The sequence below is a fragment of the Mus musculus genome, chromosome 17, assembly GCF_000001635.26.
Source record: "Mus musculus strain C57BL/6J chromosome 17, GRCm38.p6 C57BL/6J".
Classification (NCBI taxonomy): domain Eukaryota; kingdom Metazoa; phylum Chordata; class Mammalia; order Rodentia; family Muridae; genus Mus; species Mus musculus.
This window is the reverse complement of record NC_000083.6, coordinates 93,360,168-93,432,256: the sequence shown is the minus strand read 5'-3', so window position 1 is coordinate 93,432,256 and position 72,089 is coordinate 93,360,168.

Genomic DNA, 72,089 nt, shown 5'->3' with positions numbered 1-72,089 from the left:
CAAGTAGAGAAGAGACACCAGACACTATAGTTGTTGATACTTCCAGAGTGAATGATAGAGGTGTGCAGCTGAATATGTATATAGAATAATGTATAATTATCTGAAACATAACAAAGTGACTATGACATCAAATAAATAAATATTTCAAAACAGGTAGCAGAGGCTATATACAGATTCCAGACTCAAGAAGTAATGTAAATCTGAAATGACAGATCTGCCAATTACTCTGATGCCATCATTACACATTGCATACCTATACTAAAATGGCACATATCTCATAAATTTGTACAACTACTGTCTCAATTAATTTTAATATATTTTAAAAGACTTCCAAAGGAAGGTTTTAGTAACTAAGAACTGAAGAAGCCATTTGCTGAGACAGAACACAGAGGAAAAGGATCAGGTTAGAGGATACAACATGCTGATGCAAATGTCAAAGACATAGCTGTCTGTATGTGGGTAGTACTTTCATTCTGTATAAAATATTATCGGTTACCTCAGACTTCCTCTCCATGTATTTCTGGGTTAGAACTGGCCACATCAAACAGCTGAATGAAGGATATACAATTAGAGCCAGTGGAGAGCAGACAGAGGTGCCATTGAGTTCTAGTTAGTTCTTGCTTCTCCCTACATCATTTTCTGTTATTCCTTGCTGCTTGCCAAGCTTACCAACAGCAAACCCAAATTCAACACACAGAAAGGAAGCCCTGAGAAGCCAACATTCTTCCAATGACATCTTTGCTGATCCATCTCTGCCATACTTCAGGAGTTACATGGGCATTTGCTTTGCATCTCTCCCTTATAGCCAGTGTCAGAGTACATAGATTTTCATCATTAAATCTGTTCAATTTTTAGTGATTCCTATGACTTGTACTGTAGCCTCAGGCTTTTTCATCTGACCTCTTTGTTCCCAGAAATAACAACTCTGAAACCTAATTATATTTGAATAAATGTTTAGGCCATAAGTTTTGGCTATTTCTCCAACTTGCTATAAGTTATCTAACTCATTTACTGTTTTAGGTCTTTCGCATGTGGTCGACTCCTCCATTCCTAAGGCTTATTAGACCATCTCCTCCAGAGTTCCAAGTCAATCTCCTATACTTATTTCCTACAATAGCACTTCCACCCACCTCCCCCCCTCTGCCAGAACCTCTACCTCCTGTTTCCTGCCTCAGTTTATTGGCCATAGGTCTTTTCATTGACAGATGATGCTTCTGTACAGCTGACAAGAGATTCTCTCATCAAGAACATTTTAATAGTGCTGGAGAGATGGCACAACCATTAAAGGCTAGACTCACAACCAAAATTATAAAAGTTCCCAAAATTATATTAGGTTCCCAGAACTTATGGCTCTCTCCAGCCACCCCCCAAAAATAAAGCAAAACAAAAATAAAAACAAAAAACAAAACAAAACAAAAACTTCCCTACTTCTTGTTTAAGTAAGTACCCTGCTTGACATATACTTCACCCAATTATTCTAAAAAGAATGTTCTTCCTAAAATATAAATCAGGTAACCTCTATTATCTTTGGAATCTTTCATTGTATTCCAATGCCTCTGGGGAAATAAAAGTATTTCATAAAATCTCCCCAGACATCCAGTTATAAAATCTCTTCATGATTTGCCTCCAACAATAAGAAGCTTGTTGTTCGCTTCACCACACCTCAATATCTATGCCTAGGTACCCTTCTATTCTCTTCCATCCACCTTATAAAAACCCCTTTTCCTCCAAGACTTTTGTGCAAGGTGTTTTACTCTCTTAATACCAAATCAGATGTATGGGTAGCCTTTATCAATTCTCATGATCCTTTGCTATAAATAAAATAATATGCTTATTATTTTTCCATTAAAACTGAATGTCTGCTTCTGTATGGTACTAGTAGCCTACTTCAGTATATCAGGTAGCCCAGGCCTACCATAATCTTGCTATGTAACCTAAGATCTCCTATTTACTCCTCCAAAATGCTGGGGTTGCAGGCATGCTCTACAATATATGGCCTAAATATTGGAACCATGAGTTTCACTTTATTACTCCCAAAATTTAGCATGGTCCCAAGGCACAGTATCTCTCAAACATATTCCTGACTAAAACTATAATAAACAAGAAATCATGCAAAATCATACCCACTTTACTAAGGAAATAATAATATGGTTGAGGAATGCTACATGTCATGTTCTATTAATCACAATATGTGGTTGGATTAGTAAGAATGGCCTCTGTAAGTTCATATATTTTCAATGTGTTCCCCAGCTGGTGGAACTGTTTTGGAAGGATTTAGGAGGGATGGAGTTGTTGGAGGAGGTATGTCATAGAGGTGGACTTTGTAGTTTCAAAGGCCCATACCATTTCCAGTTAGTTCTCTCTGCCTTGTGCTTGTAAAGTCTTCAATATTATGCCTGTCTGATTGATTGCAGGTGTGCTCCCAGACATGATGGTGAACTCTAATTTTCTGCAAGCATAAGCCTCAAATTTAATATTTTCTATGTTATCTTGGTAATGACAATAGAAAAGTAATTAAGACACAAAGTATAAAAGTTACACAATACAAAAGGGTCTCAATTAGGTGATAAAGAATTCACATTAGGAAAAGGCAATTTCCAAATGCTATCCATTCCAAAAATAAAGGAGTCACAGTAGGTTTTGTGGCTAAAGGTAATAAAACTTTAACTTGACCTTGAAGATTAGGTAGAGTTCAGACGAGGAGCAAGCTGGATTAATACAGCTGCAGTAATGCTTTCTGTGGTTGAACAAAGTCTTCTAGATTTAAAAGCTTCATGAGGGGTTCCTTCCAGTTGCATCCAGCACCGGGCCACCGTGGTTCAAACTCAGTGGACAGTCCCACAGTCTCCGGAGGACTTTCCACTCCTGAGGTGCCCTAGCCCACCCAGGATCTTAGGATCACTGGTGAGTGGAATACAACATCTGTTCCAACACAACCAGGAGTGCCTGGGGCCAGCAGGAGCAGGGGCACAGGAAGCCCAACCGACTATTAGCTCAGGTTCCTTCCAGTCAGCACTGGTCTACCTTGGTTTCAAACACAGTGGACAACCTCCATGGTACCCAGAGGAGATACCACTTCCAGGCACTCTAACAAGCCCAGGATAAGATCTTGGGATCCCAGGCTTACAGGATACAAGGAGCTTGGTCACACCAGGATCTCAGAGTCTCAGAGGAAGCTTGACTGGAAGAACTCTGAAACATGCAGAATCTCACGATCACAAGAACACGGAATCACAGGCTCAGAGAGAGAGCTGGACTCTGAGGAGTTCTGACTCAACCAGATTACAGGAAGGACAGGCTCCAATCAGAAATTTTGAGGACAGGGAGCACTTGAGAAAATCAGATGGCAGGAGGCAAGCTTAAGAACAGAAGCAACAGAAACCAAGGTTACTTAGCATCATCAGAACTCAACACTCCCACCATATCAAGTGTAGGATTCACCATCACATCAGAAGAGCAGGATATGGAGCTAAAGTCACTTCTCATGATGATAATGGAGTACTATAAGAAAGATATAAATAACTCCCTTTAAAAAATTCAGGAGAATATAGGTAAACAGGTAGAAGCCCTTAAAGAAGAAACACAAAAATCCCTTAAAGAATTACAAGAAAATACATCCATACAGGTGAAGGAGTTGAGCAAAACCATCTAGGATCTAAAAATGGAAGTAGAAACATTAAAGAAATCACAAAGGAAGACAACTCTCTAGATAGAAAACCCAGGAAAGAAGTCAGGAACCATAGATGCAAGCATCACCAACAGAATAAAAGAAAGAGAAGAGAGAAGGTACAGAAGATACCATAGAAAACATTGACACAACAACCAAAGAAAGCTCAAAAAGCAAAAAGATCCTAGCCCAAAACATCTAGGAAATCCAGAACACATTGAGAAGACCAAACCTAATGATAGTAGGTATAGAAAAGAAAGAAGATGCTCAATTTAAAGGGCCAGAAAATATCTTCAACAAAATTATAGAAGAAAACTTCCCTAACCTAAAGAAAGAGATGCCTGTGAACATACAAGAAACCTACAGAACTCCAAATAGTTTAGACCAGAAAAGAATTTCCACCTATCACATAACAATCAAAACACCAAATGCACAAAAAAAGAAAGAATATTAAAAGCAGTAAGGGAAAAATCTCAAGTGACACATAAAGGCAAAACATTCAGAATTAAACCAGACTTTGAACCAGAGACTATGAGAGATAGAAGATCCTGCGTAGATGTCATACAGACCCTAAGAGAACACAAATTCCAGCCCAGGGTAATATATGGAGCAAAACTCTCGAATACCATAGATGGAAAAACCAAGGTATTCCATAACAAAAACAAATGTACACAATATATTTCCACAAATCCAGCTCTTCAAAGAATAATAAAGGAAAACTCAAACACAATGAGGAAAATTACACTCTAAAAAAAGCAAGAAAGTCATCTTTCAACAAACCTGAAGGAAGATAGCCACATGACAAGAAATCCAATTCTAACAACAAAAAAGACAGGAAACAACAATAACTTTTCCTTAATATCTCTTAATATCAATGGATTCAATACCCCAATAAAAAGACATAGACTAACAGACTGGTTACTTAAACAGGACCCAACGCTTCTGTAAGGCAAAGGACCCTGTTAAAGGACAAAGTGGCAACCAACAGATTGGGCAAAGATCTTTACAAATTCCAAAATCTGATAGAGAGCTACTATCCAATATATACAAAGAACTCAAGAAGTTCGACTTCAGAGAACCAAATAATCCTATTAAAAATGGGGTACAGAGCTCAACAAAGAATTCTCAACTGAGGAATACCAAACGCCTGAGAAGCACCTAAAGAAAAGTTAAAAATCATAGCCATCAGGAAAATGCAAATCAAACAACCCTGAGATACTACCTCTCACCACTCAGAATGGCAAAGATTAAAAACTAAGGTGACAGCAGATGCTGGCGAGGATGTGGAGAAAGAAGAACACTCCTCCATTGCTAGTGGGATTGAAAGCTGGTACAACTACTCTGGAATCAATTTGGTGTTTCCTCAGAGAGTTGGACATAGTACTACCTAAGGACCCAGCAATACCACTCCTGGGCATATACCCAGAAGATGCTCTAACATGTAATAAGGACACATGCTCCACTATTTTCATAGCAGCCTTATATATAACAGCCAGAAGCTGGAAAGAATGCAGATGTCCCTCAACAGAGGAATGGATACAGAAAGTGTGGTACATTTATGCAATGGAGTTCTACTCAGCTATTAAAAACAACAAATTTATGAAATTCTTAGGCAAATGGATGGATCTGTAGGATATCATCCTGAGTGAGGTAACCCAATCACAAAAGAACACACATGATATATACTCATTGATAAGTGGATATTAGCCCAGATACTCAGAGTACCCATGATACTATTTGCAAAACACATGAAACTTGAGAAGAAGGAAGATCAAAGTGTGGACACTTCGATCTTTCTTAAAAGGGGGAACAAAATACCCCTGGAAGGTGTTATAGAGACAAAGTTTGTAGGAGAGCCTGAAGGAATGACCATCCAGAGACTGGCCCACTTGGGGATCCAACCCATAAACAACCACCAAACCCAGACACTATTGCAGATGCCAACAAGAGCTTGCTGACAGGAGCCTGATGTAGCTGTTTTCTGAGAGGCTCTGCCATTGCCTGACAAATACAGAACTGGATGCTGCAGCCATCCATTGGACCAAGCACAGGGTCCCCAAGGAAGGAGCTCGAGGAAGCATCCAAGGAGCTGAATAGGAGGAACAACAATATGAACTAACCACTACCCCCAGACCTCCCTGGGACTAAACCACAAATCAAACAAAACACATGGTGTGACTCGTGGTTCTAGCTGCATATGTAGTTGAGAATGGCCTAGTCAGTCATCAGTGGGAGAAGAGGCCCTTGGTCCTGTGAAGGTTCTATGTCCCAGTATAGGGGAATGCTAGGGCTAGTAAGTAGGAGTTGGTGGGTTGGTGGGCAGGGCGAGAGTGGAAGAGATAGGGAGTTTTCAGTAGGGAATCCAGAAAAGGCAATAACATTTGAAATGAAAATAAAGAAAATATCTAATAAAATCATTTTAAAAATACATTTTATATGAGAGAGAGAGAGAGAGAGAGAGAGAGACTGAGAGAGAATGAAAGTGTTGCATTTCCCTCTCCCTAATTTCTCTCCCCAAGACAGATATAAATACTAAATCCTATAAATATTTCTAAAGAAATTCTGGTATAACATGGGCACACATATACACAGATTATGAATATAATCTCATCCTTTGGGAGTACATACACGATTGTTTAGTTACCAATGAAAATATTGAAAAGTTTCTCATTTTTTTCTTTCAGCTACTGAAGAGCCCATAGTAGGCTGCCCCAGTATGCATAACAGCCCTACTAATCAACATGTCTTCCCAATATATTGGTATCATAGACAAGTTTGTAATAAGTATATGAACATTCTCTGTTTGTATGCATGCAAGTAATTCTTTAAAATACAATCCCCAGGGTGCAATTTTTGTATTCAAGAAAATTTACCCTTGTGTCTTTATTGCCTTCCATTTTGGAGAACAATAGTTAAATATAACAATCACATTTCTTTTCTGGACAAACCTCCCAAGATTAATTCTCCTGTCACCTACTTTCTTTGTGATAGGTAAAGCTGCTTATCTTCAAGTTTGCCATGCAAAAATACAAGTAAGCATTTTCCTTATAGAGATGTTGTAAGGAATTAGTCAATAAATGAATGGAGAATTCTTATAACAAACCTGACATAACAAATGCATTCAGGGTTCATTAGTCACCCTGAATAATTATCAATCCATCTAGCACATAAATACAAATTACCTAATTTTTAATGTGTGGTAACCTAATTCACTGTTTTTTTTTTTTATACTTAGGCTTTGACTGTACCAATGTACATGCACATAAGTTGCAGTAATTTTACCATGTGGCAGTTGTATGTAGCTTTTGCTCTTGATTTTCCTGCATTTTTGATATTTTCTTTTGGTAAATAGAAAATTTTACCAGATTAATAAATGCGCTTCTGTCTATAAGTTACAAATATTTCTTTAAACTTCTTTTATTTTATTTTTTAGTTACTGCCACACAAATATTTTGTTTAGACAAATTTGTGAATAATGTCTCACTGCTCCTAATTTTATGTGACACTTAGAAGTACTTTCTTATTTCAGAAGTATTTTTCTTTTCTTCTAATTAATTTTAGCACTTTACAGACTGATTTTTACACTAAGACTGATTTTTCCTCTCTATGACATTACATCCCATTTCATTGTTTCCATGGTTGTGTAGTTGTTTTAGCATCCCTTACTGAATAAGTCAATTTGAATAAGTCAACTTTCCCAGTGTTTCTCTGATGCTTCCTTAACATATACCACATTTAAATATGCATTGAGTCAGTTTCTGCACTCTTTACTACTTCTTTTTAACTTTATAGCTCATGTAAATGTCCATCCATACAAGACCCTACAATCATATTTTATTATATGCTTAATATTCCATAAAATTACTCACCAATCCACTTGGTGAAGACATTTAAAAAGCAATAACTTTTTTTTAGATTTTTTTCCAAGAATCAAGGTATGTTTATTTTATCAGTGATGCCTACGAAGAGGGAAAGTCTTAATACTTCTTGAGTATTTCAATGACGTTCTTAATTTTGTTGCATTAATTTTCTATTTCTAATTAGATTCCTGTTCATTCTTTTTAAGACTTAATAAGTGCTTTCCCTCGATTGTATTTTTCATTATATCTTGTATATTGGAAGACTACTTTTTCTTAATAATATATCAATTTCATTATTCTATTAAATTTTTAGATAACCACTTGGATTTTTAATATATCACCCTCAATGAAAATCTTTGCTTTTTCTCTTCTTCTTCCTCCCTTCACTTCCTCCTTCTTCCTCTTATCTCTCTACCGTGCTCTGTAGATGGTGTATATATATCCCCATGCAGAGATTCACATGTGTGTACAGGAGCACCTACACATGTGTGTGGTGGCTGAAGGCTGGCATCTTCCTCCGTCACTTTCCATCTTATATGTTGATTTATGGTCTTTCACTTGAACCCAATCTTGCCAATTCAACCATTCTAGCTAGCAAGCTTGCTCTAGGGATTCACTGTTTCCACATTCTGAGTACTGGGGTTACATGTGGGCCACATGCTCTGCTCAGCATTTATACATGGCTACTATAGATATAAATTCAGGTTCTTATATATCCACAGAGCTGTCTCCCCAGCACTTGGCTTTTTTACATGTTATATTTTTTACCTCCCTATGGAACAAGCAGATTTTTTTTTATTATACTAAGAAACAATACTATGCAAATGTACTAACATAAAATAGCCTTATCAGAAAGGGACAGTAATTTTCATCAGAAGCTATTTCAATCAGAAAAAAAAGTAACGTGCAATTCCATTTATTTTAATCATTTATTTGGTGAATTATATTACATATTTATTAAATTTTCAGCAATTCTAGATTCTATGCACACATATGTATAAATAGAACACACAGACTTATATGTATTGTAGGTATTTTAGGTAGATAGTTAATAGTATGATTCCTTACCATCGTCTCTCCTCTCCTTCCCTAATTAGGGTTCCCCGTTTCTCACATTTCTCTCATTTGGTCACAAGTATCTCCAATTCCTTTCTCTATTGCTCTCCCAACCCCATTGTCCAACATGGCTCCATCTGGGTAGACAATGCTCCCTCTAAGATCCAAAGCTACAAGTCCCAGGCTAGCCTAGACTTGACATGAAGACCATGTGTCAAATAAATAAATAAATAAATAAATAAATAAATAAATAAATAATCAAGTAACTGTGGATGTAGCTCAGTGATAGAGTGTACAAGTCCTGTATTTAATTTTATGCCCAGCTGCAAAGACACTTGTTTACCCATATATGTAACTACTTCATTCATAGTAGCCAATGTAAAGAATAAATGTAGGCAATATAAGACAAATGACACATATAACCCAGCCAACAGTGTGTGTATATGTGAAATGTGATAAGGTAAATGCCCTAAGTGAACACCTCACATATTTTCTCTCATGTGTGAATATTAACTTTGAAATTTTAGGTATGTGTATTCTGTTTGGAGTACCCATAGAGGTCTGGAAAATTTTAAAAGATCTATTGGGAGGGAATTTCAAGTGCTGAGAGTTAGAATATACTTACTATATAAAGGGTTTAAAGGGAATTGTGAAAGATTGTAAAGCAACAAGAAGCAAAGAACACAAATAGAAGGTAAAACAAAAATACATCACCAAAATATGTCTACGAGATGGATAAAACTGCAACTGCCTACCTGAAAACAAACAAACAGCCACTATGTATTAAATAAATGATTCAGAAAATGAAAAATGACATTAAAACTAGACAGTGCCAGAAACAGATTGACATGTTGAAGACAGAAACTTAAAATGTCATTTAATTTTTAAAAAGGGCCTAGACCAGAAGCAAAACCAGAAAACTAACTAAGGACAGATACAAGATATAAAATTTTTAATTGAGACACAAACATATTAGTTTCCTCTCAGGGCTTTTGTGTTACCTGTGGATAAGCTGCTAGGGCTGGGCTTCCAAATCTCTAAATCAGACAGGTTACCTTTCCACCTGACCTCTACTTCCAAGTGTGTGAATTAGAAGCTCTTCATCAGTGTAAACACCCACCAGCAAAATGTTTATACAAAGTTGTAACATGAATTATAAATTCTTGCTAGCCTGTGTAAAAGACACACAATGCAGGTACTTTATTTACATTTTGTAAGCCTAGTTTGGGCAAGTTTTTGAACTATTCTAACTCAGATCCCAGAAATCTGTCCCTTGTTACCCACCTACCTTTATCGACTGCCCAGTCACAAGTTTTAGCCTTTATTTACCAACTAGCTTGGAGAACAAGTTTACATAGCATCATTTGGTATAGTGTGGATTTCCTAGTCTCTGAGGATCTCCTCCTCATCAGGGGCAACAAGATCTTAGGGGCCAGTGTTTAGCATTTGAATACAAACAGCATCAAACCAATCTCTTACACAAAATTATGTGCCACCTAGGCACATAGGTGATGATAGTCCATAAGATTATAATACCTAGGAATATCATAACCATCTTTGAATAGATGGACTCTGATCATAATGCTTTTCTGTTAGCTAATAACAATTTCTTAGAAGTCTATCGTTACATAACAACTGATAGAGAAAGAAATAGATTTATTTTTTATTAGATTTTATGATTATAGAAGCTGGCAAGTCCAAAGTATGTGGATAGAGCAGAAGAATGGAGCCCCAAGTAGAGTTGATGCTGTTAGTCAAGCCCTAAGGCAATCTGGATACAGAATTCCATCTTTTTGAGAGGGGATCTGCTTTTTCTAGATACTGATTTAAACTAATATAAACTAGAAACCTTCAAAGCAGCATCTAGATGTGTCTGAACATATATTTGAGTCTCATGACCTAGCCAAGTGGAAATATAAAACTCATGAGTTTATACAGATACCTAGGCAGAAAAAGAAAGGGAGAGAGAGAGAGAGAGAGAGAGAGAGAGAGAGAGAGAGAGAGAGAGAGAGAGAGAGAGAGAGAGAGAGAGAAGAAAAGAAAAGAAAAGAAAAGAAAGGAAAAGAAAAGAAAAGAAAAAAAAAGAAAAGAAGAGAAAGGTGTTTCTAAGAGCCCAGAATGAAAAGATCTTTTTAAGAGCAGAATTAAGAAAAAAGTTAAATGGTATCTTTTAAAAGGTCTGATATGTAGGAAGAAATGAAAATTACTCAGTCAATCATTTGCTCCTTTGGGGGAGTTATGTATTGTAGACTTTACCAAACCCTGAAAAGATACTAAGGCCAAAAAATACAATGATGACATGTCTCATTTTTACTTTTCTCTACATTGATATTTATTTATTCATATTGCAAATTAAAATCCTCTAATTTGAATACTTTTGTTTTTAGCTTATTATTCTTCATTATCCCAAATCCAAGTAAATATTTTTCTAACAATTGTTTATAAATATGGTAATTTCCACCTGCTCTCTTAATTTTTTGCTAAAAGGGGGAGAATAGCTGGCTTTACTCCTGGGAAATTAACAAGAAATATTCATGGATCAAATTCCTGAAGCAATTATTATGGGCTTGCCTGGCAGTCCAATGGTTGTATTCAATTGCTGGCATTGTGAACTGCATCTCCACAGCCCAAGAAGTGACTAGAGGCCTGGCTTGTTTAGTGTATTGATGATCTCTGTCTTTCACTGCTACAGTACTGGTCTGCAGGTGTTTCAAATAGTTGCTTCTGATAATTGGGATAAACAAGAGGTACTAGACTAGAAATCCCTTCACTTGCTTATTAGAATTGTGTTTGTAGAGCATCTTACCACTAGCAGGCCCTGTTGTGGGTTAAAAGACATCATACGGCAAGACATAGTTCCTAATTCCCATGTTGGTAGACATAAGTCAGATAGCTAAAAGTGAACATTAATATGAGTATAATTGATACCTTTGAACTGGAAAATATGCAGTAGAATAGAAGCTTGTCACAGGGGGTTAAATCACCAATTGCAACCTAGGGTAGTCAGAAAGACTCCAGGAAATTGGGAGTATTTAAGAGGAAAGTAAAATTCAAGTTAATGAATGACAAGCAGGGAAGCAAAGTTCCTCAAAGGAGAGCTAAGGTCTCTGCAAAAGGCTCTAACATAAGAGAAAAAAAAATGTGTGATTTAAAGTATAATAAGTATTCCATACAATGTTTCAAAAAAAATACACAATTACTAAACTTTATGTTGGTGAAATCTCTCAAGAAAAAGAATATATTGATATTTTCTATGCAATTTAACAAAGTAAAGTGCTCATCAAAATATTGATATTGTTACATTAAAAATTATATTAGAATTTTTTAATGGTATAAAATAGAAATATAACAAATGGTACTTACTAAGGGAAAATGAATAATATTGCACCTATTAATACAATAATATAAAATTATAAATTAGAGCTACTTTTAACAATATGGGTATATATGAAAAGAATAATAGTCAAAGATAAAATAAATGTCCTAGTAAACTATATACCATGTGATGTGTTATCTCAGTTGTCAACCTGATAGAATATAGAATCATCATGAAAACAAGTCTCTGGGAATGTCTATGAAAGTATATCCAGAAAGGATTAACAGTGAAGAAAAGACCCACTCCACCTGTGGGTGGCACACTCCTTGGGATGTGTAAAAATAGAAATCAAGTGAAAGTTTAGCATTCATCTCTCTGTGCATCCTGATGGAGAATGCCATGCAACCAGTCTCCTTATAATCTTTGCCCTTCCTTCAAGTTGGTTTGTCAGACATTTAGTTATAGAAAAATAGAAAAGCAGTGGGTATACAAGTTATGGTGGCTTACACCTGTAATAGTAGCGCTTGGGAAGCAGAATTAGGACCATAACTACATGCCAGCATAGGCTACCTAATAAGATACTATGGAAGAAAGAAAAAAGAAGGAAGGAAGAAAAGAAAGGAGGGAAGGAGGGAGGGAGGGAAAGAAGAACAGTGGAAAAGGAAGGAAGGAATACTTTTATTTTAATAATTTATTTATTTTATTCACTTTGCATCTCTATCAAAGCTCCCTCCCTCCTCTCCTCTCAGTCCCATCCTTACAAACCCCTCACTCTCATTGTCCATTCCCCCTTTCCTCAGAGAAGGGGGAGCCCACTTTGAGTAATACTCTACCGAGACATGGTCCCAGCAGGATGAGCTGGGCAAATCCTCTCCCACTAAAGCTCAAGTAGGCAGTCCAGGTGGAGGAAGGGGACCTAATACCAGGGAACAGAGACAGAGACAGCCCCACTCCACTTGTTAGAGTACCCACATGAAGACCAACCCTCACATTTGCTAAAAATATGTAGGCTAGTTCCAGCCCATGCACACTCCCTGGTTGATAGCCAAATCTGTGAGCCCCTATGGCCCAGGTTAGTGGACTCAGTAGGTCTTTTTTTTTTTTTTTTTTTTTTTTTTTACTTAGGTATTTTCTTCATTTACATTTCCAATGCTATCCCAAAAGTCCCCCATATCCTCCCCTCACCACTCCCCTACCCACCCACTCCCACTTCTTGGCCCTAGTGTTCCCCTGTACTGAGGCATATAAAGTTTGCAAGACCAATGGGCCTCTCTTTCCAATGATGGCTGACTAGGTCATCTTCTGATACATATGCAGCTAGAGACACGAGCTCTGGGGGTACTGGTTAATTTATATTATTGTTTCACCTATAGGGTTGCAGACCCCTTTAGCTCCTTGGGTACTTTCTCTAGCTCCTCCATTGGGGGCCCTGTGTACCATCCAATAGCTGACTGTGAGCATCCACTTCTGTGTTTGCTAGGCCCCTGCATGGTGTCACAAGAGACAGCTATATCTGGGTCCTTTCAGCAAAATCTTGCTAGTGTATGCAATCTGATTATGGGATGGATCCCTGGGTATGGCAGTCTCTAGATGGTCCATCCTTTCATCTCAGCTCCAAACTTTGTCTCTATAACTCCTTCCATGGGTGTTTTGTTCCCAATTCTAAGAAGGGGCAAAGTGTCCACACTTTGGTCTTCATTCTTCTTGGGTTTCATGAGTTTTGCAAATTGTATCTTGGGTATTCTAAGTTTCTAGGCTAATATCCACTTATCAGTGAGTACATATCATGTAAGTTCTTTTGTTATTGGGTGACCTCACTCAGGATGATGTCCTCCAGGTCCATCCATTTGACTAGGAATTTCATAAATTCATTCTTTTTAATAGCTGAGTAGTACTCCATTGTGTAAATGTACCACATTTTCTGTATCCATTCCTCTGTTGAGGGGCACCTGGGTTCTTTCCAGCTTCTGGCTATTATAAATAAGACTGCTATGAACATCGTGGAACATGTGTCCTTCTTGCCAGTTGGAAAATCTTCTGGATATATGCCCAAGAGAGGTATTGCAGGATCCTCTGGTAGTACTATGTCCAGTTTTCTGAGGTCCCCTTTTCCGGTTTCCCTTCCAGAACCCTCCTTTGAATCCTCCTTCCCCCTGATTCTGGTAGAATTTTGGGGGTTGCTTATATACACATCTGCAAATAGGAATACATTGATTTCTTCTTTTCCAATTTGTATCCCCTTGATCTCCTTTGGTTCTCTTAATACTCTAGCTAGACCTTCAAGTTCTGTATCAAAAAGGTATGGAGAGAGTGAGCAGCCTGGCCTTGTCCCTGATTTTAGGAGGATTGCTCAATGTTTCTCTCCATTTAATTTGATGTTGGTTATTGGGTTGCTTTATATTTACTTTATTATGTTTAGGTATCTGCATTGTATCCCTGATCTCTCCAAGATTTTTAACATGAAGGGGTGCTGGATTTTGTTAAGACTTTTTCAGAATCTATTAAGATGATCATGTGATTTTTTTCTTTCAATTTGTTTATATGGCAAGTTATATTGATCAATTTTCATATACTGAACAATCTCTGCATTGCTGGGATGAAGCCTACTTGATCATGGTAAATGATGTTTTTGAAGTGTTCTTGGATTTTGTTTGCAAGTATTTTATTGAGTATTTTTGCATCAATGTTCATAAGAGAATATGGTCTGAAATGATCTTTCTTTGTTGAGTCTTTGTCTGGCTTATGTATCAGAGTGGCTGGTGCCTCATTGGCAATGTTCCTTTTGTTTAAGGAGAATTGGTATTAGCTCTTCTTTGAAAGTTTAGTAGAATTTTGCCTAGAATCCTAGGATCTTTTTTGGTTGGGAGACTTCTAATGCCTGCATCTATTATAGACCATTTAAAGAGTTTACCTGATCTTTGATTTATCTTTGAAAAGTGTTATCTGTCTAGAAAAGCAGGTATTTTATTTAGATTTTCCAATTTTGTGGAATACAGGCTTTTGAAATAAGACCTAAAATTTTTTTTAAAGTTTTTCTTTTGTTGTCTTTCTTTTTATTTCTTATTTTCCTTAATTTAAATACTGTCTCTGCCTTTTTGTTAGTTTGACTAAGAGTTTACCTATCTTATTAATTTTCTCAAAGAGCCAGCTCTTGATTCCACCGATTCTTTGTGTTGTTCTCTTTATTTCTAATTTATTGATTTCAGCCCTGAGTTTAATTATTTCCTGCCTTCTACTTCTCTTGGGTACATGTGCTTCTTTTTGTTCTAAAATGTTCAGGTGTGCTGGGAAGTTGTTAGTATAAGATCTGTCCAATTTCTTTTTTTCTTTTCTTTTCTTTTCTTTTTTGACACATTTAAAAAATTTTTACTGGTTATTTTACTTATTTACATTTCAAATATTATCCAGTTTCTTTATGAAGGCACACAATGCTATTAACACTGCTTTCATTGTGTCCCATATGATTGGGTATGTTGTACCTTTATTTTGATTGAGTTGTAGAAAGTCTGTAATTTCATCCCAGGCCCTGAGAGCACTGAGTAGAGAGTTATTTACTTCCCATGCGTGTATAGGCTTAATGTTGTTTCTGCAATTGTTGAAGTCCAGTTTTAATTCATTTTCATCTGATAGTATGCAAGGAGTTATTTAATCTTCTTATATCTGTTGAGGCTTGCTTTGGGCTGAGTATAAGGTCAATTTTGGAGAGGGTTCTTGTGAGGTGCTGAGAAGAAAGTATACACTTTTATGTTTGGGTGAAATGTTCTGTAGATACATGTTAGATCCATTTGATTCATAACAACTGTTAGTTTCATTATTTGTCTACTTAGTTACTTCCTCAATGACCTGTCTGTTGGTGAGAGTTGGGTATTGAAGTCTCCCACTATTATTATGTGATTTAAGCTCTCGAAACGTTTCTTTCAATAATGTGGGCACCCTTGCATTTGGGGCATAAATGTTCAGAATTGTGATGTCTTCTTATGAATTTTTCCTTTGATGAGTATAAAGTGTCTTTCCCCAACTCTTCTTATGACTTTTGGTTGAAAGTCTATTTTATTAGATATTAGAATGGCTACACAGATTTGTTTATTGGTTCCATTTGCTTGGAACTCCTTTTTCCAGGCCTTTATTCTAATATAGAGTCTATCATTGTTACTGAAGTGTATATTTTGTATACAGAAGAATAACGGATTCTGTTTATGCATCTGCTGTTTTAATCTGTCTTTTTATTGGCGAATTGAGCCCATAGATGTTGAGAGATATTAATGACCAATGATTGTTAGTGTGTGTATGTTAGTGTATGTGTGTGTTAGTGTGTGTGTGTGTGTGTGTGTGTGTGTGTGTGTGTGTGTGTGTGAGAGAGAGAGAGAGAGAGAGAGAGAGAGAGAGAGAGAGATTTCCTTTGGCTTTGTTCATGTGAAATTATTAGTTTCTTGTGTTTTTAGGGTGTAGTTATCCTTCTTGTTTTGAAGTTTTCCTTCTGGTATCAGCTCTAAGGATGGATTAGTGGAAAGATATTCTATAAATTTGGTTTTGCCATGGAATATCTTGGTTTCTGTATCTATTGTAATTGAATGTTTTGCTGGGTGTAGTAGTCTGGGCTGACATTTGTGGTCTCTTCAGGTTTACAAGACCAGGATCTTCTGGCTTTTGGAGTCTCTAATGAGAAGTTGGGTGTAATTCTGATAGGTCTGCCTTGGCCTTTTTCCCTTGTAGCTTTTAATATTCTTTCTTTGTTCTGTACATTTAATTTCTTTTATTATTATGCAGTGGGAGGATTTTCTTTTCTGGTCCAATTATTTGATGTCCTGTAAGCTTCTTATATGTTTTTAGGCATCTCTTTCTTTAGATCAGGAAAATTTTCTTCTATTACTTTGTTGAAGATATTTATTTCCTCTTTGAGCTGTGAATAGTCTCCTTCCTATTATTCTTAGGTTTGATCTTTTCATAGTTTCCAAGATTTCCCGGATGTTTTGTATCAGGAGGTTTTTAGATTTAAAATTTTTGTTAACTGATACATCATTTTCTTCTATTGTATCTTCTATGCCTGATATTCTTTCTTCCATCTCTTGTATTTTGTTAGAGATACTTTTGTCTATAGTTCCTGTTTTCTATGTTTTCCTATCACTAGGGTTGCCTCAGCTTGTAATTTCTTTAGTGTTTCCATTTTAGGTCTTGAAAAGTTTTATTCATTTCCTTCACCTGTTTGATTATATTCTCCTATATTTGTTTATATTTATTTGTTTCCTTATTAAGGGCCTCCAATTGTTTGATTGTGTTCTCCTATATTTCTTTAAAGTATTTATTTATTTCCTTTTTAAAGGCCTTTATCATCTTCATAAGACTAGATTTACAGACATTTTCTTGCTCTTCAGGTGTGTTAAAATGCCAGGGCTTGCTGTAGTAGGATAGCTAGGTTCTGAAGGTGCCACATTACCCTGGCTTTTGTTTTGTGTTTTTGTGCTGGCCTTTAGCATATAGTTGTCCCTGGTATTCGTCTGCCTGGTAGTCTCTGGTGACAGCAGACCCCTGTAACTACAGGTAGAGCAGCAGGCTTCTAGGGATGCAGAGAGCCGTGGCCCAGGGTTAAAGTACAGATTGTGATTACAGGTAGAGGTAGAAGATGAAATGCCTAGGGGTGAGCAGACTTCACAGCCGCTAGGTTTTCCTGGGGACACTGAAAGGGATTGTGGCATGGATATCTCGCCTAGTTGTCCCTGATCGTTGTTGTGCTCTAGGGATGCAGGCAGAATGAAATGAAGATCAAGGACTGCAGGTAGAGGTTTGAACCTAATCCAAATACTATCTATCCTCCTGTGCCTTAGAGCTAGCTGGAAATGTCTGCAAAATTTGATTTTTCAGTGTATTTGTGTAGTGCCCTTGTGTCTTTTTCTGTAGGGCTGTTGGACTTGTCTGATCCTGCAGAGCTCAAGTCCTGATCCCAGGAGCAGCAGGAGGGCAAAAAACAATGAAGACTGGGAACCCATCAGAGATGTACAGTGCCCAATTGCTCACTTGGACACTCTGGAAAAACTTTTTTTAAGTTGAAATACTTTATACTTCAAAGAAATCATCCAAAGATGAAAAGACAACACAAATTATATTTAAAATCTAAAAATAATATAAATAATCTAGAATTATTAATAGTTATACATCAATAGTTTTAAACAATGCACATAAAAATAAGCAGTATCTATGATGGTTGGTATTGTTAACTTGATAGAATCTAGAAGATGAGAGAGATAGATTTCTAGGCATACTTGTTAGGGATTAGCTTAAGTACACTCATTGAAGTGAGAAAACCTACCCACTGTTGATGACATGATTCCTGAACTGAGATCCTTGAATATATAAACAAATTATTCAACCAATAAATGGCTTAACTGGTATACAATTCTCAAAAGAAAAAAATACATATGGACAATAAATACTTGGAAACGTGTTCAACATCTTTAGCCTTTAGGGAAATATAAAGCAAAACTTCTTCCAGAAGTAATTATGGCTATCAAGAAAACAAATGCTGAATGTAAGGAAAAAGGAATTCTCACACACTACTTGTGCAAATGAGAGTTTGTACACCCACCCACTATGAAGATCAGAGTGGAAAACTGAACTAGCTTATAACGTGTCTATATCACTACAGAATTGTACACTTGAAGGGCCTCTTGTCAAAGCATGAGAGATACTTGTATATTTTGTTTACTGCTACACTATTGGCAATGGTCAAGAAGTGTAACCATCAGAAGTGGACAGATAAAGAAACTATGGCATATGTACACAAGGGAAATTCAGTCATCCCTAAAGGGAAATGAAATAATTTCATTTGTGGGAAATGTATGGAACTGGAAATCATTATGTTAAGCAAAAGAAATCAGACTAAGAAAGACAAATGTTATGTGTTTTCTCTTATATTCAGAACCTTACATTTAAAAGTGTGTTTATGTATGTGTCTGTGTATGTATGCATGATGTATGCATGTATATGTGTGTGTGTGTGTGTGTGTGTGTGTGTGTGTGTAACCACAAAGGACATCATGCTGGGGGAGGAAGATATCTTAATTGAGAGAAGAAGATAATAATATATGTGTGACATAAGAGCAGAAAGGGGGACTGAAGTTAGAAGGGAGCCAGCCAGAGAGTCCTGGAGACTTCACGCTATTAAGCTATGTATGTATTGAAATAAATATGTATGAAACTGTCATAATGAAATCCAGTATTTTTATATTGATTTAAAATTAATTTTAAGATTATATTAGAAAAGTACATAGATAAGAATCAGCAACAACTCTATGAAAAGATATTCAAAATCCATCAATTCCTGGGTAGTGCAAAGCAAAACCTCTATGTAGTTAACACAGTAGATATAACAAGGATTGTCAGTGAAGAGAAACAGGCATTCTTGAGAAGGATCTGGAACAGAAAGTGTGGGAGTCCTCTTCCTGGATCTCTCCAACTTGTTCACCTTTCATAAATAGACCTGCTCCGGCTTCCCTAAATGAAGAACCCTGACCTTTAAGGGTAATTCAAATAAACCCTTTGTTTCTGAGCAGCTTTTGGTCACAGTGTTTCATCACATTAACAAAAAAATAATTAGAACATTCCTTTTATGTATATAAAGGCCAGTGAATTTTGTGCTTTAATCAGATAGATTATACATATATGAATAAATCATTTTTCAAAGAGCCAATAATATGTCTAATACTAGCAATGGGCAATTACAAATGATATTTTCTTAAGCAAGACCATCCTATGATAACAGTATGATTGAAGGATGGAGAAAAAGCTGAAGAAGGGGAGTCTGTGTGTAGACTAACTGAACAAGAAAACAATTAAAAGAGAGTTTTTGCTTAATTTGCATTAAACCAGTAGGTATAACAATTGACTGTCAGAATAAACAGAATGAAGGTTCAGAGAAGTAAACATTCTAAACACTAGGGCGAGGGAAAATAATGAATTCAGAAAAAGATGAGGTGAGATTTTAGGAGGTTATGTGTGAACAGAAAATTTAAGTGAACAGTGGACTTTTTCCACAGTGAAAGCTGTCTTTTACTAAAATAAACCTACCATACATTATTTGCTTAGCTACAGGGTCTTCACTTTTTTTATAAAAGAACTAGGGGAGTGTTCTGTCAATGTGAAAGGAAGCTCTGCTCAAATTTGTACATGAAAACAGGAACAAAAATTTTAAAAACATGAAAAGAAAGAAAAAGAAATACAACTACTTCAAAGTACTCCCTTCTCTGGTCTGACAGTTTGAATGTTCCTATAAAGGATGACAAAATGAGCTTTATCTTTTAAATGAATGTATTGACCTGAACATATATGAAGGCCTTGCTGGCTAAATGAAGAAATTTGGAGTTGTATCTATCCAGTGATGTTTTTCTTTCTCAGATATTTCAATATTCCCCCCCCCCACAAATCAAGAGTGGAGCATGACAAGCTGAGAAATGCAGGTTGAGGTAATTTACTAGGCTAGAATCCTATTGTCACAGAAGAAAAGTCCATCAAATTAATGAGGCCCATGGAGACCCAGGAGGCTATGGTCAATCAGAAGCCTGCCTTAGTGTGTTTCACACGTGCTGTGTGCAGCCTGGCAGGTCTTTTTTGTTTGTGTCTCTGGCAACCAAACTTTCCAGGAAACAGATCACCACCATGTGTTCTTCCCACCACATGGTTAGATGTTCAAGAAGCAAACATTCTAAAGCTCAAAAGTCTCATTTTAACTCTACACCAATCAGGGTGAACAGGTTAATGCTACAGTTGGTTAGCTTATTCTGTATTGTGGTTTTTGGAAGTATCTTTTTTAAAAACATAAGACAGCATCAAGAAGTCAGAAAGAAAAAGGATTCTCCTAATCTAGTGTTTTTTTTTTTTTCCATTTTCCTTTTTAACAAGTGAGTTAGCCTCTCTATACTTCTGTCTCCTCTTAGGTAAAAAAATAAATAGAATTGACTATCCATTGTATACAGCTCCAAAATTGTTCCAAGTACAAAAATTAATTCTTTGAAGTAGGGTCTAGCCTAGTGTTATAGCACACACTTGCAATTTTAGGACTAGAGCAGTTGAGGACCAGAGTAAACCCACCTACTTAAATCTGGATTTAAAATTGATTACTTTTATTCCCAGACAGGTTTTTACTTGGTAATTCAGGTTATCCTATAATTTGCTTTATTGCTAACAACCTTGAACTCCTGATCTTCCTGCCTCAGCATCCTTATTGGTGAGATTACAGGTATGTGTCATCATGCTTAGCTCTTAAATCAGCTTAAATCAACTTTGGCAGGAGGCACTCCAAAAAGCTAATGCTACAGCAAATACAGGTGTTCCTGAGCTCCTGAAAACATACAACGCTTACTTACCTAGATTCTAGTTAATATTTCAACTCATTGTATAAGGTTAGATATGGCCTACTATGAACTAATACAACTCAATAGAAATACAGTACAAAATAATAATACAGATTAAAAAGAAAAGTATAGTTTCTACTGAATATATATTGCTCTGTGTATGTGTATGCCTTGGTATATGCATATATGTGTGTGTGTGTATATGTGGTATATTCATGTATACATATCTGTATGAAGGTGTATGCACATATAGAAACTAGAGGTAGACATGAGATTTCTTTTTCTATCAGTTTTTACCTTATATTTTTGGAGTCAATGTCTCTCACAAAACTTGGAGCTTACTAATTGCCTAGACTAACTTACCAGCAAGCTTCAGGGATTAGCCTGACCCCTTCCCTTCACCTCCACATTCTGGAGTTACACACACATCATTGTCTGGAATATGCTTTACTTCTCATCACTGTGAAGATGAAAGTCCTTTCCTAGACCACACAAGCACTCAGAGACTTCCTGTCTCTAAGACCGGGCTACTGCTGGTTCAGGCTTACCTTGACTCTGAGGTTGTAGGAAGAGGGTACATATGTATTTATGTGTATATGTATTAGATATTTATATGAAGAAGTAATTTCTTTGGAAGTCTTCCTCAAAATACAAAGATAAACTATCAAGTTTATGAGGACATAAAAATGGATATCATTTTCTAAAGATATACCCTGGCAGTAGAGTAGCATAGCAGAAAGATTTTGTGCTTCTCAATGCAAAGCAAGATGTGTGAATATCTAAACAGACTTGTGTTAATGATTGTTGAGCTTTCTGAAGGCCAGTTGCTAGTTGCAGATCCTAAGGCAGTCCTGAAAGTCCATGTTGGTACCTCTCTCCTTTGTAAACCAGGAATAACAATACCTCAGCCAGGCTCTATGAGCTTTCTCAGAAGCTACATAAGCTTACTAAATGGAATTTCTTCACTTAATTAAAACATATGCTTTTAAAAATGCAAGGCTTTTAAAATAATTCTATCATACTTGTGGTAGGCTGACTTTGCTGAGATGATGTTGAGAGTGAAGCTCTGTGATCTCTCCACCAGGGCAATATTAATGAACATGTTCAAAATTAGCAATAAAAATACTTAAAGTTTCTAGGATATAATGAAATATCTTACAACAAAATGAGAAGCTATTACTATACAAAACCTGTAAAAATTCAATAGGACACTGTAGTATTGAAGACATGGACTGTTCATATTTAACAAAAGCCCTGCCTTGCAGAAAACAAAAGGCAAAACTAAGTTGTAGTAGACCCAGCTGCCAAATGCCAACTCAAATCTGCCTCAGGCTCCTTGGGACGCAGTTATAATTCAAATTATCTCTGAAGCCAGGAAGCATTAACAGAGTCTATGTTTTGCTAGTGCTGTTTAGATAAGGCCCTACATCAAGCAGTAGGTGGCAGCTGGGAAGCACCTGTTCTGTCACCAACTCCTAATATTTCCATCAGCACCAGACAGAACAGCTGGTGAGAACTATACTCTCCCTTTCCTACACAGCACTGAGTTACCCCAGTGGGCTGGACTGGGCAGCAGGCCAATCTTCACAGCCTCCTCAGGCAAAGACATGTGGCAACTAGTGAATATTAATTGTTCCCTTCTTCTCTTGTCCTGGGTTATAGAAACTTCCCATTAGGTAGTAGCCAAGACCAGAACATGACAATAGTTCTAGCTTCTCTCTCTTCCATCTCTAATAGCCTTATGGCCTATAGAGAAATACCAGATGTGATAACTGGGAGAACCTAGTTCTTCCCATGAGCTCTGGCCCCCAAAACAAACAAACAAAAAATGATTCTGCCCAAGTGGATGTAAGAGCTGTTCTTAAACAGTGACAACAATCTTTGTCAAGAAGGTTAATTTTAGTTGTATCCAACTAAAATAGTTACTAGACTGTTATAGAAAAAAAATGGTAAAGCTATCAGCTGGCAGTTGATTTGGCTTTTTAAATAAACTACAAATTCCAAATACGTTAAGCTTTTAAATTAAAGCAGAAAGACACAGTGTCCTAGATAAAGCCAGTCATCCCTGGTCATCAGCAAACACTGTGCAAGCCTAAGGTAGTATTTTCAGAGCAGATATAAAATATTACACATTAGAGAAGAGATAGATCTCAAACTAACCCAACCAATTCACCAAATGAAAACAACCGTCCAGGTAAGCTTTCTATATGTAGACTTACCGTATGTATTAACTTAAATGTAGAGCTATTAAACATATGAAACTTCCAAAGATATGCATTCTCTATGCTCAGTAAGCAGAGGGACTAGAAGTTTGCAGAGGCACAAATATTGGACTTCTTATGCACAGACTTCAAGCAACTATTAGAAAAAAATGTCTGAAGAGCATACCAAAAAGATTGTGCCTAAAGAGTCAAAAGAATGCAATGTTGCACCAAATAAATAGAATCAGTGAGGACACCCAAATTACTCCCAGAAACTATAAAAATAAACCGTCTAAGGGTAAAACTGAAAAGTAAGATTGCCAAACATACAGAAACTTCAAGGGGACTAACAATTATTTGAAGAGCTAACAGAAATAATCAGCAAACTTGAAGGTGAACTAGTTAAGATTGTTCAATCAGAAAAATAGAAACAACAAAGTTAAATCAAAATTAACATGTCTTGGGGTGTTGTGGGTTTTTAAAGTGGGGAGGGAAGCTAACCTACTAATATGAACCTAGTAGAAAATTTAAAAGCAAAGGGAAAAAATAGGCATTTGAAGACAGTGATTACCAAATGGCTAAAGACATCTTATACACCATGAAAACAATCCATACAAGCAAGATGCTCAGAATGCGCTGGGTTAGAATAAACACAAGCAGTTGCTATCTTCATACCACACGTAAAATAGTGAAAATAAAAATTGGAGAAATTCTCTAGCTCCTCCATTGGGGGCCCTGTGTTCTATCCAATAGCTGACTGTGAGCATCCACTTCTGTGTTTGCCAGGCACTGGCATCACCTCACAAGAGACAGCTATAACAGGGTCCTACAGGGGAACACCAGGGCCATGAAGTGGGAGTGGGGGGGAGGGTATGGGGGAATCTTGGGATAGCATTTGAAATGTAAATGAAGTAAATACCTAATAAAAATATTTTAAAAATTGGAGAAATTAGTACAAAGAAAAAAATTCATCATATAAAGGTAACCTATATGAGGTTAAAGCCCAATTTCTCATCAGAAATTATGAATGACACATCGAACAATGAGAGAGCAATGTCCCATATGCCCAGCCACAGACAGTAGCTTCTGACAACTTTATGAAGAGACTGGAACCCAAACACCAGCAGTGGCAGCTGGGAACTATGCACTTTCTATGAAACCTGCTGGCCTGGAGAGATAGCTCAGCAGTTAAGAGTACTGACTGCTCTTCAAAAGATCGTGAGTTCAAATCCCAGCAACCACATGATGGCTCACAACTATCTATACAGCTACAGTGTGCTCATATATATAACATAAATAAGTAAATATATGAAAACTGCTTAGACTGTCTCTCAAAAGTTAAGCACTGAGTTTGTGATTCAGTGATTTCACTTCTAGTCATATACCCCAAAAGACTGAAAGTTCATCTACACCAAAAACTTTTATATATGATATACATACATACCACAGAAATAACCTAAATGCTCAAAGAAGTGAAATACAAGGATCTATAAAGAGTATATAGAACACGGTATGGTCATAGGCAGAAAAACATTTACCAATAAAGAAAGAATGAAGTACTAATGTGTGGCATTATATGAATGAACCCTGAGAAGATGCTAAGTGAGATAAGCCAGACATATAAATCTACATTCTTCCATGTCATTAATAGGAAGCTTTGGGAGTGTTGCCAAGAACCAAGGGAGAGGAGGAATGATTGATGACTGAGTATGGACTTTGTTAGCAAGATGATGCAAATGACCTAAAATTAACAGTAGCAGTGCTCACACAACCTGGTGAATATATCAACAAACAACTGTGTCCTCTTGAAAAAGGAGACTATAACCGGATATAAATTTAACTCATTGTTTAACCAAAGCAAAATAAACACACTACCATATAAGACAGACTGGGGCAGTCTGTCTCTAGCAGATTCATTATACAGGAAATATTGAAGAAAAATTTGAATCCACACATAAATATAAACAGTACATAGAAGGATATATCTGGAGCTGATTATAAAATACTATATTTGCAGAAGTCATATTTTATTAACAAATGTTAAAAGTAGATATATGAAACAATGTATATATAATTGTATTTGGCTTATAACAATGAAATGACATGTTGTCTAGCAATAACAGTGTGAAACAATGGAAAAGAATAAAACTGTTGGAATAGAAAAGGATACCAACTCGAAGCCATAAGAAGAAACAAAGATTCAGATATGGTCAATTAAAAGGCTAATATAACATGCTCTAAGAATATATACTTATGTTCCTTTCTTTTCTTAGCTTCTTTAATTTAGTTGTGGTTTTTCCTTAGCCAATATAAACAGCAAGAGTAAAAAAGTTATTCTAATACACTGCTCCAGCTTTCACCACCAAATGGGCAGCCAAGCACCTGCTACACCTGGGAAATCTTGCCATTTTCATGAGGTCACCAGCTATACTCCCAGAGGAGAGTTGCCCTCATTTGTGTTCTGTTGCTGTGATAAAAACTATAACCAAAAGCAAATTTGGAAGAAAGGGTTTATTTGGCTTGCAGATTATAGGCTGTCATTAAAGGAGGCCAAGGCAGAAACCTAGAAGAAGAAATCATGTAAGATTATTTACTGAGTTGCTTCCTATCACTTGCTCAGCCAGGTTTTATATACACCCTAGGATCATCTGCTCAGGGTTTTCTCTCCTCAATGAAGGCTACACTTTCCTAGACTAATTAACAATAAAGGAATGTCCACCAGGCACATCAACAAGACAATGTGGTGGAAGCAGTTTCTTAAGTAAGGTTCCCTTTTCCCAGGTATGTCTCCATTTGAATCAAGTTGACCAAATCTACTCAGCACAAAGATATGACATATATTAGGTCTTCAAATTTTTATTTACCTAGTTTCTATTATTAATATTCATAAAAATACCAGTGATTTCCAGTAAAGTAGTCTCAGGAGGATAGACAGTAAGCATTAAAAAAAACAATCAACATCTAATCTTGGCACTTAGGAGGCACAAGCAGGAGAATGTCTAGTTCAAAGCCAACCTGTCTTACATGGTGAAACAGAAGTTAGCCTACACTACACTCTACACTGAGCTACACTAATGTATGGCTATATGTATGCATGTATATGTTTATGTATCTCTATGGTACATATATATATATGTGTGTGTGTGTGTAATATAAATTATTTATTCATTTGATAAACTGTTACCAATATTACAAAATATTCAAGCCATTCATCAATAATATAAATTTATTTCTTAAAATGAATTGCTGTGTTTACTTTTTCTCTTGCTTTGTTCAACAAATAGTATGGTACAAAATGCATTGTTATGGCATGAGAAAACATGTCCTTCTATGCCTCCCTGATCTTACAAATCTTGCCAGCAATTTGGAAATGAGACTTAGAAGCTTCACTAAGGCATGTGTATAGTTGCTAGAGGAAGAACAAAAGGCAAATAAAACATGAAGGGTACTTAGTGTAAGGTCCATGTTGGCAGATCAGGGTTAGCCAAGAGCAGAAGCTGGGTACAAGCCATACCTGAAGGATGAAGATAATGTAGTGAAGTATGAGGAAGTTCAGATAAAAAACCATCCAGTTCAAAGGCCTGAAGGGCTAAGAATATATTCTATTCAAGGAACTGAAAAACACCCATGGTGGTTACTCATGGATACCTGTGAACTATTAATCCCTATTCCTTCCATTTTCCATTTCCAAGGGAGCATAATAGAACATAAGGAATCCTGGGTGTGAACCCAAGCAAATAGATATTTTGCTTCATTCCCCTAGAGTCTAATTTTAGACAAGTGTCACAACTTCCTAATCTCTAGTCTCATTGTTGTCAAAATAGTAATAGTTGCAGTATACAAATGAATAGTTCCCAAAATAATTTATGCACATGCCTACAGAGGAGAAATTAGCTGACACAGAAATGTACAATAGATGACAATTTCTCCATTATAACAAATATATACATAAATTATTTTTACTCCAAATATTTTGTAAAACTCTAAGGTTTTTGGGTGTGTGTGTGAATGCTTGCAATTTGTTATTTAGCCAGTTACTGTAGATTCCCTAGTGGGTTGATTGAATTTGGATCTAGAAAATACTAAAGAGTCAACCATAATTACCTCAAAGTGGGCCCTGATTTCTGGCATGTGAATCAGACAATTCTTCACCTCTTTTTTTTTTTTTAAACATTTTTATTAGATATTTTCTTCATTTATCCTTTAAATGCTACCCACTTTCCCAGTTCCCCCTCCAAAATTCCACCACCACCTCCCACCTACCCCTGCTCACCAACCCACCCACTCCAGCTTCCCAGCCCAGGTACTCCTCTATACTGGAGCATAGAACCTTGAAAGGACCAAGGGCCTCTCCTCCCATTGATTACCAACAAGGCCATCCTCTGCTACATATGCCTCTGCTACATAAAGCCATGAATTGCACCATGTGTTTTCTTTGATTGGTAGTTTAGGCCCAGGGAGCTCTAGGGGTACTGGTCAAATTGTTGTTCCTTCTATTGTGGAGAGCCGTGTCGCGAGCAAGCAATCGTGTGCGTGCCGCCAGCAATCGCTGAGGAGAGCCGTGCTTGCCGTGAGCAATCGCCATTATAAAATGGCGCTGGCCTCTGCTGTGCCTAACTAGTAAACAAGCCTTGTACACAGGCGCAAAGGTGAACTCACTCCTAGTCACTGCCCATTCTCGGGGCGTAATAGAGGGGTGATGGGCGAGCAATGAATCAGGAGCTGTCATGCCATATCAGGTGCTGAAACATCAGGCAGTGGGCTATATAAGCAGCACCACTTTCCCGGTTCGGGGTCTTCCTGAGAAGTAAGCAATAAAGCTTTTGCCGCAGAAGATTCTGGTTTGTTGCGTCTTTCTTGCTGGTCAAGTGGGACGCAATATTCTATGGGGCTGCAAACCCCTTCAGCTCCTTGGGTTCTTTTTCTAGCTCCTTCATTGGGGACTCTATGCTCAGTCCCATGGACAGCTGTGAGCATTCTGTATTTGTCAAACACTGGTAGAACCTCTCAGGGGACAGCTTTATCAGGCTCCTGTGAGCTAGCTCTTGTTAGCATCTGCAATAGTGTCTGGATTTGGTGATGTTCATGGGATGGATCCCCAGGTGGGTCAGTCTCTGGATGGTTATTCCTTCAGTCTCTGCTCCATACTTTGTCTCTATAACTCCTCCCATGGGTATTTTGTTCCATCTTCTAAGAAGGATGGAAGTATCCACACTTTGGCCTTCCTTCTTCTTGAGTTTCATGTGGTTTATGAATTGCATCTTGAGTATTCTGAGCTTCTGAGCTAATATCCACTTATCAGTGAGTACATATCATGTGTGTTCTTTTGTGATTGGGTTACCTCATTCAGGATGATATCCTCCAGATCCATCCATCTGTCTAAGAATTTCATAAACTCATTGTTTTTAATAGCTGAGTAGTACTCCATTGTGTAAATGTACCACATTTTCTGTATCCATTCCTCTGTTGAGGGACATCTTGGTTCTTTACAGCTTCTGGCTATTACAAATAAGGCTGCTATGAACATAGTGGAGCATGTGTCCTTATTACAAGTTGAAGCATCTTCTGTGTATATGCCCAGAAATGATATTGCTAGATATAATATCCAATATATACAAAGAACTCAAGAATTTAGACTCCAGAAAACTAAATAACCCTATAAAAATGGGGTACAGAGCTAAACAAAGAGTTCTCAACTGAGGAATACCAAATGGCTGAGAAACACCAAAAAAAAAAAAAAAAGTTCAACAACCTTAATCACCAGGGAAACACAAATCAAAACAACCCCGAGATTCCACCTCACACCAGTCAGAATGGCTAAGATCAAAAACTCAACTGACAGCAGATGGTGGTGAGGATGTGGAGAAAGAGGACTACTCCTTCATTGCTGGTAGGATTGCAAGCTGGTACAACCACTCTGGAAATCAGTTTGGTGATTCCTCAGAAAATTGGATATATTTAATTCTTTTTTAAAAAATATTTCTATTAGGTATTTTCCTCATTTGCATTTCCAATGCTATCCCAAAAGTCCCCCATACCCTACCCCTCACTCCCCTACCCATCCACTCCCACTTTTTGGCCCTGGCATTCCCCTGCACTGGGGCAATTAAGTTTGCAAGTCCAATGGGCCTCTCTTTCCAGTGATGGCCAATTAGGCCATCTTTTGATACATATGAAGCTAGAGTCAAGAGCTCTGGGGTAATGGTTAGTTCATAATGTTGTTCCACCTATAGGGTTGCAGATCCCTTTAGCTCCTTTGGTACTTTCTCTAGCTCCTCCATTGGGGGCCCTGTGCTCCATCCAATAGCAGACTGTGGCCATCCACTTCTGTGTTTGCTAGGCCCTGGCATAGCCTCAGAAGAGACAGCTATATCTGGGTCCTACAGCAAAATCTTGTTAGTGTGTGCAATAGTGTCAGCATTTGGAAGCTGATTTTGGGATAGATCCCCAGGTATGGAAGTCTCTAGATGGTCCATCCTTTCGTCACAGCACCAAACTTTGTGTCTCTACCTCCTTCCATGGGTGTTTTGTTCCCAATTCTAAGAAGGGGAAAAGTTTCCACACTTTGGTCTTCGTTCTTCTTGAGTTTCATGCCTTTAGCAAATTGTATCTTATATCTTGGGTATCCTAAGTTTCTGGGCTAATATCCACTTATCAGTGAGTACATATTGTGTGAGTTCTTTTGTGATTGGGTTACCTCACTCAGGATGATGCCCTCCAGGTCCATCCATTTGCCTAGGAATTTCATAAATTCATTCTTTTTAATAGCTGAGTAGTACTCCATTGTGTAAATGTACCACATTTTCTGTATACATTCCTCTGTTGAGGGACATCTGGGTTCTTTCCAGCTTCTGGCTATTATAAATAAGGCTGCTATGAACATAGTGGAGCATGTGTCCTTACTGGTTGGGACAGCTTCTGGATATATGCCCAGGAGAGGTATTGCAGGATCCTCCGGGAGTACTATGTCCAATTTTCTGAGTAACTGCCACACTGATTTCCAGAGTGGTTGTACAAGCTTGCAATCCCACCAACAATGGAGGAGTGTTCCTCTTTCTCCACATCCTTGCCAGCATCTGCTGTCATCTGAATTTTTGATCTTAGCCATTCTGACTGGTGTGAGGTGGAATCTCAGGGTTATTTTGATTTGCATTTCCCTGATGATTAAGGATGTTGAACATTTTTTCAGGTGCTTCTCTGCCATTTGGTATTCCTCAGGTGAGAATTTTTTGTTCAGCTCTGAGCCCCAGTTTTTAATGGGGTTATTTGATTTTCTGGAGTCCACCTTCTTGAGCTCTTTATATATATTGGATATTAGTCCCCTATCTGATTTAGGATAGGTAAAGATTCTTTCCCAATCTGTTGGTGGACTTTTTGTCTTATTGAGAGTGTCTTTTGCCTTGCAGAAGCTTTGCAACTCTATGAGGTCCCATTTATTGATTCTCATTTTTACAGCACAAGCCATTGCTGTTCTATTAAGGAACTTTTCCCCTGTACCCATATCTTCGAGGCTTTTCCCTACTTTCTCCTCTATAAGTTTCAGTGTCTCTGGTTTTATGTGGAGTTCCTAATCCACTTAGATTTGACCTTAGTACAAGGAGATAAGAATGGATCAATTCTCATTCTTCTACATGATAACCGCCAGTTGTGCCAGCACCATTTGTTGAAAATGCTGTCTTTTTTTCACTGGATGGTTTTACCTCCATTGTCAAAGATCAAGTGACCATAGGTGTGTGGGTTCATCTCTGGTCTTCAATTTTATTCCATTGGCCTACTTGTCTGTCGCTATACCAGTACCATGCAGTTTTTATCACAATTGCTCTGTAGTACAGCTTTAGGTCAGGCATGGTGATTCCACCAAAGGTTCTTTTATCCTTGAGAAGAATTTTTGCCATCCTAGGTTTTTGTTATTCCAGATGAATCTGCCGATTGCCCTTTCTAATTCGTTGAAGAATTGAGTTGGAATTTTGATGGGGATTGCATTGAATCTGTAGATTGCTTTTGGCAAGATAGCCATTTTTACTATATTGATCCTGCCAATCCATGAGCATGGGAGATCTTCCAATCTTCTGAGATCTTCTTTAGTTTCTTTCTTCAGAGACTTGAAGTTCTTATCATGATCTTTCACTTCCTTAGAGTCACACCAAGGTATTTTATATTATTTGTGACTATTGAGAATGGTGCTGTTTCCCTAATTTCTTTCTCAGCCTGTTTGTCCTTTGTGTACTGAAAGGCCTTTGACTTGTTTGAGTTCATTTTATATCCAGCTACTTCATTGAAGCAGTTTATCAGGTTTAGGAGTTCTCTGGTGGAATTTTAAGGGTCACTTATATATAGTATCATATCATCTGCAAAAAGTGATATTTTGACTTCTTCCTTTCCAATTTGTATCCCCTTGATCTCCTTTTGTGGTCGAATTGCTCTGGGTAGAACTTCAAGTACAATGTTGAATAGGTAGGGAGAGAGTGGACAGCCTTGTCTAGTCCCTAATTTTAGTGGGATTGCTTCCAGCTTCTCACCATTTGCTTTGATGTTGGCTACTGGTTTGCTGTAGATTGCTTTTATCATGGTTAGGTATGGGCCTTGAATTCCTGATCTTTCCAAGACTTTTATCATGAATGGGTGTTGGATTTTGTCAAATGCTTTCTCCACATCTAAGGAGGTGATCATGTGGTTTTTGTCTTTGAGTTTGTTTATATACTGGATTAATTGATGGATTTCCGTATATTGAACCATCCCTGCATCCCTGGGATGAAACCCACTTGGTCATAATGGATGATTGTTTTGATATGTTCTTGGATTCGTTTAGCGAGAACTTTTTTGAGGATTTTTGCATCAATATTCATAAGGGAAATTGGTCTGAAGTTCTCTATCTTTGTTGGATCTTTTTGTGGTTTAGGTATCAGAGTAATTGTGGCTTCATAAAATGAGTTGGGTAGAGTACCTTCTGTTTCTATTTTGTGGAATAGTTTGTGAAGAACTGGGATTAGATCTTCTTTGAAGGTCTGATAGAACTCTGTACTAAACCCATCTGGTCCTGGGCTGTTTTTGGTTGGGAGACTATTAATGACTGCTTCTATTTCTTTAGGGGATATACGACTGTTTAGATCATTAATCTGATCTTGATTTAACTTTGGTACCTGGTGTCTGTCTAGAAAACTTGTCCATTTCATCCAGGTTCTCCAGTTTTGTTGAGTATAGCCTTTTGTAGAAGGATCTGATGGTGGTTTGGATTTCTTCAGGATTTGTTATTATGTCTCCCTTTTCATTTCTAATTTTGTTAATTAGGATGCTGTTCCTGTGCCTGCTAGTGTGTCTGGCTAAGGGTTTATCTATCTTGTTGATTTTCTCAAAGAACCAGCTCCTTGATTGGTTAATTCTTTGAATAGTTCTTGTTTCCACTTGGTTGATTTAGCCCCTGAGTTTGATTATTTCCTGCCTTCTACTCCTCTTGGGTGAATTTGCTTCCTTTTGTTCTAGAGCTTTTAGGTGTGTTGTCAAGCTGCTAATGTGTAATTCTTAAGATTCAAAACATTAGCCTCTTTATTGTTACATAAATTTTTTTTGTCAAATTTTGGTTACTTAGATAAGGAGCCAAGAAGCCAATTTCTTTATAAGATTTCATATAGATAATGAAAATGTTTTTATATTAAATTAAAAAAATAAATATAAACATAGTTTTGTTGTTGTAACACTTGTTTAACTTACTCAACTCTAACTCTCAAGATTTTTTCTTTCTTCATCAGTTCAGTTCAACAGGTATTTCTTTAGAGTAAGCCATTTCAGAAGAGGCAGAATGTCAAACTCAATCCATGATTGAGAGTGAAAAATAAATGTAAAATTTGGTAGAATTAACAAAGAAACATGGTTCACTCTGCCTCAGGAGACACAAAAGGGGGGCTTAGGCACTGTCTTTCTAAAAAGTTTGGTTCCTAAAACATAATCAGTAAATATTGTTGTAAACCTTTTGTGAAGGTTCCTCTAGTAGTAAGCATGAAATCAAGTAGAAAAACGGCTTTATTATTATCAATGGTGAGTTTTTTTGTTCTGTTTTGGTTTTTTTTTTTTTTTTGCTGCAGTGTAAAGTCTTTGTTGCACATTTTGATATCTGATCACTTTAATATGAAATGGATCCATTAATAATGTTAGAGTAGATTAACATTGCAGTAATTTGTGTGCTGGGTAGTATACAAAAGAATGGAAAAATCACATAAAAATAACGTAGGGTACAATATTATAATATTAGGACTCCAAAAATTTCTCTTCCACTCTGAATTTTAAAAAAGCTGCTGAGACATGCCTTTTCACTAGGGGCAGTCTCTACAGGTTCTATCTTCCCTTTATTTTGGGTATTTCAGCTAAGGATGGGGCCACTCATCCATCTCATTAGTTTTACCCTACCATTGTTCCTGTCCAAAAAAAAAATGGACAAAAAAATGGAGCAGAGACTGAAGGGAAGGTGATCCATAGACCGTTCCACATAGGTAGGGATCCATTCCATCTACAGACACTAAACCTGGACACCATTGCTAATGCCAAGAAGCGTTTGTTAATAGGACCCTGTATGGCTGTCCCCTGAGAGGTTCTGCTAGCACCTGACTAATACTAATGCAGATACTCACAGCCAACCATAACTGAGCCTGGGGAATTTTAATGGAAGAGCTGAGGGAAGGACTGAAGGAAGTGAAGGGGATTGCAACCCCATAGGAAGATCAATATCAACTAACCAGACCACCCAGAGTTCCCAGGGACTACACCATCAACCAAAGAGTAAACACGGAAGGACTCATGGCTCCAGACACATATGTAGAAGAGCATGGCCTTATCTGGCATCAATGGGGGGGGGGAGGCCCTTGATCCTGTGGAGGCTTGATTTCCCAGTGTAGGGGGGATACTAGAATGGTGAGGCTGGAGTGGGTGAATTGGTAGAGAAGAACCCTCATAGAGGCAAAGGGAGAGGGGGTTAGGATGGGGAGTAAGTGGAGGGGAAACCAGGAAGGGGCATATCATTTGAAATGTAAACAAATAAAATGATTAATAAAAAAAGAAGTTTGTTGAGCACAACCTACTATGTATTAGTCTAAAACAGAACAAAAACAATGAAAGTGTGTTAAGCACTTCACAAAGTTCTAGTAATTCAGAGTTCCAGTAAAAAGAGAGGCAACTAGACTTCTTCAAAGAGAAGGAATTTGTCTCTATGAATTTTAATTATGTATTTTTTAATTTTTCTAAATGCAGTAAACGGGAAACTGAGGATTTTATCTGACAAGTCAAGTTACCTTAACCTAGCCTTTTACCTTCACTTGATGCAAGTTACTTTATCCAGGGAAAAAAGACAGAATGAAGTATATTGTTTTTATGGTTTCTTCATGTTCCAATTTTTTCAAGTGTGCATCATGAATAATTAAGGATTTGCTCTTATCTTTCCAAATAATTCAACTGCAAGCCACTATTCATGGTCTGTGAATTTATAATCTGGTATCTCCCCCCCCCCATGTAAACAGCACTAAGCCACTTTATGGAGTAATGTGAAGCTCCTAAAATTAACTGAGACTTTGATTGGTCCAAATTAAAAAAAAGTTATCAGCCTCTTAAAAGAAAAGCATATGCTAAAAGTCTCCATATTCAGATAATATGAGTCACCAGGAGCTAAGCTCACACATGAACACACACACACACACACACACACACACACACACACACACACCTCAGCATGAAATACAGTATTACTTTTTTAAAAATTTCCTCCTGTGATTTTGATGCATAGTCAAGTTTGTGAACCATTATTATAAACAATAAATGTTATGAGTTTTGAACACTGAGGGACCCTCTGTGCTCTAAATTAGTTTGTGAAAACTAATAATAATGTGTATTATTGAAACTGATTCATAATTTCTCCTTGATCAACCAGTAATTGTTTGAACAAAACTGACAGCAGTAATTCCTTGGGGCTATGATAACCAGCCAAACTTTTCATATGGCAAGTGAAGTGCATTTGAATATACTCATATATTCTCTCCAACTCTCTTAACAATAATCATTATTACATCTCATATGTGTATAATGTTTTACAGATCACAATGTGTTCCACATGAATCCTCATTTGAACCTAACTTGGATATATTAGCCCTGTCTTAAAAGTCAGGAAATTGAAGCTCGTAGATAATTACTCCAGGATCCTACAAATAAGGAGCAACTTCTATTTAAACGGAAGTTTGTCTAACTAAAAATGTTTCTTATCTTAATCACATGAACAGTAACAGGTGTTCTTGACATAAGATACCATTTGAAGTACCAATATACTTACATAACTTTAACCTGATTTTTACCTTGATTAATTCAGACATCTAAAACATTTTTATTTCTATAAAATTTGCCAATATTTAAAAATTTTTATTACATTGATCTGGATCATTCTTACCTCAACAGCACAAATGATCAGAACAATCTTTCTATTGTTTAAGCTCCATGCAAAGTCATAGAGAAGACCCATTGCTAGGCACAACAGGTGGAAACTCTTTCTCCCGCTAAGAAGTATAGAAATCTGAATATAACACGAGATAATTATAAACACACTCAGAAAACCAACAACTGTAGTCAAAATCCAAGAATAGATTCAGCATCATCCTTTGATAAGAGCAGAAGTCCTGACAGAGTGGCAAGACTTCAAATCAGAGGAATGTGATCCAAATGCTTATCTACTTAACAATCATATCATCTTGGGATTACAAACAACGTTGAAATGCAGAAGGGTATACATTATTGCATTGGTTTTGCTATTGTTTCTGATACACATTTCCACAAACTTAGTATCTTAAAATAACTCAAATTTATTTTACAGTTTGGAGGTAAAAGACCTCCTGCCTCCATCTGAGGCAGGTGTCAGGCTGACTAAAATCAAAGCTGCTTCCCTTTGGGACACTATGTGGGGAGAATTTTGCTTTGATGTTCCAGCATCTACCAGCTCACGGCATTAATATTATTAATGATATTAATAAGGATCATTTCACTAACCCAGTGGTGAGGGCTGTAGTGATGACAGCTGGTGAGAAAAACAGAACAACAGATCTGGATACGGAGGTTCTTACATGTGGGCTAGGAGATAGGGAGCCACTGAAAAGGACATAAGGAGGCCAGAGGTCAGGTTTCATTCCTTGTGAACTGTATGCCTTGAGATTCTCCTTTCATTTTGTTTGTTTATTTGGAGAAAGTGTCTCTCAATGGACTAGAAATCACCAAATAAGCTGAACTGATTGGCCAGAGTCCCTACAGGAATACACCTGGTTCCATTACCCCAGCAATGAAATTAGCTTATGCTAACCTGCCCATCTTTCTTATTTGGGTTATATAGCAAGTACTTTACTGGCTAAGCCATTTCACCAAACTCTGGATATGGTATTGTTTGTTTTCATTCGTTTGTTTGTTTGTTTGTTTGTTTGTTTGTTTGTTTTATCTAGTAGAGATTCCAGAAGGCTGGAGCATTATAAGACCATGATGGTATTTTTCAGAGACTACACAGACATGAACTTTGAGTACCAAATCAAATTGTGTGGACTTCTCTGATAAAAGACTTACTTAACATTTTTGATTGAAGCAACAGGAAATGGCTGTTGAGAAAATTGGTGACAAAAAGTAATGTTTTGGGTTTTTTTGCTGCTTGAGGGGTAGGGGTATATTTCTAAGTAACTAATAAAATAAACTTTTCTGATTATAAAAATCTGAACTTCAGATGATTTATTCAGTCCCTTGATTACCAGACAATAGAAGAAACCCTATAGACTTTAAAAAGCAGAAGTCTTTCAAAACCATCATTAAAATCAAAGGCCCCAACTTTCATTTCACTCACAGTTAAGTAATGAAACAATCTTTCTAAACATTAGTTTCTTCTTATGGTAAATATATGCAGTATATTCACTATAAAGATTAAAAGCATCTTATTTAGCTATTATTATTTTTAAAACACATTGGTGCATGAGTGTTACACATCATTTTCTCCTCTAGAAGGAATGACTCTTCCCTTTGAGGCTGTTCCACTTGTCTTCAAAGCTTTATTAAAGTTCAGAACCTCCATGAATTTAGTCTACGTTTACTTAGGGTACAAAAGCCCCTGGCCACTCCTTTGGGGTTTCCATTCTGCCCAAGGAACAGGAAAGCCAGTATTACCAACTCTCAAGACATCAAATGAAAGTCCTGATTTACCTAGGATAATCTTCTAAACTATTCTAAAGGATTTCTCCCCTTTTTTCAATGACTTCTGATGCTTTTTGTCATCGCTTGGCTGTCCATTTTTCTTGAGCAACATATGTGCTTAGCACAATTGCCCAATATTGACATACTGCGGCTATTCAAGCTTATCTTCATTCTAAACAGACAGAAAAATTGTCTTCCTTTTAGATTTCCTAACAATTTTTCTAGGAATAAGTATATAATTCTTACATCTAGAAATCTCAGGCCATACAAATAATTTTAGCCTCTTAGAATCACACTCATCAATTCTGGAGAGAAAAGACAATGAGAGGGCAAAAAAGTAGGTAACAAACCAAATTCTCAATATTAGAGCGCATGAGAAGGACACAACATTATTTCCTATTCCCCACTTTAAAAAAAAAAAAAAAAACTGATTCTACGAATGGGTTGACCATAGCACGATTCTCCTGATCATAGTCACAGACCCCTTGGGTTATGGCTGATTGGAGTCAGAATTTGACCCAGGTCAAGCCATGGCCACTACCCTGAAGTGTTTAAGACCATATACAAACTCATTGGCCACTGCCAAATTAGTGGTGTAGATCTAGCAAATTCCCAGGGGGAAAAAAAGATGTGTTCCTATCACTTAGTATATTTTGTGGATACTTGTCACTTGTCCATCTTAGTCCAAGATTGAGTTGAACGATAGCTAAAATCTTAATTGAGTTGAAACTGTAAAGGAAGCCATGAGTCATCAAAAGGGTAGATGGATTTAGAACTAGAATCCTAAAATTAAGTAAGAAATAATAGAAAACATTTTTATTGTTGTTGTTTTGTTTTTATTTTTTTATTTTTTTATTTTTTTTTATGTTCTGTAACTGCTCTTTTTATTTTTTATTTTTTTTCCATTTTTATTAGGTATTTAGCTCATTTACATTTCCAATGCTATACCAAAAGTCCCCCATACCCACCCACCCCCACTCCCCTACCCACCCACTCCCCCTATTTGGCCCTGGCGTTCCCCTGTATTGGGGCATATAAAGTTTGCGTGTCCCATGGGCCTCTCTTTCCAGTGATGGCCGACTAGGCCATCTTTTGATACATATGCAGCTAGAGTCAAGAGCTCCGGGGTACTGGTTAGTTCATAATGTTGTTCCACCTATAGGGTTGCAGATCCCTTTAGCTCCTTGGGTACTTTCTCTAGCTCCTCCATTGAGAGCCCTGTGATCCATCCATTAGCTGACCGTGAGCATCCACTTCTGTGTTTGCTAGGCCCCGGCGTAGTCTCACAATAGACAGCTACATCTGGGTCCTTTCGATAAAATCTTGCTAGTATATGCAATGGTGTCAGCGTTTGGATGCTGATTATGGGGTGGATCCCTGGATATGGCAGTCTCTACATGGTCCATCCTTTCATCTCAGCTCCAAACTTTGTCTTTGTAACTCCTTCCATGGGTGTTTTGTTCCCAATTTGAAGGAGGGGCATAGTGTCCACACTTCAGTCTTCATTCTTCTTGAGTTTCATGTGTTTAGCAAATTGTATCTTATATCTTGGGTATCCTAGGTTTGGGGCTAATATCCACTTATCAGTGAGTACATATTGTGTGAGTTCCTTTGTGAATGTGTTACCTCACTCAGGATGATGCCCTCCAGGTCCATCCATTTGCCTAGGAATTTCATAAATTCATTTTTTTATTAGCTGAGTAGTACTCCATTGTGTAAATGTACCACATTTTCTGTATCCATTCCTCTGTTGAGGGGCATCTGGGTTCTTTCCAGCTTCTGGCTATTATAAATAAGGCTGCTATGAACATAGTGGAGCATGTGTCCTTCTTACCAGTTGGGGCATCTTCTGGATATATGCCCAGGAGAGGTATTGCTGGATCCTCCGGTAGTACTATGTCCAATTTTCTGAGGAACCGCCAGACTGATTTCCAGAGTGGTTGTACAAGCCTGCAATCCCACCAACAATGGAGGAGTGTTCCTCTTTCTCCACATCCACGCCAGCATCTGCTGTCACCTGAATTTTTGATCTTAGCCATTCTGTGTTTTTATTTTTTTGAGGTAGGGTTTCTCTGTATAGTCCTGGCTGTGCTGGAACTCCCTCTGTATACCAGGCTGACCTTGAACTCAGAAATCTGCCTGCCTCTGCCTCCCAAGTGCTCAGATTAAAGGCATGGGCCACCACTGCCGAGCTAGACAAAATATCTTAATAGAAAGTATACTTCTTTCTGTCTCGCATTCCTAGGGAGAGGAGCTACTGCCATGTCTGTGCATCTGAAATCGATGGTCGTTTGGAACTGCTCCAGTTGCTGCCGCCGCCGCCTCCTCCTCCTCCTCCTCCTTCTTTTAATTAGATATTTTCTTTATTTACATTGCGAATTTTATCCCCTTTCCTCATTTCCCCTCCAACCCCCACCCCATCCCTATCCCTATCCCCCTACTCGTTTATCCACCCACTCCCGTTTCTCTGTCCTGGCAGTCCCCTAAACTAAGGCATTGAGCCTTCACAAGACCAAGGGCTTCTCCTCTCATTGATGGCCCACAATGCCATCCTCGCTACATATACAGTTGGAGCCTTGAGTCCCTCCATGTGTACTCTTTGGCTGGTGGCTTAGAGTCCCTGGGAGCTCTGGGGGTACTGGTTGGTTCATATTGTTGTTCCTCCTATGGGGCTGCAAACCCCTTCAGCTCCTTGGGTTCTTTCCCTAGCTCCTTCATTGGGGACCCTGTGTTCTGTCCAATGGATGGCTGTGAGCATCTACTTCTGTATTTGTCAGGCACTGGCAGAGACTCTCAGGAGACAGCTATAACTAGCTTCTGTCAACAAGCACTTGTTGGCATCCACAATAGTGTCCGGGTTTAATAACTGTATATGGGATGAATCCCCAGGTGGGAAAGTCACTGGTCGGCCTTTCCTTCAGTTTCTGCTCCAGTTTCTTGATCAAGAGGAATGAGCAGATTTACAGCACTGAGGCAAATAACGTGAAGGCCCACAATTCCTTCTACTCCAATGGATGAATTTACTGCAAGACCCCGGGAGTGGAGCCTGCAACCAATGGCAAAAGGGTTGTGGTGGTTATGAAATGTAGATCCAGTCAGCGAAAACCTGTCACTTCTTACTTGAGGACCACCATCAAAAGGGCCGTTATGAAAAGGACCTCCATCACCAAGAGTGTTCCAGCTACCTTCAGCAGCATCAGGCAGGTAGGTAATCTGAATGAACAAGGACCACCCTGATCTGCATATGGTGGCCATCCAAAGGGCCAGTTGTTGTCTTTTGCTGGCCTGTGATTTTCTGAAGGGAAATGGAATGGGAGGAAGGAAGGTGTGGGGCTGGGGAGGGAGACTGAGAAGAGTGGAGGCAGGGTCAACTATAAACAGGATGTATTGTACAAGAAAAGAATCTACTTTCAATAATAGAAAAAAGAAAAATTAGATGCTCTTGTGTATAATCTTAGTGGATCTGACAATGTCCTTTCTATGTTGGTGTGTATGTAAAACCTGATTAATCCTGTTTACCTTTACCTCTGATCCTACCTCTTTGGTTGAAAAGGTAGAAGCATTATGCAAGAAACACCTATTTCTCTTTTTAGTGACAAAAAGACAAATGCTGAACCAGTTTTTCTAGCAATATTGTGAATCATTTTACTTAAAAGGAAACATTACTTAGAGCTTGTACAGTGTTATTTCTATGAAGTACAACATCATTTATGACCTTGAATGGGAAATTTTTTGATATATCGTATATGCATTTTATTCATAAGAAACATAATAAAAAGAAAAATTAGACCTGACTAGTAAAATAAACTTACCATCTCATGAATATATCATTTTTCAATCTTAGTTGCTGCTGAGAAGTTGTTGATTGTCTAGATCTAAAATCTGTGATATACATGAAACAGAACATTTACATGAATTGCTTATACATTGTCAAATAAATAGCCCCCTAACACCTTCATCCTAGCACATGCTTCCCTTGTTTGTTTTATTAACAAGCACAGTTTTTAGGAGGTTTTATGCAAATGTATTATTGAGGGCTGAGAGAAACGGCAGGAAGATGGCAGGGAGGATATTGCTAATACAAGTTGAATACATAAATGCATTAATCACACAGACTATGCTCAATTATTCAGGAGCTGGCATGATACTGTGAGATTCAGTCAGCCCCTGGCTCCTGCTTCTGTCAACTGAACACACATTTATTAAGCCATGCTCTGTACCCAGAACTCTGGGGAGCTGATCAGTAGGGAGGAAAGAGAAAGAGGAATCAGAAACCATTGCTTTGGCCGAAACAATCAGATATACATGAGAAGCAGCCGAAGAACATGGTGACTCCTGTCCTTATTTACTTACTTATTTATTTATTTATTTATTTATTTATTTGGCCAGTAATATTTCAGTGAGGATTCATTATTTCTTATTAATGTTACCGAAGAGCATTTAAGAGAGTTGGAGTATAAAGCAGTTGTTTGTCTCCTAGAAAATAGAACTAGCTAACCACTTAATGGGGGAAGAGTGGGAGGAAGGTAAAAGTCTTGGGGGGAAATAATGATGTTATGTATAAATGTCATTTTCTATGTCCCAGAACTCCCTCATGAGCATAGCAATTCAGGCAATAGCATTAGAATGTGACATGAGCAATTTAATGTGGGTATGTAGATATTCTACATAGATGCCTTTCAAGATGTGTGTGTGTGTGTGTGTGTGTGTGTGTGTGCGTGTGTGTGTGTGTGTGTATGTTTTAATCAGACTAGCAAGAAACATAATTACTAACTCAGTTGTTTTTGTTTTTTGTTTTGTTTGTGTTGTTGTGTTAAATTCAGGCTTCTGGATGATGCCCTCCAGGTCCATCCATTTGCCTAGGAATTTTGCATTATCCTGAGTGAGGTAACCCAATCACAAAAGAACTCACATGATATGTACTCACTGATAAGTGGATATTAGCCCAGAAACTTAGAATACCCAAGATACAAGATACAATTTGCAAAACACATAAAACTGAAGAAGAACGAAGACCAAAGTGTGGACACTTTGCCCCTTGTTAGAATTGAGAACAAAACATCCATGGAAGGAGTTACAGAGATAAAGTTTGGAACTGAGACGAAAGGATGGACCATCTAGAGACTGCCATACCCGGGGATCCATCCCATAATCAGCCTCCAAAAACTGACACCATTGCATACATTAGCAAGATATTGCTGAAAGGCCCCAGATATAGCTGTCTCTTGTGAGGCTATGCCGGGGCCTAGCAAACACAGAAGTGGATGCTCACAGTCAGCTATTGGATGGATCTCAGGGCCCCCAATGGAGGAGCTAGAGAAAGTACCCAAGGAGCTAAAGGGATCTGCAACCCTATAGGTGGAACAACATTATGAACTAACCAGTACCCCGGAGCTCTTGACTCTAGCTGCATATGTATCAGAAGATGGCCTAGTCGGCCATCATTGGAAAGAGAGGCCCATTGGTCTTGCAAACTTTAGATGCTTCAGTACAGGGGAATGCCAGGGCCAAGAAGTGGGAGTGGGTGGGTAGGGGAGTGGGGATGAGGGTATGGGGGACTTATAGGAAAGCATTGGAATTGTAAATGAGGAAAATACCTAATAAATTTTTTTTTAAAAATTCAGGCTTCTGATATTTTAGTGGATGTTTGGTTGTTGGTTTGTTCATTTGACTCTGTTTTTGAGACAGTCGTCCTATGAAAACCAGTCTAGACTAGAACCACAAAACTTTTTACAATAGCTCATCAAGTGGTACAGCTTCTGACATGCACCTGGAAAAATTTTATATTTAGAATATATTCAAATCACATGATTAGTTGGATCTGAGCCTAAATACTAATTTATTGAATTCCCTGATCAAAAAATAAAAACAAAACAAAGCAGAAAACTCATAGTTTAACTCTTCTGAGTCTCAGTTTTCCTCTTCTGTCATGCAAAGTTGACTACACCTACTTAAAGAAAAAAGTTTAAAGTAAGTGATATGGGATGTTGAACATTTTTTTTTTTAGGTGTTTCTCATCCATTCAGTATTCCTCAGTTGAGAAACTAAAAAAATGTTCAACATCCTGAGTCATCAGGGAAATACAAATCAAAACAACCTTGAGATTCTACCCCACACCAGTCAGAATAGCTAAGATAAAAAACTCAACAGATGCTGGTGAGGATATGGAGAAAGAGGAACACTCCTCCATTGTTAGTGGGATTGCAAGCTGGTACAGCCACTCTGGAAACTAATTTGGTGGTTACTCAGAGAGTTGGACTCAGTACTACTTGAGGACCCAGTAATACCACTCCTTGGCATATATCCAGAAGATGCTCCAACATATAATATGGACACATGTTCCACTATGTTCATAGCAGCCTTATTTATAATAGCCAGAAGCTGTAAAAAACCCAGATGTCCCTCAACAGAGGAATGGATACAGAAAATGTGGTACATTTACACAATGGAGTACTACTCAGCGATTAAAAACAATGAATTTATGAAATTCTTAGGCAAATGGATGGATCTGGAGGATATCATCCTGAGTGAGGTAACCCAATCACAAAAGAACACACATGATATGCACTCACTGATAAGTGGATATTAGCCCAGAAGCTCAGAATACCCAAGATGCAATTCACAAAGCACATTAAACTCAAGAAGAAGGAAGGCCAAAGTGTGGATACTTCCATCCTTCCTAGAAGGTGGAACAAAATACCAATGGAAGGAGTTACAGAGACAAAGTGTGGAGCAGAGACTGAAAGAATGACCATCCAGAGACTGGTCCACCTGGGGATCCATCCCATATACAATCACCAAATCCAGATACTATCGTGGATGACAGCAAGTGCTTGCTGACAGGAGCCTGATATAGCTGCCACCTGAGAGGCTCTGCCATTGCCTGACAAATACAGAACTGGATGCTACAGCCATCCATTGGACCAAGCACAGAGTCCCCAATGAAGGAGCTAGAGAAAGGACCCAAGGAGCTGAAGGGGTTTTTAGCCCCATAGGAGGAACAACTCCTATTGTTGAACTGACCAGTAGCCCCAGAGCTCCCAGGGACTAAACCATCAACCAAAGGATATGCATGGTGAGACTCCTGGCTCCAGCTGCATATGTAGCAGAGGATGGCCTTGTCAGTCATCAAAGGGAGGAGAGGCCCTTGATATAACATCATTCTGTGAAGGTTCTATGCCCCAGTATAGGGGAATGCCAGGGCCAGGAAGCAGGAGTGGGTGGGTTGGTGAGCAGGGAGCATGGGGGAAGGGATAGGGATTTTCGGAGGGGAAACCAGGAAAGGGGATAACATTTTAAGTGTAAATAAAGAAAATATCTAATAAAAATGTTTTTTAAATTAATTAATATAATAAACCTTTTAATATATTCCAACATAGACATTTAGATTTAAGGTGAAAAATGTAGGTAGACCTTCAGTAGTTAGCACACACCTCTTAGAATGCCCAATCTTTATGTAATTACTTGAGTACATGTTTGTCTGTATGACAAATGAATGAGTAGGTATACAAGGATGAGGTGACAGAAATTCTAAACCAACTGTTGAGTGAGATCTACTGCACAATACATAAGTGCCTAAAGAGTCACTTCTTAGCAAATCCAATCTCAGAAAAAAATAACTTTCAATGGGAAACTTTTCATTTTTTTACATCTAGAAATATTAAGCTGAAATTTAAAATCAGACTAAAATACAATAAATATTAATTCCCAAGATTAACAATTCTCTTCATCTGATTGGATGGTGAAAGATTATTCTGCCTCTACTGTATTTAATACCTGAGCATTTTTAGTTTTTCATTTACTCAATCTGTAATCAATAGATATTGACCTAGGTACTCCCAATGTGTCCACCATCTTGTTACACACTAAATGAGGATTTAGGTGAAATTCTGTGAATGAACAAGGTTCAGCTCAATGTAAAAGAAAAACACCTGACTCACATACAGATGAAAGAAAGTCTCTTAGATTTTCTATATAGGTTGAGAATTGTTCTTTTTATGTCTGTGAAGAATTATGCTGGAATTTTTATGGGAATTGTATGGAATCCTTAGATTGTTTTGGTAAGATGGCCATTTTTACTATGTTAATCTTTCTGGTCCATGAGCTTAGAAGATTTTTCCATCTTCTGATATCTTGTTCAATTTCTTTCTTGAAGTTTTTGTCATACATATCTTTCTCCTGCTTGGTTAGAGTTACATTAGGAGCCCAGAATATCTAAAAATAATGCTGTACAATAAAAGAACTTCTGAATATATCACTATTCCTGATTTCAAGCTGTACTGAAGAGCAATAGCTATTAAAACTGGCATGGTATTAGCATAAAAACAGACAGGTTGATCAATGGAATTGAATTGAAGATCCAGAAATAAACCCCACACACCTATGGACACTTGATTTTTTTAACAAACAAACAAACAAACAACATACAATAGAAAAAACAAAGCATCTTCAACTAATGATGCTGCTCTAACTGGATGTCTGCATGTAGAAGAATACAAATAGATACATACTTATCACTCTGCACAAAACTCAAGTCCAAGTGGATCAAAGACCTCAACATAAAACTAGAAGAGAAATAGGGAACTGACTTGAAAACATTGATGCAGGAGGCAAATTCCTGAGCAGAACACCAGTAGCTCATACTCTAAAATCAACAGTTAATAAATAGGACCTCAAGAAATTGAAAAGTTTCTGCAAGGCTAACAACACCATAAATATGACAAAATGGCAGCCTACACAACAGGAAAAGGTCTTCACCAATCCTACATCTGACAGAGGACTGATAATCAAAATATGTAAAGAACTCAAGAAATTAGACACAACAAAGTAAAGCAAATAATCTGATTTTTTTTTTAATTATAAGGATAGAGTTCTTAACAGAGGAATCTCTAATGACCCAGAAACACTTAAAGAAATGTTCAGCATCCTTAGTCATCAGGGAAATGCAAATCAAAACAACTCTGAGATTCTACCTTACACCTATCAGAACGGCTAAGATCAAAAACCCAAATGACAACACATGCTGGTGAAGGTGTGGAGCAATAGGAACACTCCTTCATTGCTGTTAGGACTGCAAACTAGTAAAACCCCTTTGGAAGTCAATTTGGTGATTTTTTCAGAAAACTGGGAATAGTTCTACCCCAAGACCCAGCTATACCACTTCTTAGCGTACACACAAAAGATACCCCATTATACACAGACACTTGCTCAACTATGTTCATAGCAGCTTTATTCATGATAGTGAGAAATTGGAAACAACCTAGATGTCCCTCAAATGAGGAATGGATAAAGACAATGTGGTTCATTTATACAATGCAGTAGTACTCAGCTATTAAAAACAAAGACATCATGAAATTTTCAAATAGATAGAACTAGAAAATATCATCCTGAGTGTGGTAACACAGACCCAGAAAGACATGCATGGTTATGTATTCATTTATAAATGGACATTAACCACAATGTACAGGATAACCATGGAAACAAAGTAACAAGGATGGCCCAAGGGAGATGTGTGAATCTCACTCAGAAGGGGAAATAAAATAGACATGGGAGGTAGATTGAGAGAGAGAACTGGATGGGAGAGGGAGTGCAAAGGGAAACAGGGATGGGGAGACAGAGTTGGTGTGGGAGGAGGCCAGAAGAGAGAAAGCAAATCAATGAGGGGCATCTCTGGGTCTAGCTGGAGACCTGGGAAAGGGTAGACCCAGGGAAGTTTATGAGGGTAACCATAACTCCTGCCAGTAGGGGTTTGGAGATTGAACTGGCTACCTTTTATAACCAGCAGAATTTCCAGTGATATCACCCTACCCACAAAACCTTCAGCTCAAAATTTCTCCTGTCTATAAGATGCACAGGAATAAAAATGGAGCAGAAATTGAGGGAACAAACACCAATGACTGGCCCACCTTGAGACCTATCCCATGGAAGAGAGACAACTCCTGACACTGTTAAAGATACTCTGCTATGCTTGCAGACAGGAGCCTGGCACAACTGTCTCCTGAAAGGCTTCATCCATCAACAGACAGAAACAGATGCAGAGACCCACAGCCAAACATCAGTCAGAGCTCAGGGGAGTCATGTGATAGAACTGGGGATAGAGGTGAGCAAGCCAGAGGGGCCAAGGATACCACAAGAAGACCTACAGAATCAACTAGCCTGGGCCCATGGGGGCTTACAGAAACTGAACCACCAACCAAAGAGCATACATGGGCTAGACCTAGCTCCCTACCACCCCCCACACATACACACACACATGTAGCAGGCATGCAGTTTGGTCTTCATGCCAGTCCCTCAACAACTAGAGTGGAGGGTGTCCCTAAATCTGTTGCCTGCCTGTGAATCCTAGTCATCTAACTGGGCTACCTACCTTGTCTTACCTCAGTGGGAGAGGATGTGTTTAGAACAGTATGTCACAGGATGGGTGTTACCCAAGGTGAGGTTTTCAGTCTCTGAGGAGAATGGAAGGAAATAATGGGGGAGGGAGTTTTGACAGTGATACTTGAAGGAGAGAGGGAGGGCTTTGATCAAGATGTAAAGTGAATGAATGAATGAATGAATGAATGAATGAACAAACAAATAAAATCCCATTGGAAATAAATGAAGCAAGCTTCTTAAAGGAAACCCATTTTAAGCTGAGGGTAAAACTTATAAAGAGTTCACTCTGCCAACATGTGGGGAGGACATCCAGGGAGAAGATCATTATCTAGTTTGTCTACTCCCACTAAGGTTCTGATATTTTCCACATTGCTTTTCAAAGCCCAGTGTACTCATTCTTCCCAAGTCCATACACAACTTTCAGCTGCTGACCAAAATCCCCTGTACCTATTTCCTTCTACTACTTTCAAACAAAGAAACTAACACTTCCTGTTTCCAGATTTTCAAAAAAGAGAGCCAATGGAGTGTGATCATAGGCCTTTTCTCCTCTTGTGCTTAACACACAAGATGAGTCACGAACCCATACCAAACCTTTATTTTTTAACTCATCCTTCTCTTCCCAAGAAATCACAGCTCTAATTCAGATTCTCATGGATTTCTGACACGACTATCAAAATCATTGCCAGACCTTCTCCGGCTTCCTCTGGTCTCACTTCTGTCCTTCACACTTACTGCAGATGAATACCTAGTTATTTTTCTCCAGGAGTCTCTCAGAATTTGCCCAGAAATAACAGGATAAAATTTTCACAACTAATATATATTTGATCATCTCTCACTTGCTTATAATGACATCTCAATCGAGCTATGTACATGAGAGATTGTATGCAGAGGGTCTTGGGCAACATATAGGCTGCTTCCTCAAATTGCTATCCAGACAACCCTCATCCCTCCAATATTAGCTTAGTATCTTCCTCTATAAACCATTTCCTCACACACACACACACACACACACACACACACACACACACACACACACACCCCAGATTGATAGCAATACTTCCTGAATATTCCCACTGGGCTTCCTTCTTTCTTCCAAGATAAAACAACCATGTGTTCCTTCTATAATACACCCCACAACAATCCTTAGCCTACACTTGATTGACCACATCTTTCCAACCATCACTCTTCTGATGCCTTTCCTATAAACTACCTAGAGCTATGCTGTTATTTCTTTTGAGAACTTTCATTATTTTGCAATTATACCTTTATTACAATGGTTCCTTTGTAAGCATTCCTTGCTCATTAGAATGTAGAACAAAGCCTGAGATCTCTTTTTGTCCACCAATACATGATTTGGAGTTTATCATAACTCTGTTACCCCTAAAATCCTGTCAGTTGGGATCTGGAGCGATCCTGTAATTTCCCCACCATGAGAAAGAATAAATTGAATCAGGACTGAACCACTGATTGTCTGATTTTGGAGTTAATGGAAATCACCATCATATAATTTATTCAAGTTGTTTATAAATTATTAAATAAATTACCTTCTCATTGAATATATTTAATTCATCAGTTCATCAGTCCCTATATGACTTTTATCTGCTTTACACATCTTAATACTTTCCAGATTGTTTATAATGATAACTCACCAAATTATAACACACAAAAAATAAATTTTATTCTAAAGGTACATTTTAGAACAAATAAACTATATATAAAAACTTTAAATTGTATGTACTTCAGTGCACACCAAAAGTGTTCAAAGAAAAAAAAATAAATTAAAGGTAAAGTAAGTTACAATAGGCAGAACATCAAACTAATTTGAATGTCTGTTAGTAAAGAAAAGGTGAAAAATAAGAAATATTGGTGGAAATGTAGGAAAATTAACAGTCTGGTGCATTTTTGATGCAAGTATATGAGAAGCAGTATAAGGATTCCTCAAATAGACCCATACTGTCCAACAATTCTGAATACACATTTACAAGAGTTATACCAGTCCTAGGAATGCACCCAAGTGAAATGAAAGCTCACATTTGCTCTTAGAACATCAACGCCCATATCAGCAGTATTACACTAACCAAAAAGCAGAAGCAACACAAAAGTCCATTTATATACGAAGGGAGAAGCAAAACATGCTATGCACAACAATAGAACAATGTTCAGCCTTCAAAAAGAATAATGTTCTAAATACATGCTAAAATGTAAATAAATTTTGAAGGCATTATGCTAAGCAAAACAAGCCCATAAGTAAAAGGAAAAATGATATATGATTTTACTTGTACAACATACCTAATCAAGTTTTTATAGTCAGAAAGCAAATGGTGCTTCAGAGAAAGTAGGATAAAGAGTTATCATTTGATGAATATAGAATTCCATTTGGGGAAGACAAAGACTTCTGAAGACAGATTTTTGGTAACACTGGCTGGCACAGCAATATGACAGCACCTAATGCCACAATTCTATGCAGCAAAAAAATGGTTAAAGGGTAAGTTTTGTAATTCAGATTTTAAAAGAGAGATAGCATAGGAGCTAATGTGACAGTGTTTTGTATGAAAAAAAAAAAATAAAAGAAAAATAGATGGGGTACCAGAATCCTGGCACATACTCCCAATAAGGAGGAAACAAATGCAAAATAAAGAGTACATGGCTAACTAACATCAATGCTTGTCCTTATCCCTTTGCACCCAACCCCACAGGTTGAAAGCTGGGCACTAGAAACATCAGCATCTTCTCTCCTGAGAGTGAGTGAGTTCTTTTGTTTGCTTTTGTTTGGCTCCCCCTTGGTGAGGACAAGCTGGGGAATGACTCTGTGGTGAACATGGTTGCCAAGTGAGAGCAAACCCCTCAGGGCCTTGGTCCTCTATAATGATAAATCTGAGGTGCTCTGCAGTAGAATCGTGCTCCTCACAGGAATGGATTCCGATTGGCAGACTTCAACAATCTGCCCGATGACATACAACTTGCTTCCTTCTTTCCTTATCTTACTTTTTCCAAACTGATATTTAAATTGTGGTCTTAGTCTCTCCATACTAAAGCATAGCAAGAATTCCAAACTGACTAAATGTCCCCACAGACATCACAGATTGGGCAAATACCAGGACAGATGGGAGGAAACAGAACTCTCTTTAACACACATGGGTCCAAGTTGAGATAGACAAGGACCCTTCCTTGTTTGCCAGGATGGTTACATTAATAACATGTGCCATCCTGATACTTAGAAGACAACACTTGGGCCAATGACAGCCAGCTTATCCTAATGATTAATTTACAATTTTCTCAACGGATCTTTAGGAAACTGGCCTGTCTACATTTTTCTAGGTCCTTTGTAAATAGTTACATGATAGCATGACACCACACCAGCTTGCTTTAGAGAGCCCCTAATTCTGTAAGCTAAATGGAAATATTCAGCCTGAACTGAAAACTTACTGAGACCCATAAAGTACTAACATTATGTCTGTTTTGTTTTGTTCCACCTTGGTGAGGGCAAGCTGGGGAAATGAATGACTCTGTGATAAACATGATTGCTGAGTGACAGCAACGATTGGATATATTGTTTAAAGTACTAGCAATATGCCTGGTGTGCCCCTTCTGTCAGGGAGTAAAGCCATTCTGAGAAAATCTTCCCTTCAATGCAGCATTTTGAGAGAAACAGCAGAATAATAAAAAGGTCTCCCAGTCCTCCTGTCTCCTAATTAACAATCAATCCTCATTTTCTTTGCAGTCCGTTCTGAGTATCTATTGGAGAGGAGCTATACAAATAATTATCTCCTCTGGCCTGAAACTGGAGTCCCAATACAGAACCACTTACGATTTACCATTCAGTCCCTGAAGTCAGGAGTGGTCTAGGGAGAAGGTAAATGCCAATACACTGCTTCAAACTGGGAACTCATTCTTCCTGTTTCCCATCAACCCATTCCTTGCTCTCCCTAGGATGTTTTCATCAGACAGTTCCCCTGTGCCATGCACACAGAGAGGCACCATCTCCATTGGACAAGGGGTTTATCTATGACCCAAAACAGGGAATTCAGCCAGAAAAACTGACTCATGGAGCACAGCTTGAACCATTAGACCAAGCTTCCGCCCTGAGAAGATGAATCAGTCAACGGTGATTCATCTCACCAAGGAAAATGTGTTTTCCCTAGGAGAGAGAAGTTCATTTTAAACATAATAACACAAAGGTGAAAAAGGAAACTCAGAAAACAGGCTGGTAAAATTCAACAGCCATGTCAATCCCCAGTTACATACCCATGCAGTCACGTGGTTGGGAAAGGCAATAAGGCATGAGTATGGCTCAGCAAGATGTCAGGAAAAAAAAAAAAACCAAAAAACTATTGGATATTTTTAATGTTTTAGTTGACAAGGGGATTCTATTTATATTTATGAGTTAATGTGATATCTTTCTAATATGCACACATATGGAATGATTTCATCTAGCTAATTAACATATCCATCGCTTCACCTGCTTTAATAGCAGTTAAAATACTATCAAAAACTAATGTGTACTCTAACTTAAACTGAAAAAAAAAACAAGCTCTAGAACAGTTTTAACTTAAATTGGTGATTTAAAAAATTTTGTAATGTCTGGGTGTGAGGACAGAAACAGACAGGCACATGCCAAGTCACCAGTGTGAGGATTAAAGGACAACTATAGGTATTGATCCTCCCCTTATATCTTGAGATGGGCTCTCTTGCTGTTCACTGTTTAATGCCAAGTTATCTGGACTACAGATTTTCAAGGTTTTGACTCCCTCTATTTATTTGGCTATTAGGATGCTAGGGTTACAGATTTGTGTCATGTTCAGTTTTACATGGGTTCTGAGGATCCAAATTCAAGTCTTCACACTCGTGTGGCAAGTTCTTCCCCTCACCTCAGTAGAATCTTTTTTTTTTTTAAATTAACCATGGATGAAAATCACAAAGTTAACTTCTATTATAAACAAGTTTAACACAACAAACAACTGGCTAAATTGATAGGTTACTTCATAAGCAGAGGATCTGCCATTTGTTAGATATCACCTCTAATTTCTATAACAACCCTCAAAATAAGAATTATCTACTTTTTTAAAAACAGTATCAGATGCTTAAGGAAACTTGGGGGCTTGCCTGAAGTAAAACACAGTTTTGTTCTGAAAATCACACTTAAGCTATTCTGGGCTCTAAATTGTCCCTCACCACCATACCCAACTCCAATTTATAGATACCTGAAGCTCATCTGTATTTAAAGCAACACACTGGATACTGTGGGCATTTGAGAGAACATCAGTGTAGCATATGCTTTGAATTAACAAGCAAAGTGTACTCCTCTCTCTTTCTCTCTGTCTCTCTCTCTTCCTCTCCTCCTCCCTTCTACCCTCTCAAAGTGGTAGATACAACATGCACGCATATGCACACACCACAGCTAGCCTCAAACTCACTATGTAACCAAATATGACCTTGAAATTCTTGTCCTCCTACCTCTACCTTCCAAATACTGGAATTGCATGGATCATGACTTTCAGCCAAATTGCGATCTCAATTGCTTCTCTGTGTGTATAAACATACCTTTATTAAACATATTAAACATAGTGTTATTATTTTTTATGATCTTGCTTGTTGTGTTTCTTGTCTAAGCCCTAACTCCTATCTGCATTGTCACAATCTTCCATAGCTTCATTTGATGCATGTGTTCTTGATAAATAATCCTACCACGTATTGTCAAAAGTTCTCACCGGGAAAGCGAACCTACAAATAAGATCACTTGACAGAAGTGTATTGGATTTATTCTTGTTATTTATTCTTTCTTACATTGGTTAGGACCTGGACATGGGAGAAGAGGCAGCTTATAGAAGTTACCCTGACATTCACAAAACCCACAGCCACAAGCTATGTGTAAGAGGCTATATGAGATGCATTCACCAAGTGAACCAGGAGAAAACATGGGAGACATTGGTGGGAATGGCTTAGGGTAAAGGGAACAAGAATTACCTGGAAAATTTTTGGGGGAGTCTAAAGCTAATGTTATTTGCTTTTCCAGTGAGTTTTAAATGCTAAGTTTCAAACTCCAATGGACAAACAAGTGGGGAAATTAATTCACACACACACACACACACACACACACACACACACACACACAATGAAATAAAACCTAAATATTTCATCTTAGTTTGACATACCTATTTGTGCCTGTCACTTTTATAAATGTACATTTTCAGTTTTGGTTTATTAATAAACTGTTATCACTCTCTAATTTAAAGTGTCTAATATATAAATAACTTTCACAAACTAATTCAAACTAGCAATGTATGACACTAGTCTCAAACAGTGTGAAATTTTCTTTAAAAATTGCTGTGGCTGCCCAATAATTATACACTGTGACATGGTAACAGCCTAACCTCCATCTGAAATTAGAAAACACCAGGCTAGTTTCAAACAAATGATGTACTAGCCTGAAACCCATGCAAGCAAATGCATAAGTACATTTAAATTTACTTAGCTAATTGTCCTCTTGTTAGCCAGGCATTTACAGTCTTAAATTATTTGCTGTTTTCTTTTTTACTGTGGTAGTTATCCCAGGGTCATTCTCACTAACATTTATTCTGATTACAAAGCTGGGTATTTTGTCACAGATGAGTTTACCCTAATGAGCACAGCTCCTCAGCACTAAGTAATTAACATATTAACAAAAGCTATGTACCAGCAGTAAATAATTAGCATGCCTCTTGTTAGCTAAATTATAAAGGTATAAAATTAGTGTCAGTAGATATAATATGCTGTGGTATATTTGAAATTCTTACTATAGGGTCTACAGAGCTTGAGTAACTCAAGAGAATGACATTTACTTCAAATTTCAAAGACATCAGGCATTCTTCTAAATGTTGTCAGTTGGATGTCAGCCCTGTGTCAGAAGCCTGTGTCTTCTCTGTGTTGTTTGTGTTTTCCTGAAGGACGTCAGAGGAGGAAGGGTGGTGTCTCCCAACAACACTTTCCATTTCACCTGAGATGTAATTAAAGAATTTCTCTCTGAAGGTATGTCTAGAAAAACATTTGTTTACAAATAAGAATGAAAGCGCCAAACAAAATTGGATGATTATTTCAAAACTACAGTCAGAACTATAGGCCAACCCCTGTAGCTATGAGTAGAATGCTCTTCTTACTATGCTACACAGCTTCATAGAGAACTTATGTTTACAGATATCTTTCAGGTAAGGCTTACCATTGTTATAAAAATATGACAACAGCAACAAATAATCTCCTTGATTTATTTATGGATAAACCAGCTACTCAAAGTTCAAAACATTACAAATAAAAACCTAAATATTTCACCCATGAGAAGCTTGGTGTTCTTTCTTGATTTCTACTGAGAAAGAATAGAAAAAAATTTATGGTTTTTATTCATTTTTAAAATATTTTTGTTCATGGTATTTGTTAAATCAATTCTACCATTAACTCTGTTCAGAAATTGGAATCAGTCAGAAAACTGAAAGATTTTATGACATTTGTGGGTAAAGAATAGTCTACCATCTTTCAGCATAAGCCAAATATTTTTCAACTTATTTATTTATTTTACTTTTATATGTTTGTTATTTTACTTACATGTATGTCTGTGTATCACCTGTAGCCATGGAATCAGAAGAGGATGCCACAGCCTCTGGAGCATGGATAATTGTGAGCATCCATACAGGTGCTGAAAATCAAACTCAGGTTCTCTGGAGGAATAGGCAGTGCTCTTAACCACTGAGGCATCTCTCCAGCCCCTAACCCACGTATTTTAAGAATACAGATAATTGTGTCCTTGCCACATTTTTCTTTAATTTTCCACAGTTTTTAAGAAAGATCACTTTTTTTAAAATTAGGTATTTTCCTCGTTTACATTTTCAATGCTATCCCAAAAGTCCCCCATACCCACCCACCCCAATCCCCTACCCACCCACTCCCCCTTTTTGGCCCTGGCGTTCCCCTGTACTGGGGCATATAAAGTTTGCAAGTCCAATGGGCCTCTCTTTGCAGTGATGGCCTACTAGGCCATCTTTTGATACATATGCAGCTAGAGACAAGAGCTCCAGGGTACTGGTTAGTTCATATTGTTGTTCCACCTATAGGGTTGCAGATCCCTTTAGCTCCTTGGGTAATTTCTCTAGCTCCTCCAATGGGGGCCATGTGACCCATCCAATAGCTGACTGTGATCATCTACTTCTGTGTTTGCTAGGCCCCGGCATAGTCTCACAAGAGACAGCTATATCTGGGTCCTTTCAGCAAAATCTTGCTAGTGTATGCAATGGTGTCAGCGTTTGGAAGCTGATTATGGGATGGATCCCTGCATATGGCAATCACTAGATGGTCCATCCTTTCATCACAGCTCCAAATTTTGTCTCTGTAACTCCTTCCATGGGTGTTTTGTTCCCATTTCTAAGAAGGGGCAAAGTGTCCACATTTTGGTCTTCATTCTTCTTGAATTTCATGCGTTTAGCAAATTGTATCTTATATCTTGGGTATCCTAAGTTTCTGAGCTAATATCCACGTATCAGTGAGTACATATTGTGCGAGTTCCTTTGTGATTGGGTTACCTCACTCAGGATGATGCCCTCCAGGTCCATCCATTTGCCTAGGAATTTCATAAATTCATTTTTTAATAGCTGAGTAGTACTCCATTGTGTAAATGTACCACATTTTCTGTATCCATTCCTCTGTTGAGGGGCATTTGGGTTCTTTCCAGCTTCTGGCTATTATAAATAAGGCTGCTATGAACATAGTGGAGCATGTGTCCTTACTGGTAGGGACATCTTCTGGATATATGCCCAGGAGAGGTATTTTGGGATCCTCTGGTAGTACTATGTCCAATTTTCTGAGGAACCGCCAGACTGATTTCCAGTGTCAATATAGTATAAGAAACACAGCAAGTTACTCTGTTGTGTCTTCTCACACAAATGACAATCTCTCTGTCTAGGTAAAATTAGCTATAATTGGTAACTAAGAGTACATAGTATTTATCACAGTAGTACCATTAGAAAGAAGAGGGGAGCCCTGGCCATGCAGAAAGTATTGTCAGTGTGGTGGTTCTTAGATGGCAAGAAAATGTTTGAAAGAGATAACCTGAATAAGCTATACAGCAAAATAAGAGAATTAAGTCAAAGAATACAAAACAATTAGAAGATCAAGCTTAAAACCTTGCTGCCCATTTGACTTGTTCCTATTTCCCATTCTCTACATTGATAACATCTATTCATGCCGAAGGCATCGTCATTATTCAGTGAAATTTCATCATTTAAGCTTTCATTGTCTTCTTTCATCCCATCCTCCTTTTCTCTTTAAACTGTTCTACTCGCCACAAGTGTCCATCCTGCTTTCATCTCTCTCTTCTCTCTCTCTCTCTCTCTCTCTCTCTGTGTGTGTGTGTGTGAGAAAGAGAGAGAGAGACAGAGACAGAGAGACAGAGACAGAGAGACAGAGACAGAGAGACAGAGACAGAGAGACACAGAGAGAGAGAGACAGAGAGAGAGAGATACAGAGAGAGAGAGACAGAGAGATTGAGATCCTAGGGAATTTTTATTAAGCAACTACAGTGTAAGATAGTAGGAACAACATGGATGAGAATGCAGACATGTCTGTGGAGTCCCGAATACAGTTTACTTCACTCTGAAATGAAAGTATCTATTTAGTAACACCATCTCCAGAGCATGTTTTCATTACTAATTTACTGTCTGATAAATTCATGCATGCATATAATACACTCTGGTCATTTCTCTTTGCTACCTTCTTCTATCTCCTTTTCAAGCACAACAAGCCACTCACACACACACAAACACACTATGCCTTTTTTTTGTTTGTTTGTTTGTTTATATCATTGCTGCGGTAATTCTCCAACCCAAATATGCCCCGTCAATGACAACACAACTCAGTTAATATGACCACATGCTGAGCGCCTATATTGGGCAGATCAACCACTATACTATCTTTCCCATCTTATGAAACCTCTTAGAATTTTTGGTTTCTCCAGGCCATGTGCTTCTGCTCAGATTTTCTTCTTCCTCTTCCTCCTCTGCATTGCCTATCTCCCAAACCTCCTTCTTCTCTCCCCTTGCTTTCTGCTGCATCTTCCCTTTTACCTGCCCAATCATCAGCTCTTTTTTATTTTACAAATTAAGGTGGGAAGCAGGTTTATAGGAAATCACCTGAGTGCTGACTCATTCCTTGTTTTCAGCCACTCACAGGAGAACGGAATTAATATCAAATATAATTAGCCCCAGGGCTATCCACAAGGTATCATGACCAAGCTCAGCCTTCTGGAAGAATGTGGATGTGGAGTTATCTACTACAGCATAGACCACTTACTGTTGTCTACACCTCAAAAGACAGTGATTACATTTCTCAGGAGCCATAAACTGTCAATAGTTCTCTAAGAAAGAGTAAGGTTCCAGGACCTCCTATGTCAATCATGCCTGAATGTTGATGAAGTCAGTCTTGTTCAGGATACATCTACTATGAATTTATGAGTGTCACAGCTGTCATGGCCGTAAGACAGAGTTTTACAAACTGTTTTCCCATCATACAACTCATAGACTCTCCTTTCCCACCATGTTCTCTGAGCTTTGGAAGTAGTGATGTAAGTCTCCTATTGAGTATCTTGTTTTCTCCATCTATGGTGATGGAAAGCTTTTCTGGATATAATTATCTAGACAGGCATCAGTGGTTGCTTAGAGTCTGGAGCACATCTGCCCAGGTCCTTCTTGCATTCATTGAGAAGTCAGGTGTAATTCTAGTAAGTCTGCCTTTATGTTACCTTTCCTTCTTCCCTTGAAGCTTTTAATATTCTTTTTTTGTTCTGTATGTTTAATGTTTTAATTATATGGTGAGGGGACATTTTTTTCGGGTACAATTTATTTGGTGTTCTCTAAGCTTCTTGTATCTTTATAAGTATGTCTTATTTTCAGTTATGAAAAATTATTCTATGGTTTTGTTAAAAAATATATATGTTCTGGGTCTTCTCCTTCTTCTATTCCTATTATTCTTAAGTTTTGTCTTTTCTTAGTGTCCCAGATTTCCTGGATGTGTTGTGTCAGGAAGTTTTTAGATTTAACATTTTATTTGACCAATGTTTCTATTTCTTCTATTGTATCTTCAACAACTGATATTTTCTCCTTCGTTTTTATATTCTTTTGGTGATATTTGTGTCTGTAGTTCTTGTTTGCTTCCTAGATTTTCTACTTAGAAATTTCTCTCATTTTTTATTTTCTTCTTCTTCTTCTTCTTCTTCTTCTTCTTCTTCTTCTTCTTCTTCTTCTTCTTCTTCTTCTTCTTCTTCTTCTTCCTCCTCCTCTTCCTCCTCCTCTTCCTCCTCCTCTTCTTCCTCCTCCTCCTCCTCTTCCTCCTCCTCCTTTTTCTTCTTCTTCCTTCTTCTTCCTCCTCCTCCTCCTCCTCCTTCTTCTTCTTCCTCTTCCTCTTCCTCTTCCTCTTCCTCTTCCTCTTCCTCTTCCTCTTCCTCTTCCTCTTCCTCTTCCTCTTCCTCTTCCTCTTCTTCTTCTTCTTCTTCTTCTTCTTCTTCTTCTTCTTCTTCTTCTTCTTCTCCTTTCCCTGCTATTTTCACGTCTTGAATAGTTTTAGTCATTGTCTTCACGTATTTGGGTTTTTTCTTTGTTTTCTTTAAGGGACTTACTTATTTCCCTCAATTGTTTATTTGTTTTCCTGGATTTCTTTAAGGGATTTATATATTTGCTCTTCAAAAACCTCTCATCCTCATAAAGTTGATTTTAAGGTCTTCTTCCTGTGTTTCAGCAGTGTTGGAATATTCAGGACTTGCTGTAGTAGGGAAACTGTTCTGGTGGTAACATTGGCTTGGTACTGTTGATTGTGTTCACACTCTGGCATCTAGGCATCTGAGTTTGGAGTCTAGGTAATGATTCTTGAGTTTGTCTTTGTTGATGGGTATTTGTTCCTTGGTTTCTGCCTCCTCATTGGTCTTTTCTTCTTTGTGGCCTAGATTTTTGGTACCCGGTGTGACCTCTGGTTCAGCAGGGAGTCTTTGCCCGTGTTGGGAGCTGAAGTTCTGGTGACTGGTAGTGTCTCTGGTCGAGCAGTGAGTCTGCCTGAGTTCATGTAGCTGTTCTTCCGGCTGCTGTGGTCTGTTTTTCTAGCTGGCTGGCTGGCATGGCCTGTACCTGTTCTGACTGGCATGGCCTGCACCTGAGCAAGCGGCTTAGTAGCAGACATGTGTGGTAGGGTGGGAATGGGTGGCAATGCATTGGGTCTTCAGGGTCCTAACTGAGGGTGTGGGAAGGTAGGCAGCATCTTACCTGTTCTTGTGACTGGTGTAACTTGTACCTGATAAGTAGATACCCATCAAATGTAGAGGTGGGTACATGACAGATTCTGACTCCAAGTTCTTGTCTTCAGCTCATGCCCTGACTTCACTGGATGACTGCAAACTACTAAAATTAAAGAAACACTTTCCCAAAGCTGCTTTTCGTCATAGTATTTTATCACAGTAGTAGAAATTTAAGCCATCAGTTCCCTCTGTTTATTCTACTTTGGGAAATGACACTGATAACCATTTAGGTAGCTTCATTAAAAAAACTAGAAATCATTTTGTCTGCTCTTTCAATCCAAAATACAAATCATCCTCACTAGCTCCGAGGTAAAGCAAAATACATGTAGGTCTTAGTATTTCCCACTGTCTTCATGTTTATACTGGGCCACCAGCACTTATCAACAGAATTGTTAAAGGGTCCTCAACTGGTAACTTTCCTCTGGTCACCTTGAATTTCATTTTCCACATAGCCTGTATTCTAACACACACACAAACACACACAGAGGGAGGGAGGGAGGGAGGGAGGGAGAGATAGACAGAGAGACAGAGAGACAGAGACAGAGAGATTTGAGAATTGTGATGTGTATCCCTTGCTGACTTAAGAACAAAACCAACATCTTTACATCTTTACATCAAGCACTCCTGTGACCTAGCCTCTACTTTCTTCCTCCTCATCTTATTTTTCTCCCTATGATTCACAACCACATTTTCTTTCTGTTCTTGGAATCTGCCAATTCTTTTCCAAGGTCAAAACCTTGGCATTTATTGTTTGTATAGCAAGGAGTTCTCTGTTTCCAAAAGTTAATGATAATAAAAATGTACTTCACATTTATCAAGATCCAATATGCAATATGCAGAATGTTGCAAGTCTGAATTCTTCAAGCAGTGTTTGCCATCAACGTCATGTAGGAACATTTGTAAGAGAAAATGGTAAGGAAACAGGCAGCTGGGAGAGCTGTTGGACTGGGATCCAAAGTGAAGAAAGTATAAATAAATAGAAGGGTAGAGAGATCTTAAATTGCTACATAGTTCTTTAAGCATTTTACAAAGTCCCCTCACCCAAAAGTTACTTAGGTAAGTACAGTATTTCTCAGGAAGGATTCTGTCTTAAGATTGCTAGGATGGTGAGTACTTATCTGCTGTCAATCTATGGTCTAGCTACAGTCAGAGACATCAGAGACATGATCTAGGACCACCACATCCTTTATTGTTCCCAACAACCTATGAAGAAGAAATTATTTAATCTTTTAAATTTGAGAGAAGAGGACACTAAGGGTCAAGATACAAAAATGTTAAAGTCAGGACTTAGATCTGAGTCTCGTTCCAGATCCCTTAAGTTTAATCAGTGTTCCCTTTCAGCTACACAGCAAATGTTACCTTGTTATGAACAGAAGGACCAAGAAAGCAGAACTTGCTCTATCCCAAAATACTATTGTGGTTTGTCTGTCTAGATCTCCCTAGTACTTAAATGTATTCATCTCACATTTTACTCACCCTCTCCTCAACTAGGATAGAAGATGGGGTGGTAGATTTGATTTGATTGGATGGTGTGGACAGAGTTTAATAGGAGGACAATAAGAATGGCATCTCCGCAGTCATCTTTTTTACTAGCAACTAAATAAAAAACCAGGTGAAGATATTCTACCTTAAATGAAAATGTGTTCTACTATACTCCAACAGCAGCATGTGCCTGCCTATTTTCCCTCCTTTTGAGTTAGTGGATCTGCCACTGTGATGCCTGATGACATTAGACTCCATATCAACGTAACCTATTAACATAAATTCAATACCAATGATTCTCCAAGAAGCTATGTGACTTTTGGTAGCAGTCTGGGACTGCAAAGCTTCTTGAATTAGGCATCTACCACTCCTCTTCCTTGCATGTGTAGCACTACTGGCTTACTTAAACCTTATTGTTCAAGCCAATACAATATATGTAAATATTATAAAGATGATGCAATAAATAACACATACAGGTCTATGTAGTTCTGCTTCTCCACAGAACTTTACCTAATACAATATTAAAATATCTTTGTGAAAATGTTTAATAATTTTATAAAATATAAATGAGTAAAATAAAATTATAAAACAAAGAAAATGTTATAACAATCATTATATGAGTCTTCTTGATTTCAGAGGGAAGAAACATTTACCAATCATGAAGACAGTTCTAGGGAAGCAAATAACTCTGTCAATAAAGTATTTGCCTTGCAAACATGAGAATCAGAGCTCAATTAGTAGAACTTATATTTAAAAAAAAATTAGCTAGGGAAACTATGTGAGTTTGACTTAGGTTCTCTGCATATTCGTAATGGTTTTGTAGCTTAGTGCTGTAATAAGAAGCTCTGGTGAAACTCCTAATAATGAGTCCAGAGACTGTCTTTGACTTTTTTGCCTGCTTTTGGGACTCTTTTCTTCTCACTGGGTTACCTTGTTAAGCCTTAATATAAGGGTAGGTGCCTTATCTTATTGCAACTTGATATGCCAACTTGATATGTTTGGTTGATATCTCTGGGAAGCCTGTCCTTTTTTGAAGGAAAATGGAGGATGGGGATGGGAATGGAAGAGATGAACTTCAGTCAGGATGTAATATATGATTGATTAATTAATTATTTTTAATGGGAGAAAAAAGTATTCTTGTATAGAAACTTCCATGAACAATTCATTATCACTGGCATATATTTGAAATTTATTTTACCTAAAAAAATTATACCTATTCTAAACCAGCCCATGTTTCTTCATTCTCTATGCAAAATATCTCCTCTAAAATATCTTTTATTTCTGAAATACTTTAAAATTGATATAATAGGTGCTTTCATTGTATTGGTAGTCTTTATTACTAAGTAAACTTCAGACTTTATTAAATGTATTTTGAATCACTATTTTCTAGCAGCATAAATGAAAGAAAGTTTAAAGAAATGTTTTATCAAGTTTTCTTCTGTTCATATGCCATATTCCTTCAAATGACAATGACATTTAGAGGTTTCTGTTTCTGTGTACATCACACTTATAATGTAAAGTACCAGATTATGGCAATCAGTAGCTTTTAATACTGATATTATTCTTGGCACATTTTAAAAACAAACCTCAATAATTTTAGGGAGAAAAATACGTTTTGTGAGCATTATTATATTTTTAATATATTTGTAGCCAGCTAGAATGGTACATACTTGTAATTCCAACACTTGAGAGGTTGAAACAGGAGGATCCTAACTTAGAGGCTATCTTGGGCTACACAGTGAGTTTAGGCCAGCCTGAGCTACATGATAACATTGTGTTTCTAGAAACATAAAGAAAACAAGTTCCTCCTGGTTATTAAGATCTTGCTAAGTAATTTCTTTCATTTCTGCATATGAAAATTTAAAAAAAACAACAATAAAAAACAGAAAAATAAAACTCCACTGATTTTCAACATTCAGACAGACTTGAATTACAGAAGAATTTTTTACAAGACCTAAAGTTAGGGCCAACAACAACAAAATCCCTAATACAAGGGTACAAGGATGTACATTTCTAAAATGTGCTTTAATATATATATATATATATATATATATATATATATATATATGCTACCTTTAAGGTGGCCAGTGGCCTCAGGGTAAAGAGAAAAAAAAATGTGAGCTCAGGTGGGACATGGTCCTAATCTGATAATCTATGACAGATGAAGACAGGCTCTAGGCTAAAGCTCCAGCTTCTCCCTCAGGCATTTTTGCTGTCTTCAAGTATATGTAGATAACCAAGAGATGTGCAAGCTAGGGTCCAGGGTTACAAGTGGAGATTTAAGTTCCCAGATCATCCTGAGCTTATGAGGAAATGCTGCATTTCCTCTGGAGAAGCATTTTCTTGATTTATTTATACAAAGACTCCCACCTTTCTCCTCCTCCACCTCTCTCTGTATGTGCACATAACTTTATTGGTTGTAGAGAACACTCCCTCAAACACTGTCTAAGTTAACTATGCATTATTCACACATCTGAGTGGAGAAAGGAAAAGCCTAACTTCCTATCTGTTTCAGTTGCTTCTGAATAGACAGTTGAGGATCTGAAAACTGTAGATGTTTTAGCAATGTTGCTCCATCTTACTATCTGACAAATTTCCCTAGGTCACCCTATCAGAGGTGACTTAGTCCATAAAGTAATAAGATATGTGGAGAAATAACTAAAAGTTATCAAACCTCATTTTCAAATATATCCCCTATACAAATAGTAGACTAAAGAACCATTTTATTAGAAGAACAAAGGGGAAAACTCATAATGAACACTATGTAACAAGGTTTGCAGAACTATTTTCTCCAGGCAGAGGTTCAGTGTCAATAAATTAAGATAGGGCACCTTAACCTGCACTTTTGGTGGCTCCGTTTGCCCCCTACTCTCCACCCCATAGCTCTGCCTATCTCCCAAAAGGACTGCTCTAACCAGGGACACAGGTAGGACCCCACACACACCAACTGGGAGCCCACAAAGCTCAGCAGACTTGAGCTCCACCCTGTTGGGACCCAATTTCACTTTCAGTGTGCACCTCCATCTGCACTCACCCCAGAGCTGCAGCCTACCCTGCAATCCCACAGCTCTGCTAGTCTCACAGAGGCATGCTCTAAGCAGACACACCACTCTGCCTGCCTCCTGGGCAATCTGCTCCAATCCAGGACACCCAGGCCAGCTAACACCAGAAACAACAAGATGACTAAAAGCAAACACAAGAACATAATCAACAGAAGCCAATGCAATATGGTACCATCAGAACCCAGCTATCCTACTACAGCAAGCCCTGGATATACTAACACAAATTCCTTCTCATGAAGATTATAGAAGTCTTTTTTAAAAATACATATAAATAATTTCCTTAAAGAAATAGAGAAAAATACAATCAAAGAGGAAACAAGTTTAAAGAAATACAGGAAAATACAACCAAACAGGTGAAGGAATTGGACAAAACAGTCCATCTAAAGATGGAAATAGAAGCAATAAAGAAAACACAAATGGAGGCAACCCTGGAGATGGAAAATCTAGGAGAGAAGAGAACCTAAAGATGCAAGCATCACCAAAATAATACAAGAGATGAAAGAAAGAATGCCAGGCATAGAGATACCATAGAAGAAATTAGTACACCAGTCCAAAAAAAAAAAAAAAATGCCAGTTGTAAAGTTCTTAACCTAAAACATCCAGAAAATTTGGGACACAATGGAAAGGCTAATCCTAAGCATAATAGGAAGTTCAAAGGGCCAGAAAACATCTTCAACAAAATCATAAAAGAAAACTTCTCAAACTTAAAGAATGAGATAGCCATAAACACACAAGAAGCTTACAGAACACTGAATAGATTGGACCAGAGAAAGAAAAGAAAAAGAAAAAAAAAGATAATTAAAACACTAAATGTACAGAACAAAGAAAGAATATTAAAAGTTGCAAGGGAAAAAGACCAAATAACATATAAAGCCAGATCTATCAGAATTACAACTGACTTCTAAACAAATACCCTAAAAGCTAAAAGATACTGGACAGGTGTTTTGCAGGCCCATAACAGAGCACAGACATCAACACAGACTACTATACTCATCAAAACTCTCAATCACCATAGATCAAGAAAACCAAGATATTCCATGACAAAACCAAATTTACACAATATCTTTCTACAAATGCAGCCCTACAGAGGATAGTATAAGGGAAACTACAACATAAGGAGGTTAACTACACCCAAGAAAACACAAGAAATTAACCATCTCACAACAAACCCAAAAGAAGAGAATTACATACATATAGCAGTACCACTTCCAACAACAAAAATACAGGAACTTACAGTCATTGGTCATTACTGTCCCTCAATATCAATGGACTAAATCCATCAGTGAAATGATACATGCTAACAGACTGGGTTCATAAACAGGATCCAACTTTCAGCTGCATATAAGAAACACACTTCAGGAACAAAGATAGACACAACCTGAGAGTAAAGGACTGGGGGAAAAAAGTGCTGCAAGCAAGTGGTTCCAAGACATAAGTTGGAGTAGCCATTCAAATATCTAATAAAACAGACTTTCAACCAAAAGTTATCAAACGAGACGGAGAAAGATATTTCATCCTCATCAAAGGAAAAATCCATTAAGATGATGTCTCAATTCTGAAATTCTATATCCCAAATGCAAGAATGCCCACATTCAGAAAAGAAAATGTACTAAACTTCAAAGCCTAACACAATAAGAGTGGGAGACTTCATATCCCATCTCATTAATACAGGAAATAAAGACACAATGAAACTAACAGAAGTTATGACTGAAATGGATTTAGCAAATATCTATAGAACATTTCATGCCATATAGAAAATACCTTCTCAGTACCTCACAGAACCTTCTCCAAAATTGACCAGTATAACTGGACACAAAACAAGCCTCAACAAATAACCCCTTCAGTCTATCAGATCACCCCAGACTAAAGCTGGACTTCAACAACAAAAGAAACAGAAAGCCCAGATATTCATGGATATTGGAGAACTCTCTATGCAATGATAACTTGGTCAGGAAGAAATAAAGAAAAAAATCAAAGAGTAGAATTCATTAAAAATGAAGGCACAACATACCCAAACTTATGGAATACAATGAAACCCGTGTTAAGAGGAAAGTTCATAGCACTAAGTGCCTTTATAAAGAATTGGAAAAATCTTATACTAGCAACTTGACAGCACGTGTGAAAGATCTAGAATAAAAAGAAGCACACAAACCCTAGAGGAATAGATGCCAGAAAATAGTCAAACTTGGGTCTGAAATCAAACAATTAAAAACAAAGAGAACAGTACAAAAAAAAAATCAACAAAATCAAGAGCTGGTTCATTGAGAAAATCAACATGATAGATAAACCGTTAGCCAAAGTAACCAAAAAGCACAGAGACAGTGTCCAAATTAACAAAATCAGAAATGAAAAGGCAGACATAACGACATAAACTGAAGAAATTAAAAAGAATCATCAGGTCTTACTTCAAAAGGCTATACTCAACAAAACTGGAAAATCTAAATGAAATGGGTGTTTTTCTAGACAGATAACACTTACCAAAGTTAAATCAAGATCAGGAAACTAAAGAATTTCATAATGGTTACAAGCTAATAGCCAACATCTAAATTAAATGGAGATAAACTTGAAGCAATCCCATTAAAATCAGGGAGAAGACAAGACTGCCCACTCTTTCCCTATCTATTCAATACAATATTTGAAGTTCTAGATAGAGTAATTAGACAACAAAAGGAGATCAAGGGGATATAGATTAGAAAAGAAGAAGTCAAGGTATCACTATTTTCAGATGATATAATCTTATGCATAAGGAATCCCAAAATTCTACCAGAGAATACCTACAGCTAATAAACAACTTCAGCTGGATACAAATATAAATTAAAAAAAAATCATTAGCCTGCCTTTATACAAATAACGAAAGGGTCAGAGAAGGAAATTAGGGAAACAACACCAATAGCATAAATATTGCTTCACAATAGCAGTAAAAAATATAAAATATCTTGGTGTAACTCTGACTAAGCAAGTGAAAGATCTATATGACAAGAAATTCAAATGTTGAAGAAAGAAATCAAAGGAGACCTCAGAAGACAGAAAGAACTCCTATGCTCACAGATCAGTAGGATTAACATAGTGAAAATGGCCATCTTACCAAAATAATCTACAAAAACAGAAAAATTCCAACATATTTTTTTACAGAGCATGAAAGAGCAATTTTCAACTTCATGGGGAAAAATAAAAAAAAACCTAGGATATTATAAATAAGGCTGCTATGAACATAGAGGAGAATGTGTCCTTATTGCATGGAGCATCTTCTGGATATATGCCAAGGAGTGATATTGCTGGGTCCTCAGGTGGCACTATGTCCAACTCTCTGAGGAACCACCAAATTGATTTTCAGAGTGGTTGTAACAGCTTGCAGTTCACAATTCCACCAGAAATGGAGGAGAGTTTCCCTTTCTCCACATCCTCGCCAGCATCTGCTGTCACTATGGAAGAGTTAGGAGAAGGATTGAAGGAACTGAAGAGAATGACAACTCCACAGGAAAACCAACAGTGTCAACTAAACCCTGGGAGCTCCCAGAGACTAAGCCACCAAGCAAAGAGCATAGACAGGCTGGTCTGAGGTCCTGGCTCATATGTAGCAGAAGTCTGCCCTATTTGGCTTCCGTGGGAAAGGATGTGCCTAATTCTGTAAAGACTTGATGCTGGTGGTGGGTCTTAGAATATACAAGGACCTTCTCTCAGAGGTGAAGGGAAGAGGAGATGGGCAAGAGCTCTGTGACTTATTTGTTTCTTCAGTGTCTAACAGGTCTATTTCCCTCTGTCCTTCCTCTATAGCTTGTGTCCACTAACATCCTGATAGTGGTAGTTGTGTACAATAGGTACATTTACGCATCATCCAAAAGCAGAGACTTTTCTAAGTGCTTCTGTGCTACTGAGGATACTATGATTGATGTGGGTCTCCATCACTAACCTCTGAGTTAAAAATAGCTCTCATAAAGTAGAATATTTTTAATTCCTGTATCTACTTTGCTGAATACATATTTAAGAAAATACAAAATCTTGCAAGTTGATTTTATCTGCCAAGTCAGAATTTTTCTTCCAAAACTGTGTGTATGTTGAAATAGATATGTATATTTATAATTTCAAACATGGTTTACACTTTTCTAATTTCTTCCCATCAACCAATATTTATAAGCATATTAATTTGAAAGTCAATCTGAGATGGGCATATGATTTCTAGATAAGAAAACACAGATGGTGGCATGATTTTTCTGCAGACTATTTTTATATTGACTCTCTTACAGGCAATCTGTTTCATCAGCTTTCCAATGGGTCCTCAGTACAAAGAATTCCAAAAGAGAAAATTTTCAAGATTCCAAAAATTCTTGGCTATGAACAGATTCAGAAAGCATAGCTTACTCCCTGCCAAGCCTCTAGAATGTGTCAACTTAAGAATAAAGCTTAACATTTTCTCTCCAGCCCCTGCAAAGAACCTGGTTGTTGTGAGATACTGGTGTGGCTTTGGGCCATAGGGGTAATGAAACATTGCTACTGAGTGTGATGAAAATGTATCAGGACCTGGTACTTTGAGAAAATCAATAAAATAGATAAACCCTTAGCCTGACTAACTAGAGGACACAGGGACAGTATCCTAATTAACAAAATCAGAAATGAAAAGGGAGACATAAAAACAGAATCTGAAAAAATAAAAAAAAAATCATCAGATCCTACTGGAAAAAGCCTATATTCAACATAACTGGAAAACCTGGTTAAAATGGACAATTTTCTAGACAGATACCAGGTACCAAAGTTAAATCAGGATCAGATTAATGATCTAAACAGTTCCATATCCCCTAAAGAAATTGAAACAGTCATTAACAGTCTCCCAACCAAAAAAAAAAAAAAAAAAAGCCCAGGACCAGATGGGTTTAGTGCAGAGTTCTATCAGACCTTCAAAGAAGACCTAATACCAATACTCCTCAAACTATTCCACAAAATAAAAACAGAAGGTACTCTACCCAATTCGCTATATTAAGCCATAATTACTCTCATATATAAACCACACAAGGACCCAACAAAGAAAGAACACTTCAGACCAATTTCCCTTATGAATATCAATGCAAAAATATTCAATAAAATTCTCACAAACTGAATCCAAAAACATATCAAAACAATAATCAATCATGATCAAGTAGGCTTCATTCCAGGGATGCAGGGATGATTCAACATATGGAAATCCAGCAGCATAATCAACTATATAAACAATTTCAAAGAAAAAACATGTAATCATTTCACTACATGCTGAGAAAGCATTTAACAAAATTCAATACCTCTTCATGCTAAGTCTTGGAAAGATCAGGAATTCAAGGGCCATACCTAAAGATAGTAAAAGCAATATACAGCAAACCAGTAGCCAACATCAAACCAAATGAAGAGAAACTTGAAACAATCCCACTAAAATCAGGGACTAGACATGACCACTCTCTCCCTACCTATTCAATATAGTTCTTGAAATCCTAGTCACAGCAATTAGACAACAAAAGGAGATCAAAGGGATATAAATTGGAAAGGAAGAAGTCAAAATATCACTATGTGATAGTATACACAAGTGACCCCAAATAGTCCACCAGAGACCTCCAAAACCTGATAAGTAACTTCAGTGAAGTAGCTGGATATAAAATTAACTCAAACAAATCAGTGGCCATTCTCTACACAAAGAATAAGCAGATTGAGAAAGAAACTAGGGAAAACAACTCTTTTCATAATAGTCACAAATAATATAAAATACCTTGGCATGACTCTAAGCAAGTGAAAGATCTGAATGATAAGAATTTCAAGTCTCTGAAGAAAGAATTCGAAGAAGATCTCAGAAGATGATCTCCCATATTCATGGATTGGAGGATTAATATGAAAAAATGGTCATCTTGCCAAGAGCAATCTACAGATTCAATGTGTTTTCCATCAAAATCCCAACTCAATTCTTCACTTAGAGCAATTTGCAAATTCATCTGAAATAACAAAAAACCTAGGATAGTAAAAAATCTCCTCAACAATAAAAGAACTTCTGGTGGAATCATCATCCCTGACCTAAAGGTGTACTACAAAGTAATTGTGATAAAAACTGCATGGTACTGGTACAGGTAGATCAATGGAATAGAATTGAAAATGTAGAAATGAACCCACACACCTATGGCTACTTGATATTTTACAAAGGTGCTAAAAGCATCCGGGGGTGGGGGAGACAGCATTTTCAACAAATGGTGCTGGCTCAACTGGCAGTTAGCATGTAAAAGAATGCAAATCGATCTATTCTTTTCTCCTTGTACAAAGCTCAAGTCCAAGAGGATCAAGGACTCTGGAAGTCAGTTTGGGGGTTCCTCAGAAAATTGGACATAGTAGTACCTAAGGACCCAGGAATACCACTTCTTGGCATATACCCAGAAGATGCTCCAACATGTAATAAGAACACATGCTCTACTATGCTCATAGCAGCCTTATTTATAATAGCCAGAAGCTGGAAAAAACCCAGATGTCCCTCAACAGAGGAATGGATACAGAAGATGTGATATATTTACACAATGGAGTACTTCTCAGCTATTAAAAACAATGAATTTATGAAATTCTTAGGAAAATGGAAGTAGAAAAAAATCATCCTGAGTGAGGTAACCCAGTCACAAAATAACACACATGGTATGCACTCACTGATTAGTGGATATTAGCCCAGAAGCTCAGTATATCCAAGATGCAATTCACAAACCACATGAAACTCAAGAAGGAGGAAGACCAAAGTGTGGATACTTCCATCCTTCTTAGCAGGGGGAACAAAATGTCCATGGAAGGCATTACAGAGACAAAGTGTGGAGCAGAGACTGAAGGAATGACCATCCAGAGACTGGTCCACCTGGGGATCCATCCCATATACAATCACCAAACCCAGATACTATTGTGGATGGCAACAAGTGCTTGCTGACAGGAGCCTGATATAGTTGCTGCCTGAAAGGTTATGCCGGTGCCTGACAAATACAGAACTGGATGCTACAGCCATCCATTGGACTGAGCACAGGGTTCCCAATGAATGAGCTAGAGAAAGGACACAAGGAGCTGAAGGGGTTTGTAGCCCCATAGGAAGAACAACAATATAAATGGAACAGTGCCCCCAGAGCTCCCAGGGACTAATCCATCAACCAAAGAATATGCATGGTGGGACTCCTGGCTCCAGCTGCATATGTAACAGAGGATGGCCTTGTCAGTCATCAATGGGAGGAGAGGCCCTTTGTCCTGTGAAGGCTCTATGCCCCAG